Raw genomic sequence first — 72,089 nt, forward strand, 5'->3', positions numbered from 1 at the left:
GAAATTTACTTTCAGGCCTGATGCCAATTCGAAGCACCTCAGCACACATTTTACTGTAGCAATATTCCTCATGGATGCTTCACCCAAGAACACAGTGTCGTCAGCAAACTGCAGCATTGAAACTTCCAACGCATTAGACTTTCCAAACTTAAAACCTGCATAGCTCCCATTACTGACTGCTTGGAAAAATAATCTGTTAAGCCCTTCAGCTACAATCAGGAAAAGAAAAGGAGCTAACGGATCCCCTTGACGCAGCCCTTTCTCCATATTAAATTCCTCTCCTGGGCTTCCGTTCACCAAAACAGATACAGTAGCTGAACATAGACAACTTTTGATCCAATTAATCCACTTCCTGCAGAAAATTCATGCGACCCATCATATATAACAGAAAATCCCATCTGACGGAGTCATACGCCTTCTCGTAATCAACTTTGAAGCAAATGGTCGGCTTCTTAGCTCTTTTCGCTGCCTTGATTGCCTCATTAACCACCACAACGCTGTCCAGCATCTGTCGACCTCCTAAAAAAGCGAACTGCTGCTCACTAATTAGCTTACCTAGAACCTTCTTCAACCTGATAGCAAGTAGCTTTGAGATCACCTTGTACATACAGCCAATTAGAGAAATGGGGCGGAAGTCATTCAGATTCTGTGGAGCATCCACCTTCGGGATTAAAGCAATAAAGGATGCGTTGCTACCCTTCGGCCACACCCCGCGCTGCCAAAATTCATCCACCATTCGCTTGAAATCTGGTTCTAAAAGCTTCCAAAAGCGCTGTATAAATCTAAAATTGAATCCATCCGGACCTGGGCTCTTGTCTCCTCCGCATTCCCACACAGCTTCCTTGATCTCCACGGCATCAAACCGGTTAGTTAGAAAAACATTGTCTACAGGTGTTGCTGATTTAAAAGTGACTCCATCCAGCCTTAAACAAACCCCGGTATCTGCTGCAAATTTCTTTTTAAAAAAATCAGTCACCTCCTCCTTCACCTTAAGCGGAGTTTCCTCCCACACACCATCAACCATGAGGCCAACCACTGAATTAGAGCGCCGCCTCCAATTGATCATGGAGTGAAAAAATTTGGAGTTCTGATCCCCTTCCTTTAACCATCTTGAACGAGCTTTTTGACAAAGAAGTGATTCATGGAGCTTCAGAACTGACCAGAACTCGTGCAGGAGCTGTTTCCGCTCCTCAATCTCACCTACTGAGAGTCCCCCTTCTTCCTTTTTTTTATCTAAATCATTAATCCGCTGCACCGCGTCATTCCTCCGTTTACGCAGGTCACCAAACACCTCATGGTTCCACGTCTTCAGATTTGATTTGAGAGCTTTTAGCTTTTGTTTAAGCACAAAAGCACCCCAACCATCAATATGGATTCCCTCCCAAGACTGTTTCACAAACGCCGGAAAGCGGTGGTCTTGAAACCAACAATTCAACACATTAAAAGGCTTTGGACCCCAATCTTGCACCAAGCACCTCAAGAGCAGCGGACAATGATCTGAAATGTCCCGATTGAGGACTAGCTGGGAACAATTCGGCCAAACCTGAAGCCATTCATGGGAGACTAAGAAGCGATCAATTCTGCTTTGCGCCTGACCATTGGGCCTTAACCACGTGAATTTGCGCCCAGCCAATGGAATATCAACCAAAGACATCTCTGTAACGAAATTGTTAAACTCTGAAATTTCTCTCATGTGATGTTGTGAACCTGTTGAGATTCCCCTCCTCTCTTCCAAGCCTCGAACAGCGTTAAAATCTCCAGCTAGGCACCAAACTAGAGATTGATTCAATCCTCTCCATTGTAACAAACTTGCCCACATAATCCTCTTCTCTTCCAAATTACAGGATGAATACACATTAACTATCACACAGTTAACATCATCACTACCCCACGCACCAACCAAACCCAGAAAACCATTAACAGAAAAACTAGCAGATACCTTGAAGAGATCGTGCTTCCAGATACATAACAGGCCACCTGCTCGGTTCACCGCTAGCTGTGCAAGCCAACTGAAATCTGAGTCCCCCCAAATTTGCGCACATAACCCTCTATCCATGACTTCCAGCTTCGTTTCCTGAATGCAAACTAACTCAACCTGTTCCTTTGTCACCAGCTCTCTGATCACACGTCTCTTGGCCATGCTGCCAAGACCCCGCACATTATATGTTAGGAGCTTCATGATACACCACCTGAACCCCTTGAAGACCCTGCACCCATTGCAGTGCTAGCACCCTGCTCATCCATGGTGACCGTGTAAGCCAAAACGCGCTTCACAAAATAACATCACAGTGTCAACCCCGGCTACTGATATACACACAAATTAATGCCAATTATTACTTTTAAATTAATATGGAATCATATATTTATTGAAAGTCAACGTTTTTGAATCAATGAGGTGATTCAGATACTCAGTACTGGTCTTTTGTCAGTGATGAATGATCGTCATCAGGTGATTCAAATGCTCATATTTCTTCTCCTTATCCTAAGTACTTATTATTTTATAAACATGGTGTATAATTATTTGATAAAACAAAATATATGAACTCTCAAATGTTATATTTTGAGATAATGTTTGACACTATATTTTGCAGTCATAAGATATTTTTAAGTTAAAGTTCTAAATAAGAGCTTTTAATTTTAGAGAAATAGAATTTGTTTGAGGTATTTTATTTTTTAGTGATAAAGTCACTTTTAAGTTAAAACTTTAGTAGTTTTTCCAAAAGTAATTTGATTAATTATTTCATATTTGATCAAATAAATTTAAGTATTAAACATAAAAATTATTTTAAATTGTTCTCAATATTTACTTTGCTATAAATTAAAACTCACAGAGAGATCGATGGGAAGCAGTATTTTATAAAAAAAAAACAAACAATTTTTTTTTCTAAAATTTTTTAAAAATATTTAGAAACTTATTTATTTCTATTGATAATTCCTTTGCCGGTAAAAAGATAAATTAATAAGACATAATATCTTTATATGAAATTATATATCAAAATTACAATCACTTATATTATATTAAATAATAGATTTTAACAATAATTTTTTTACTTAAAAAACAATATATATTTCTGGTAAGCAGATTTTAACAATGTGTCGATTTTCGACATATATAAGATTATTACAACATTTATAATGATCTTTTATTAATATTTACAAAATTTTAATTACTATATATTGATAATGTAAAAGAGTTTTACACAACAATTAAATAAATCAATCAATCTGTTATATCATAATTAAATTTAAATTAAAAATATTTAAAATTGAAAAAAATCTTTTCGATGTAACCAAAAAAAATTTGAAAAATGTGATTAGATGCATGTCTAAAACTCTTCCGTGCATACAAATTAAATCGTAATTATAATTAGGGTGGGGTTCATATATGAAAGAGGTTGACAATAGGTTTTTTTTGTTGGCTAAATGGAGGGGATATGCCCCCACAATAAGTTCTTTCAAAATTGTCATTTTCCCCTCTGTTAGAGGTGTTACTACATAAATGTATTTATGTAATGCGTAAAGAACTCTATGAATAAATGGATCGGATCGAATTGGATAATGATAAGATTTGTTCAAGTTATACCCTTCATCACCACTTTGCATGTGAAATTTTTTGAAGTATCTATATGTTAAATACCAATGACTCGATTGGTTAACCCATGAATATGTTTTTACGGTTAATATTTTGTATATGTTATATATGCTAAAATTAATTTATAGAAAGATTTTTAAGTTGTGAACTTGATTTTTATTGGTTCATTACAGATAAAGTCTAATAATTATTTTTTTAGAATTTTGTTTGCTAATAAAAAAAGATATAATTTTTTTTATAAGAATTTAAATTATTTCAAAAGTTGTGTTTTAAGATGAAAGTGGAACGAAAATGGCATATTTTTCAAGCTCATCCAAATTGCTTTTAATTGCTCATAGATAATCTTCCTTTTCCTCTTAAAAAAATAGGCTCCTTATTTTTCTTTTCATGAAGATATGAAGGGCTTCATATTTACATTTTAACAAAGTTTGATATGTAGTTCAATAAAAATTGTGAGCATTCTCTAAATAACCACATATTGTGCATGCTATGCATGATAAATTTATTAATATTAGGAAAATTATTGTAAATATGAAGTGTACATCCTCCGGTCACTATTATAAGTAAAAGTTAGTTTTGTATTCAATAAATGATGTATGTGATCGTTTTAATGACCACATACATCATTTATTAAATGAATCTAAAATACTAACTTTTGCTTATAATAGTGACCGAAGGGTGTATGATACGTTGTTCATAGCGTATAAGGAGCGACACCCACTCGAAGATGAACCCTCATCTCTTTCATACATGTCTTTTAATTTCATAAATTGACTTTCCGCTTATGCTTAAAATTTTAATTAGAAAAATATTGTTGTTTACACAATGTTATGGATGTTTTAAAAGTGCAATTATTGATTCACGTGTTACATCATCCATGGATTGGCTCTTTGAACAACACGAAAAGCCGATTTATGACCTTCCTTAATTGGCCATGTTCTTCACTGAAAATATTTTGATTATCCATTAGAATAGACTTAATTTTTCAATGAAATGTGACTTGCACCGACAGATTATTTTTTTGAGAGAGAAGAGGTTATTGTTGACGGGAACAAACCTGACTGACGTATTAATGTTACTTTTGTCTTTTCCCCACATATGCAATAATGTTATTAACTTATTCAGAGTAGAATATTTTATCAATTTAGACTTTGACATCAGTTATTATACGTTAAAAATAACGATTTTAGAAAAATGAAATTAAACTCAAAATTGATGGGGTCACTGGCCGTCCAATGAACGCTTGTCTTATCATTCTTCTTATCCGTCAATATTCGACTTCAATTAAGGTTTTTAATTTCAATTTTTGATAAAAATTATACATCGACAGTGATTGGTGTTTGAGAAGAAAAAAATGTTGTGGTGCAAAATAAATCCACGTGTAAATATTTGTACGGTTAACCACCATTTGCAGTAAAAATTAATTTTCCAAACTCTAATGTTTAAACTTGATATAATTAAAAAATGTTAATCAGGGTATGATTCAGGGTCACGTGGAGTTGGGATGCGGAAAGGGGTGGACGGGTGGTGTTTGGTGTGCATGGAATCTGGATGGATTAAAGATGCAGTAGCCTTCAAAATGTGAAGATTAATTAAAAGTGATTCCCTTATCACTTTTTTTGTACGCTCACTCGCATTCGCATATATATATTATCAGCGTATAAGAATCACTTTTGTAAGCTCTCCCTCTTATATTGACGTTTAGCATATGAGAGCGTTTGCATGTTAGTTTGGATATTCAGTATTCACCCACAGTCATCACATTATCGTGACTTTTGACAAAAGAAAAATGGAATATGACAATCCAATCACATTATAGATTTTTTTTTACAGGGAAGGCACATTATAGGTAACTTTATTTAAATTTAATGAAAAAGGCATATTTCATTTAGTAAAAATATAAGATAATTTCTCAGATACATACATTTTACCTTAATTTGTGATGTTTTTTTTTCATAATAAGTTTTTATATTTGCAATCTAGTCCTTTAAATCTTATAATGGACTCAAGTTCTAAACCCTCAAAAATCAATAACCCCGGTAATTAACTTATAATTTTCAACTTTTTTATTTATGTTATTTTTTATTAAATATCCAAACATGTGAAATAAATTTAAATAAGTGATTTTTTTAAAATGTACGTGTCCTATGGGCCAACTGGTTTAACCTAAAGCCAGTAGATGGTTGGGCATGTAAATTATTAGCTCATATTTAATTTTCACGTAAATCAACTTGAAAATGTGCTAGTCTGAAATAGCTGGGCCGACCCAATTTTACATTCTTAGCTAAGAAGAAAAAATGAAAAATATATCGTCACAAAATGCACATTTACATCTCTAATAGCAAAATTCTACTTTCTATTTTCTTATGATTCTCTAGTAGAAAACGATTTGAAAACATTTATCTGCTCCAGCAAGCTTGGTGGAGACCCAGATCACAAATCTCTTCAGAAAAGGCGCAAAGAATGAATTCTTGCTATAGAATTTCTAAATTCAAATCGCTGATGGTGTAAATTTTCCATTTTGATGGGAATTAATTTCTTTTTTGAGTTTTGGCACACAACATTGAAATGTTTTTTTTAAAGCAGAACTTCAAACACCACTGATTTTTTTTATGATGGATGTAGGCTGAATGTTCTGGTGTGATAGCAATGTCCAAGACAGAGTTTGGGAGATGACGACTGGTGTGTACCTACAAAAGGAGTTTCAACCCTCAAGTCAGCTTCTATGTTAAAGAGAGAATCTTAAAGTCTTAGAATAATATTTAGATAACAAAATGAGGTATCTTACTATGTAAATGAACGATCAAACATGTATTTATAGGCATAGTAAATTTTGCAATGAAGGCACGGGCTTTAATGAAGCATTTGTGAAAAACTTTAGAGATATGACTACACTCGAAAAGTCTTGCATAGTAAATGAGTCAATTTTGTTTTGCTCGACTAATATGAAACGAGATAAATCTCGCTTTGATCATTCTGGGCGGCTAACGAGGTATTCACTTAATTTTAAAACCTCAGGTCTGCTCGAGACGATACTAAACCTTATGGTTATTTGGTTCGACCAAAACATCAAGTTTGATCAGGCTTTCAAGATAATCATGTCACACTTGATTATTTTTTTTAGGCTTAATTCCGTATTTGGTCCCTGATCTAACACGATTGTGCAAAACTCGTCCCCTATGTTTAAAACGAGCAATTTTGGTCCCGTTTATTTTTGACGTGAGCGATTATGGTCCTTCCGTCAATCTTCCGTCCAAAAGTTAACGGAGAATGCTGACGTAGTGTCATTAATTGACGTGGAAGTCCATCTCACCTTGCCACATGGATAATTTATTAATAAAACATTAATTTTATCACATAATCAGAAATTTCATTAATAATTAAGGTTAAACAAACAAAATAACCCTAAACAAAATCTAAAATAAGTAAAAAAAATTCAATCTTCTCCTTCATCCCAACACGCCACCCCACCACTTCTTCAGCTTTCTCTACTTCACCCACCCACCGCCACCCCACCACTTCTTCACCTTTTTCTCCTTTACCACCACACGTCGGACCACCACCGCTCTCCTTCATCCAACATTATCTGGGTTAAAAATCCAACCCAAGCCACCATCGAGATCAAGGACAGCGCCGCTGTCGCTGAAAGTGAATAGTTGTCGCCGCCGTGGAAGGAGGGATCTTGGTTCATCGTCATCGTTGGACCCAGAACCTTTGTTCTCGCTCTCTCCATCTCGATCTATTCGTCCGGGATCTTGATCTGGGTTGAAGATGACTGGTGGTGGTTGCTTCAGAGGCGAAGAAGGGTTCGCAATTTGGGTTGAAGAGAGGGGCAAGGAAGAAGGGCTCGCGATCTACTTCTCGATCTGATGGCCATTGAGGAATCTCTCACATCTGCTTCTCTCACATCTGCTTCTCTCCCTCTCAATCTGGGTTTCTCTCACACCTTGGGAAGGATCCATGTTGGTACTCAAATTGATACAGGGGTCTTTCACTTGAAGTTTGTGACTTATGGAATGATAAACCATGTTATGGGGGGCTCGCAGATTACTGTCATAAGTCAAGTCTGGGTCTTTTTGCTGGTTTGCTAGAAATTCAAAGGGTATATTGCCACTTAGTCCCTATCACTGAGTGGTGGTACGAGGGAAAGAAGAGTTATAGAAATAATGGAGATGATGGTTGCATTTCATTTTCTTGGTGAAGAGGATGTTGAGTGTGTTTTTGAGAGAATTTACTCCCTCGAATGTTGACCCAGCAAAGAAGAAAATGAGAGAATTGGGGGATTGTTCTGAAAATCTGGTTTTGTTATGGAAATTCTTTGGTTTGAAATTTTTATTTTCTGGGTTTTTGTTTGATGATGATGAAGAAGATGAGGTTGAAGATGAAGATTTTAAAGAGGGATGTATTTTTAGGTTTCTTATTTGATGATCATGTGCCACTCACATGACCTGATTATGTGATAAAATTAATGTTTTATTAATAAATTATCTATGTGGCTATGTCAAAAAAAAAATATCTATGTGGCGTGGTGAGATGGACTTCCACGTCAATTAATGACACCACGTCAGCATCCTCCGTTAACTTTTGGACGGAAGATTGACGGAAGGACCATAATCGCTCAAGTCAAAAATAAAAGGGGCCAAAATCACTCTTTTTAAACATAGGGGATGAGTTTTGCACAATCGTGTTAGATGAGGGACCAAATACAGAATTAAGCCTTTTTTTTTTTATAATAGTTACTGTAATATTTAAGTGCTACATATTTTAAAGCAGATTTTAAGGCATGTTAGATCTATTTATGAAAATTTAATTGGCCTATCATATTCCACCATTTTTCATTATATATCTCTTCTCTATTCATATTCCACCATTGTTCATTTTATCTCTTCTCTCAGTTATATTCCTACATCTTTAGAAGTTGGGTGAAATTGGGTCATTGATATATTATTTTAGTAAATGATTTGTCGCATCTCATTATTGATGTATTATATTGTTTTCTTATACAATTAACTAGAAATTAAACCCGTGCGTTGCACGGGTTCGTTTTTAATTTGTACTTTTTAATTGTAATATTTAAATTTGCAGAAAGGTAAGAAAGCTATTATTTAGAAGAAGATTTAGAATATATGTATAATTAAATATAATTGAGTTATGATATTCTCACACTTTCTTTCTCTAATAAGGGAAAAAAGGATCAAACAGGTAGATTTTTTTTTTGCTTCATCGGAAGAAAAAATAGGTAGATTTCTATTGAGATTGAAATGAGAGTAGTTTTTTTTATATAAAATAAATTTAATTACTTAATTAGATTAGTATTGAAATGAACGTGGTAATCTACTATTTTTTTTTCTAATATTGATTTAGTCATTCCAGTGATGTTATCAGTTGTGCTAATTTTTTTTTTATCAAGATTAATGTGTTGTTTACAATTGCTGGTGGCATAGGAGTTCTTTTAAAATCACTTTCACGAACATAAAAATAGATTCTATCTAACTGCAGGATGGACGTCATTTGTTCCCTTTGAATGATTAAGTTGCTATTTTTTTTCCATAATATGATAATATTGAGGAGTGAAAGATTTCTATTTCTTATCAAGAATATAGTGAGTACTACATTTTACACTTATCTTTCTAGTGCAGTATATAAATTTATGTGACTCACACTTTGTTACTGATTTGTGTCATTTAAATATATAAATGATGATGTATTTGTATGATTTCAATTGAATGAGAAGAATTGTTTAGTAAATTACCATATATGTGAAACTCTCAGTTTTATTTTCCAATCATCTGCAACGGGGATATATATCACTAAGTAATGTGTGTTTCTTGTTGTTGTTGATGATCTTTCTCCTGCAATAAAGAAATAAGAATGAGTAATTAAAAAAAAAACAATTTTGAAATTAAATAAAATAATTAAAAATGACATACTTGTTGAAGTAGTTAGAGACAATTGTCATTTTTTTCTCACCAACAGCTGAAGTCTAAGAAATATGAATAATTTGAGTTTGTGAGTGATTTCACTGGTTTGTTTATATAGAGATATAATATATGCATGGTTCAATATAATACATTTCATTTTTTATTTATTGAATGTAGATAGTTGAATGGCCTCTTGACATTAACAATTTTATTAAGTTTTTGACACTGGTATTGCCATCATGCTACTATTTTTAATTTAATGTTAGTTTTTCTTCGGAGTTACAATGTTCAGGAATTCTAAGAGTTTGTGAGTTTAAGAAAAATAGGCATATATTCCTGCAGAAAATTGGACAGCAAACTAAGACCATTGCATATCAAGATTAATTTAGGCGGAAGTATGCTTTATTGTTAATAGTTTTTTTTTCTTGGACTAAATTGATATTAGTTTAAAATTAACATTAAATTTGATTTTAATTTAAGGTACTGTGCTAAAACCATTTGTAGATATAACTTTGTGGCCTGTTACACTTTTGGTATGGATGTTACTCTTTTGCTTATACATTTGATATTTAGTAAGTTTAAAACTGAAATCATTAGTGCACAAGTTTCTACTACCCGTTCATTGACTCACTAAGCTATCTCATTAAAACACCAGTTTTTTTACTAATGTATGTAGGTTCTCATGTGTATTTGTACTTAATACTTAGCTCAAGTGAGCTTTACTAATATATAAGCTATCTCATTAAAACACCGGCTTTTTTACTAATGTATGTAGGTTCTCATGTGTATTTGTACTTAATACTTAGCACAAGTGAGCTTTACTAATATATATAGATAGATAGATATTTTTTTTTTGGAAAAACCAAATATATATATATATATATATATATATATATAATTACTTTGGGAAATAAGAGCCCCAAGTACTCTATAGATAGATATATATTGATAGAAATTTTTTTTATTTTAAAAGTATTTTATCTAAATTATTTATTAATAAATATTATTTTGTTTTTTATTTTGATTTTTTAAATTTGTCAAATGCAAAGCTCAAGTCAATTTTAAGTCTATGAATGTTGTTATTTTATATAAGTAGTTGAATAGGTTTTTATAATACAATTTTTTTCAGTTTTTAGTTTATTAAATTTTTTATTTTTTAATGTATTTAATATAAAGGTATGTGAGCTTTTATGGTTTAATACATTAAGTGCATGCAAAACACAAGTGTGCTTTTTATTAAGTTTTTGACACTGGTATTGCCATCATGCCACTATTTTTAATTTAATGTTAGTTTTTCTTCGGAGTTACAATGTTCAGGAATTTTAAGAGTTTGTGAGTTTAAGAAAAATAGACATATATTCCTGCAGAAAATTGGATAACAAACTAAGACCATTGCATATCAAGATTAATTTTAGCGGAAGTATGCTTTATTGTTAATAGTTTTTTTTTTCTTGGACTAAATTGATATTAGTTTAAAATTAACATTAATTTTAATTTTAATTTAAGGTACTTTGCTAAAACCATTTGCAGATATAATTTTGTGGCTGTTACACTTTTGGTATGGACGTTACTCTTTTGCTTATACATTTGATATTTAGTAAGTTTAAAACTGAAATCATTAGTGCACAAGTTTCCACTACCCGTTCATTGACTCACTAAGCTATCTCATTAAAACACCAGTTTTTTTACTAATGTATGTAGGTTCTCATGTGTATTTGTACTTAATACTTAACTCAAGTGAGCTTTACTAATATATATAGATTCTAACCAAGAGTTGGTTGTGGTGACTATAATTGATAAGGAAGACATAAACAAATCCTAGTCATCTAAGGCCAAAACCTTGGGCCTGGGGGTATATAAAGGCCAAAACCTGAATCCCCTCTTCCATACTCATCCAACTTCCTTTTCTCTGCAGTAACCAACCATCTTAACAGAGTTTCATATGTCTTTCTCTGCAATGGGGACACTCCCTACAACACAAGGAAAAACCATCCCAGATGCGTGGGATTACAAGGGCCGCCCTGCAGAGAGGTCCAAAACCGGTGGTTGGATTGCAGCCGCCATGATTTTAGGTACTCAATCACACAATTTGGTGAATTAACGTGCATAAACAGTCTTATTGATCAGATTAATTAGCATGGTTAATTTGTTTTTGTTATGATCAGGAGGAGAAGTGATGGAGAGGTTAACAACACTAGGTATTGCTGTCAATTTAGTGACATATTTGACGGGTACAATGCATTTGGGCAATGCTGTCTCCGCCAATGTTGTCACCAACTTCTTGGGAACCTCCTTCATGCTCTGTTTATTGGGTGGATTTTTAGCAGATACCTTTCTCGGAAGGTCCGAACCATACCTTTCTCTGATTTTACTACATCATTCTTTATTACATGACTCATCAGATCACCCTTTTTTTTTATCATGGTACATACATTTACGAGAAATATAAAATTTGTATAATGAGAAATGAGTGGCAGTGCAATCATTTTAGTGGACAAGAAAGATAAGATTTCGTCATTTTATTTTATTTTATTCAAATCACATTTATTAGTTTGTGTATGGAGTAATGATATATACACACATCTCATTTTTAAAACACTTCATTTTCACCTCTTTTTGTTTCTATCTCTCTCCTCTTACCATCTATCACATCTCATACTTTCTCTCCCTTACTTTTTCTTTTCTTTCTATCTCTCTCATCATTCCACCTCACACACCTCTCTTTAGAGGTGTGTGAGTAACATTACTCTTGTTTATGTGTTCTTTCAGTCATTACTTGACTTGTTTACCTCATTGTTTACTAAATTTTTCAATTCCTTCTTTGACAGATACCTCAATATCGCTGTCTTTGCAGCTGTTCAAGCAACTGTAAGATCGAGGACCACAATCTTAATTTATTATTGTTTCAATCATTTTTTTGCCAAAAGAGTAATTAAGTTAATTCCATGATTTTATCCAATACAGGGTGTTACTATCTTGACGATATCAACTATAATTCCGAGCTTACATCCTCCAAAGTGCAGTGAAGATCACACTGCGCCATGCGTGCAAGCAGACAGCAATCAGCTGACGGTGCTGTATTTAGCGCTTTACGTGACGGCGCTCGGCACCGGCGGGTTGAAATCCAGCGTGTCAGGATTCGGGTCAGACCAGTTTGATGATTCAGACGATGAAGAGAAGAAGGGAATGATCAAATTCTTCGACTGGTTCTACTTCTTCGTGAGCATTGGGTCTCTGGCTGCAGTGACAGCTCTTGTTTACATTCAAGACAACGTGGGGAGGATATGGGGTTATGGAATATGTGCCTGTGCCATTGTGTTCGCGCTAGTTGTGTTCTTGTTGGGGACCAAGAAGTACAGGTTTAAGAAACCGGTGGGGAGTCCACTGACTCAGATTGCAGAGGTGGTTGTGGCGGCTTGGAGGAAGAGGCACTTGCAAGTGCCCTCTGATTCTTCATTGCTGTTTGATGACGATGATGGCATGTTAGATGAATCAGGAAAGACCAAGAAGCAGAGGTTGCCGCATAGTGAGCAGTTCAGGTAACAATTCTCACTCTAATTATGGATTTATGGCTCTAACTTTCTTTCCACCACTCAGTTTTCTAAAAATAAATTATATCATAAGAATTCATCCTAGACTTTCTCAATCCATATATCTCTCAACTCTTACCCGATCATTGTTGAGAATTTAAAATTTTCATTCAATTGTCATATTCCGTGTGCTGGAAATAATGTTTGCTTAAACTTTTGTATTGATCATTTAGGGGCCCTAAATATTATAGCTAGCATGTCTTACGGTTACGGTTACAACTCATAATTCATAGGGGAATCTGAAGCCAATCAAGCCATAACATGTCATGAATTAAGCTATAATTTATTTAACTTTTCATCAAAATAGATATGTTTGGCTACTGAGCTTATTTTATTGTCTCATACCTTATTTTTAAAGCTACTTGGAGTATTGGAGTAGTTTATAACTTCCTATATGGTTTTTCATTTTAGTCTAATTCCATTGATATCTTCTTTATTAAAAAAATATATAAAAAATAGAATTCTCAATATTTTTAATTATTAAACTAACTAATTTACTAATATTCACAAGCAGATTCTTGGACAGAGCAGCAATCAAGGACACAGAAAATGCAGGTGGAATCACAAAAAAGAAGAAATGGTATCTCACTACTTTAACAGACGTAGAAGAAGTAAAACAGATCGTCAGAATGCTCCCAATTTGGGCCACCACCATCATGTTCTGGTCGATCCACGCTCAAATGACCACATTCTCAGTCTCCCAAGCTACCACCATGAACTGCCACATCGGATCATTCGAAATCCCCGCCGCATCAATGACTGTCTTCTTAATCGGAACCATCCTCTTAACTGTCCCCTTCTATGACCGCTTCATTGCTCCGGTGGCCAAAAAAGTACTCAAAAACCCACAAGGATTCACCCCTTTGCAGCGCGTAGGTGTCGGTTTAGTCCTCTCCGTCATATCAATGGTGGCGGCAGCGGTCGTTGAACTAAAACGGTTGAGATTCGCTGAATCACATGGTTTTATCGATACTCCAAAGGCGAAGATGTCACTGAGCGTGTTTTGGTTGGTCCCACAGTTCTTCTTTGTTGGGTCAGGGGAGGCATTTATGTACATGGGCCAGTTGGATTTTTTCCTTAGAGAGTGCCCTAAAGGGATGAAAACCATGAGCACTGGGCTTTTCTTAAGCACATTGTCATTGGGCTTTTTCTTTAGCTCATTGTTGGTGACTATAGTAAACAAGTTGACAGGCCCGAGTCAACCCTGGATTGCAGATAATCTTAATAGAGGGAGGCTCCATGACTTTTATTGGCTCTTGGCTATTCTGAGTGCTATAAATGTGGTGATTTATTTGGGTTGTGCTAAGTGGTATGTTTACAAGGAGAAGAGGCTTGCTGAGCAGGGTATAGAATTGGAAGAAACAGATGTTGCTACTTTTCATGCATAGGATAGGAGGAATGAAATGAATTCTATCTATAAGCCATTTTTTTCTTCCTCTTCTTTGTAACAATAATAACATGCTGCTTTGCTTCCACTGTATTAATCTTATCAAGTACTTGTTTCCTAAGGATACCAGTTAAGAGACATTTAATATATACTGTTAAATGTATGTACTTATTTAAAAATTAAAAAGTAAATGAAAGAAGTTTTTATATTGTGAGAATTGAGATGGATCTTTCCGATAAGTTTCCAATTTCATTTTTTTACATGAACTCAACCCTCATCTGGCAAAGCCCTTTCTATGGTTGAGGAAGCATAATCAAATTGGAGCTGCTGCGGTGCTTAGGCAAAATGTTGAATTCAAAATTGTTGTTTGAACCTAAAGGAAAACCCGCGCCAAAGCTACCACGACTCATTCATTCTATAGCTCTGAGTCTCTTACCCTTAATGTCCACAACTTCCCCAAAGCAATCTATCACACTCAACAATTGTGATACTTTATCTCCATGAAAATTTGATGAAAGATAGATATTATATTTCCTAAAAGAGAGGAGAAAGTGAATTTGGCGGGATCGAATAATTAATTCCGTTTTGTGTATTTGAATCTCTGCCCCCTTCGTTCTCTTCCATAAGACCATAACCTAGCAATTTTATATCCTTACAATGTTTCTCTCATACAACACTTCTGTGCGATTCTCTGCAGCACCTTCACCATGGAATTCTCGATGCCGACGAAATGTGGCGGCGGCGTTGGCGATCTCCGTGGTAGCCTTAATTAGAGCGATGGTGGAATTTTCACGGCGTTTCAAAGCCCTAGCTGACCGATTACGGTTTAGAACCAGATTCTTCTCCGATTTGGAGAGTGTGCAAGCAAGGTAATCGATCGGAACTTGGCAGCATAGGCAAGGGTTCCTTTTTCAGGTGAGCATTGCGTAGAGAAGATTTTGGTAGAGGGTTGCATGCTTAATGAGCTTCTATAAATACATCCTTTATGGGCCTCAAGTTACTAGGCCAAATATAATTAGTTAATATTATTTCTATGTTTATTTCTAGTTTGTTATTTAGATCATGTTCTAGAGTATTCTACTTTCTATGATGGTGCCACATGTAAGGTCACCTTTCATCCCTTAGAGTGGATAGTTAGTATAAGTTGTATGGTTTCCATTATGAAATATTAACAAGAAAATTGACAAAGTTTTATTTTATCTTTTCTTAGTTTTCTTTTGATTTTCTGCCTTTGATTTTACTTGGTAGAGTTTCTCTCTACCAATTTGGTGCTTTCATCACTGATCTCTTCCTTCCATTGCATCATGGTGCTCAGCTATGATGTATTATCATCCATCCTCTCCGCACAACGTGATCCCCGATCCATCTTCTACGCCCATTCTTCACCTTCCTGTCCCGCCATTAATGGTGGATTTTCAGGGCCAGTATCTGAAAATCCTTGGTTCATGGACCAAGTAGCATACCAGTACATCCACCCACCTTCAATCCCACCACAACCCCCACCACCACAATATTTTATCCCATATGAAGCTGCCAACTACACACAGCCTTCCTCACCGTACCCACACAGCAACCCACATGGAGTTTCTTCCACAGCTTCAGTTTTCCCACCCATATCAGAACCAACGCCCCCACCTTTTCACCCTTACCACCAAAATTTCACCCGTCACATTCCAGAACCCACTTCTTTTCACCAAGCCTCACAACGTTCAACCCAAACTGCCCACTATTCCCATAAGCCCCAAACAAATTTTCCCCCCACCCAACCATGTTACACAGCCACACCTCCTGGTTCCCACCCTCTAAAGCTTTACATGTTCAAAGGAGAAAACCCCACTGATTGGCTTTTCAACACTGAATGTTATTTCATTTTGAATAACATTTCTCCAGATCTGCAATTGCCACTTGCTACCCTTCATTTGGGTGTGGAAGCACTCCCCTGGTTCATGGGAAAGAGATCCCAATTTAAAAAATGGGAAGATTTCAGAATTGCTTTCCAATTACATTTTCAGAAACCTTTGGCTGTTTCGATTGACCCTGAGAATTCCCCACCTGAGGACATACATGAAGATGAAGTGCCTGCAACAGTGGCTGACACAATTTGCTACAGTACGTATCAAACTGCAGTCGAGGTTCCCACTCTACCAATGGATGACTCAAGGCACAATTCTACCTCCGAGGTTCCATTAGTAGCGGATAACTAGGAGGGGTTGCCTAGCCACCACTTGGGATTATCTTCTTCTGCACAATCCAAGACTATGGTGATTCCACATCAGGTTATATCTGAGACGGATCCAAAAGCCTATATCTATTTTGAGACACCACCAACAAAGAGGCCTCTGGGTATTTCTACTCACTGTACCCAGGTTTTTTCCACACCTCCACTGATCAGGTCTGATTGTATTCCCAATTCATTTACCCCTGATGCAGTTTTCTCAAAAAAAGACTATGTTTCTACACACCCTCCCCAACTGTTTGATAAAATGCATGAGAGAAAACTTTTTGACAACATGCATGAGTCTGAAGATAAAGAGAAACAAGTTGGCTCTACTTATGCTCTTGACTCTCTGTTATTTAAGTTCTTGGCTAATACTGGCTTATTCATAATCTCTTTTGATCCTGGAATTTGTACTCACACTCCTAAGCTAGCATATGGGGCCTTGACTAAATGTGTTGCTGGAGACTTCATATTAAGCCACCATGTGTTTGACAATAGCTCTGAGCGGATTTATAAAGAGCAGCAGGTTAACATTGAACAATTTCTAATGCATTCCATCATGCCTAGGACTCCTAACCTTGATTCATTGGTTCTTGCATCTTTAATTGGAACTTCTCTACCTGCTTTACTTGGCTTCATTATTACTTCCTTTGATCCTGGTATTTGCAATGCTATTTTTTCTCTATCCTATGGTGACTTCTCTAAATGTGTTTATGGAGATTCAAGGTTGAGTTACCTAGGTCTTATTCTGTTGCTAACTGTTGCTAAGTATGCTACACATAAAGAGCTGAAATGCAATGCTACAATTGCACTATCATGGTACAATTGCATGCACCAACAGTTTCATACTCGGGAGAAATTTAAGGAGGAATTCAGATTGCAGTTTGTAGCATCTAGATCTGCCACACTTGAAGTGAAGAGCACTGACATCTTATCTGTAAACTCTGTTGGAGCACAGTTTGAAACTTCAACAGTGGTGGAAACCCCATTCAGATCTCAAGAAATTGCTATACCAGAAATTGGTTTGCACAGTGAAACTACCATGGTGGTAGGATCTGAATCAAGGGATATACAGAACTGCGTTGCTGCTCATTTTGACATGCTGTTAGAAAAGTGCTTCAACCTCAGTTTACTTGAATGGAAGATGATGAGACCAGTGATTTTATTTTCAGAAATTAAACTGTCTCAATTATATGGAAAAGTAATTTCCCTTTTTGATCCTGGTATTCTAGCTGCTACATCTAACCTATCATATGGTAACTTTTCTATGCAGTGTATAGGAGATTCATGTTTGAGTTTCCTAGGTTATGTTATAGTGGCCTGTGAAGATCATTACCACTCTACTTTATATCTAGTTCAGCCCTGAGTCTTCAAGCATCGCACCAAAGGTCCTGCTTTGTCACGACTGCAAGAGCTCTTTTGGTCATGCCCTACTTCTGTCACTCCTCAGATGGTACTTCTCCTAGAATACAAACCATCAAGGACTCAGTGAGTATGGGAAACTGCAACAAGATACAAGAGGCTGTTATGTGTCCGTTTACAAGTCAGAATTCAAAGCTAGATACAGCAGCAAAGTCTTATGCTACTATTGCTCATGTTTTACAGCAATATGAATCTCAACAATTTGGCCTAGGCCACCTATATTTATGGATCATGGATTATTATTCTGATGGATTGGGTCCTTCTTCACTACAGCTCTTTCTCCAACAAAGCTTGCTAGCGTGGCATTGGGTCAACACATATATGGTCTCTCTTGGGCAATGTCATCCTACTGGAAATAGCTTTTTATGGCATAGCATTGTTGATGACAAGTTCATTAGAGCACCTTTGGCAATAGGGCGTGGCATTGGGACTTGTTTCTCTGAAATGGAATTAGACAATACATATTTAGTTTGTTCCATGCCAGAGTTCACTTCACAGACTTTGTACTCCTTTCATGGGCTTTGGCATAGCACTACACTTCTTGAGTGGATTCTTATTATTGCTTGGATAGTCTATTTCTCATCCTTGAGGACAAGGATGTTTTCAAGGGGATGGTAATGGTAGAGGGTTGCATGCTTAATGAGCTTCTATAAATACATCCTTTATGGGCCTCAAGTTACTAGGCCAAATATAATTAGTTAATATTATTTCTATGTTTATTTCTAGTTTGTTATTTAGATCATGTTCTAGAGTATTTTACTTTCTATGATGGTGTCACATGTAAGGTCACCTTTCATCCCTTAGAGTGGATAGTTAGTATAAGTTGTATGGTTTCCATTATGAAATATTAACAAGAAAATTGACAAAGTTTTATTTTATCTTCTTTTCTTAGTTTTCTTTTGATTTTCTGCCTTTGATTTTACTTGGTCGAGTTTCTCTCTACCAGATTTCTTGCATCACATTACACTATGCTTCCTTAGCGAAACTCTGCTTCCCCTATTTGATTGTTTTAGGGTTTTATCAAGTAGCTCTTCTGCATTTGGATTGGGTTAGATGGAATTCCAAATCCAAATGTCAGTCGATCATTTAGTACATAACAATTAACAAGATACTTATGAAGTAAGCTTGTTGATTTCCTACTTGAAATTTGGATTGTATCTTTGGAATTAATTTGTTTAATCATTCACTATAATATTTTTCTAATTGAATGGTGCAGAAATTTAATTCATCATTCCTTGCATTCTGGTCAAAGATCTCAGTGATGGTGGATGCTGGTTGCTACTTGTGCTGAAAGAGGTAGTTTTGTCTCTCCTGTTCTACTTGTGTATGGATTTTTCCTGTATTTTGTAGGACTAGTATGGTGATAAAAACTTTAACAGATGAACACAGTGAGTGGTGACATCTAGTCTTTGACTTTGAGTAACTAATGTAACTACAAAAATCTTATAGAACTAATAATGAGTGACTTTACTCTTTGAAAGAATTAAGTAGGAGATTTTTCCATTTAGAGGATTTGCACATGTTATTGTTATTTCTCTAATAGGAACAGATGATCGATAGTATTTCAGTTATGCAACATCTAATTGGAAATTACTTTTTAGGGTTCGCCCTTTTCTATGACTCACTTGTACTTGGGAATAACTTCCTTTTTTTTAAATTGTGGGTGCTATTGTCCAGTGTGTTATGTACTACAAATGGGTTTGTATTTTCTTTCTGCTAGAATTTAGGTCCATGGAATTTTGTCTTTTGGACAAATAATTTAAGTCTTGGTTCTTTTCATTCCCATGCCTTATCACTTCTTACCATTCACATTCTCGAGTTTAACGGGGCTCTGGTTTTACTGAAGTACACAGCTAAGGCACAATATAAAATTTCAAATTTCTCCGAAAAAAATTATTGAGCGACAGGAATTTGTTTTTGTCTTCAGTTCTGGGATTTGAGTTTCTTGTTCTAATTTTTCTATCATCACTAGTTGCTGAGAAATTATTTGCCTCTAAGGTTACTGATTGTTTTTTCCTGCAATTTTCTTTCGATTGTGTTAAAAAACAAATTGAACTATATGTCTAACACAACTGCCTCTCAACCCTATTTCTAGATTTGCATAACTTACTTTAGTAGAACCGTTAGCACCCTTTCCACTAATAGTGGTCTTAACTCTTAACTCTTAAGGCTTTATGGAGTGAGTTGTATATGCTTAGAAATAATTTCTGGAGCATATACAGGGAATAAAGGCTTAAGGTGGATGATGGTATAAGTGAGAAAACTATGTAATTGGTGAGAAGGTGGTGATCAGGAGTGGGTGATACTCTGAGCTGTATGAGATTTAAACTTCAGAGGTGATTGGGGGTATTTTTAGGGGAAGGGACATAGGAAGCTTTCTCTTTATTTTACGGATGCCTTGGCAAATCTAATATGAACCCATCAAAAAATGCCATCAGGTAAACTAGTTCAGTCATACTTTCTTTTTTGTTTATTGTGTATGATTAATTAATTACATTATAGATTGCACTAAACCTAATTTGAATTTGTCATTTTCTTGGATCCTGATATTAATTTTTTATATATATGTATCTGCAGAAGGAAAAAGAAGATGGAAAATTGAACTCTGTTCTGGCCAACTTGTTAGAAAAACCAAAACATGATATTGAAGATTCAATTGCTTTTGTGAGGGAGATCATTGAGAAACAGAAGAAAGAGTTCCTTGAACTTAGTATGATTGATGGACTATGTGATTTGCCTAAGCCTAGCAAGCAGCTCCACCCTAACATGCTTGAAAGTTTTTCAACTCGACAAATGGATTCCATATGGTTTTATGTGAGTAGACCTTTTCTCTGTGATATTACACTACATTTGCATTTTTTTTTCTTTTGCCTGATTATGTCTTTCATGCAGTGTTATCAGACTCGGACCGGTGATCGACTCGGTCGAGGCACTGGGTCAATGAGTTAATGGTTCAACCACTAGGTCATTGGTTCGGTTGCTTGACTCGGTTTATATTAAAAAAATATAATAATTTAAAATATAACCTTAGTATATCATATATATAAAATAATATGCATTATTCCTAACAAGAAGCAAGGTGGAGTAGTGGAAATTTGGATTAGTTTTCCTCCTCTAGGTCCTGTGTTCAAGTCCTAGCCATGACAATTTTTTTAAATAACTCTCAATTGAATATCATTTGACCAAATAATTAACATTAAATGTAAATTAATTACAGTTTGACCATTAAAAACAGTTTTGACAAAAAAAAAGGCAAAATCAGAAAAAAAAAAAAAAAAAAAAAAAAAAACTGACCGGTCCATCAAAAAACCGGCCGAGTCGCCGATTTATACCGGTTTGATTGCTTGACCGATCTGATTAATGGCTCGGACCGGTAAGGGGTCCGGTTCCCGATTCAACCGGCCGAACCGGCCGGTTCGAGTTTTATAACTATGCTTTCATGTACTATCCATCTATTTGCTTTGGGGTTCAAAAGTTTTCTTCTTTAACTAAGTGTGTCACCTAATATGAACAAGTTTTAAAAAAGGGTTAATTTAGACCGTCTAAAGTGACCGGATATAGCAGGTTGAGCCAGTAATTTCTTATTTTTTTACAGTATCAATATTAGTTTAGAGTTGAAGGGTTTAATTTTTGAATTTAAATAAAAACCCTCTACAGCTATGTGAGGTTTAGGTTTCTTCCTCACCCCAACACTCACCAGATTTCAAGATTCATTGTTGCTGGGCAAATATGCTAACAGGAAATGGATTCTGAAAAAATCTGTTGACACTTGACAATGAAAACAAAAAAACCCTAATTTAAAAAATCAAAACAGAGAACTAGAAGAGGTCACAAAATCATATAAGTTGGCAAGTTTGATTATGACTGAGAAATTCATGAATTGATAATTCTGAACCACAACCAACTAAGAAATTGGAGCTGGGTCCAGAGTATTCATGTCGAACATGGTGGAGATAATATTCCAGTTCAGCTGGTCAAAGGGGGACACCTGATGTGCAAGATCGAACAACACCCAATGCATGATCCAACATTTCAAGGAGCGCAGGGATGCGGTGAAATCGCGTGCGATGAGCAGCACCAAGAAGAACCCGTTGTGCACCGCAGACAACAATGAGCTCCTGCGCTCAACGTGTGCGTTGGGTGAACACTAATCCTTCGCCCTCTTCTCTGCTGTGCCTGTCTGCGGTGTCTGCATTGTCATTCAGCACGACTTTCAGGGAATAGAAACGGATCGTAAATGAATGGCAAACAAAAAACAAGGAAACTGAGGAAGGAGATAGTTTGGTTTGAGGGCCAAAACACAGCTCAAAGTCCTGCTGGTTTGTTTGGTAAGCCTAAGACTTAGGGCTCGTTCAGTAAAGTTAAGTATCTTAAACTTAAAAATATAAATAAATGTAGTTATGATAAAAAAATTGGGAATAACATCTAAACGTATATAACCGGCCATTTCACATGGTGTGATGTTAGATCATTTATTTTGGGTGCACATTAGGTAAAACATTTCAACTGGTGTAATTTTAAATCATTTATTTGCGGTGCATATTAGGTAAAACCTTTGAACTATTTTTAGCTAGCCCGATGAATTTATTTTTTGCTCAATAGCACTCTAGTAGTAAACGAACTTCTATACTCATTCCTACTGTCTGGATGTTGAAACCGCTAGTAAAGTTCGATTAAGATGCCTATTGTTGATTCATTTGTGGCCTTTTGACTGGCAGTTTTGGCCCCCAGATATTGCTAAACAAATTTTGGAAGGCAACCGTCAAAAGGTGACCAATCGACTGCCACTAATTTTTTTTACAGAAGTGTCATTTTCAATTCTTCTTTTGAAATCATCTTTGAAAAAAAAAGATTTTAAAAGAAAAATCATCTTTGATACCGATGATCTACTTTAATTTAGAATACTTTTTCTAAATTTAAAATAATTGAGAATATGAAATAAATTACATCATAATGTTAAATAAGAAATAAGATCCTCATCTCTATTTTCCTAAAAGACTCATGTTAAAATACCATATTTTTAATACCTAAGACCTTCTTTCTCTGGCGTACAGACAACTCGTTTTACGCATATACTATAGGTGACCCCTAATGTGGACCACTTTTAAAGTGGTCTAATTTTAGACTACTTTTTTTAACCTACTATAACAGGTCAACACATCTTTTTTTAAAGATATTTAATATATGATAAATTTTTAATGATGTTTTTTCTTAAAAAATATAATGTGTTGACCTACTATACCAAGTCAAAGTAGGTGGTGTAAAATTACACCACCTAAAAATGGTGCATATTAGGTTCTCCCTATACTATCATACAAATGACAAGTGGTCATGTTTGCCATCAGCTGAGGATACTAAGGAGAACTATTGCATGTTTTGATACAAATTAGTGGTCATAATTCATTCTTTAGTAAAATCTAGCCAGCCAGAATCGTGCCCATCATGAATTTTTGACTTCAACTTAAAGTATCACGCTTGTTTCTCGCTAACTAACACACTAGTAAATAATTGAACCATTTGTGCTATATAGGCTTTGTTTGGCATGTCATTTCAGCTAGCTTATAACTTATTTGATTAGCTTAAAGCTTATTTGACTAGCTTAAAAGCTCTTCAAAAGTGTTTGGTGAATGAGCTTATTTCAGTAGCTTAAAGCTTTAAGCTATAAGCTATCTCAGGTAGCTTATAAAGCTTATAGTTTATTAAATCTATTCTCATTTTTATCCTTATTATTTTATTAAAATTTCACTATTACCCTTATATATTTATAAAAACACTAAACCTATTTAATATTATATAATAAAAATATTTAAAGTGATAATAATTTTAATATTATATTAATAAAAATAAGTAAAAATTAATATTATATTTTTAAGATGATAAATAACTAGAGTTAATAAAAATATTTAAAGTGATAATAATTTTAATATTAATATCATATAGGTATTAATGTGAAAATAAAGTAATGTTAAATATAAAAATAATTATACAAGTATGTCCTTTTATGTCCTTTTACAATGTTAGCTTGTTTAACAGCTAGTTTTACCAAACACTTTTGTTTCAATCACGTAGTTTTTCAGCTTTCAACTATCAGCTAGCTTATAAGCTTTCAGCTAGTTTTTCAGCTTTCAGCTAGCTTATGAGCTAAACATGTCAAATATGGCCATAATATGAACCTATAATTATCCATTCGAGTTCGCCTGTGGAATATCCACAATTCCCGGCTGTAATAACGAGGCAACAAGAAAGAGTGAATCTAGAATAAAATAGTGCAAAATGAAAAAAAATAGAGCACTTCTAGAAGATTACGTGCGAGTTGTGTTTCACTGCATCTATTGCTGATTTTCTACTTTCTTTTATGGGTGAACCTAATATGTACCAATTTTAGGTGGTGTAAACCAATTTTAGGTGGTGTAATTTTACACCATCAACTTTGACTGGGTATAGCAGGTCAACACATTATTTTTTAAAGAAAAAATATCATTAAAAATTTGTTATGTATTAAATTTCTTTAAAAAAAGATGTGTTGATCTATTATAGCAGGTTAAAAAAAGTGGTCTAAAATTATACCACTTTAAAAGTGGTCCACATTAGGGGTCACCTTCTTTTATTGATCAGGATAGTATAAGAAATACTTTTTTTTGCTACATCAGAAAATTGACAAAAAAAAAACTAAACAAACACCTACACCACTAACAATAGTCTCTAACTCTGAAGGAGAACTCAAGAAATACTCATTGGAAAGAAACTTGTATAAAAGTATAATAAATTGTGGCTTAATCCAGTTTTTGATCTCTAACCTTTGCCATAAATATGACTTTAGTCCCTCGCCGGAGTAAAGATGGAGATTGGTCCCCATTTTTTAGCAAAATGATTGGCTTTGGTCCTTCCGGCCGGTTGGGTCAACGTCGGAGCTCCGAGAATCCCATGTGGCATTGCCACATCATTTAATGAGTCCACTTGGATTTTTTTCCTTTTTCATTTAAAAAAAATTAAAACACTAATTATTAAATTAGTAAACAGGACCATCTTCATTCATTGCATCTTCTTTATCATGTATTAACATCATCTTCAACCCATCATCATCATCATAAAAAAAAAATACCCAACCCAGATCTACAATCTCTAAATCCCAACTTGAGTCATACCCAATTTTCCATTTAGTTGGTTTTTCAACTTGTCTTTTGAATTGCAAATGAGGGACCTTGTCGAATCAGAAAACAACCCACTAGTCTGAAAGAGGTGGTGGTGGTGATCTGTCTAACAAAAGAAAGAGAATAGAAGGCTGAAATATAGGGAGAACAAAGAATATAAAGAAAGAGTCTAAAAAGTAAAAACAGAACGAGGAAATAGGTGGTGGTGGTGAACTGGTGATGGTGCCTTTCGCTCTGCTGCTACAATATCATCTCATCATCACCATCATCAATAAACGTTTCTCTAACCCACAATCGTGATTCAAAAATCCCTTTTTGTGTCGTACCCAATTTTCCAGTCCAAGTACTCCTTATGGGTCTCTGTTCTTCACGGGTTCCAGCATCAAACCTGAATCTAAACCCTCCGACAGATCTGAATCCACAGATTGGTTGATTGCAGTGGAGAAAAACCCCACCCAGCCTTGTAAAGAAAAACCCAGATCTGGTCCATTCCGGGCCATCCATCGTAGCCACTCGCAGAGAAGAGGCCGGCGGCGCAGGAGAGGTGGCTAGGGTTTCAGAGAAAAAAAGAAGAAGGAGAGGAGAGAAACAGTAACAGAAGCATAGAAAGAGCGTGAAAAGAAAGAAAGAAATGGAAGATGGGGTTGGGGTGATGGTGGGGCTGATGTTGTGTGAATAATCAGTGGTGAAGATGGGGTTGGGGATGGAGTGTCTGTAAACTTCTGGGATTTGGGAGTGTAAATGAGAAGAAGATGAGGAAGGATGATAGTGTTGATGATGATGAAGAAGAAATCTGGGTTTGGGTTTTAATTAATTAAAAGGGAGGTTAATTAGTGAGAGTTAATTAATGTTTTAATTTTCATGTATCTTAATTTTATTTAAATTTAATGAAAAAAGAAAAAAAAATCCAGCTGGGCTCATTAATTGACGTGACAAGGGCCACGTCAGCTGGCGGAGCTCCGGCGTTGACTCAACCGGCCGGAAGGACCAAAGTCAACTATTTTGCCAAAAATCGGGGACCAATCCCAACATTTGCTTCGGCGAGGGACTAAAGCCATATTTATGACAAAGGATAGGGACCAAAAACTTGATTAAGCCATAAATTGTTATCGGAGGAGAGATGGCAGCTCTTACTAATTCATGACTGTTTTGAGTTTTGTCCGTAGACAACGCAATTCTTGTGCCGATTTTATGGTTTGAAAGGCTTCTTCTCGATCAAATGTTGTTTGGATAGAGGAGGGACTTCCAGGACTTTTGGATCTTTTGCTTGTTTACCGTTTGGCTTCGATGCCGGTTTGATTTTTGATATTGTGACCTACGTTCAAAAAATATATATAGATAAAAACACTTGATGAGATGACTGGCATAAAGATGGAGAATCAGTCTACACATCCTGATTCTCCTACGTATTTGGAGCAAAATTGTCAAACTGAAGACCTTCTTGACCTTTAATTCTAGTGGAAATTAAAGGTGGTCTAGCTAAGTGGCCCTTATGAACATATCTTGATAATGCCCTTAACAATTATTCGATAAAAATCTAACTATATATAGTTTGTATTTGCACAATAATTTCATTTGCATGTGTTGATGTTGTAGTATCTTTTCTTTGATTCTTTTCTTTTTCTTTTTGTGTGTGGCTAACACTGCCCTTAGAGATTAGATTGACAAAGAAATAAAGTATTTGCTTTGTACAACAGTATACTCAAAAAAAAATGCTTGAACTATGCAGCTTTTTCTTTTGTTTTGATTTGAAAACATCTTTAACTTTATGGAAATAAAAGTCGCAATGGACCTGTTACGTAATGTTAATGAGGATTTGCATGCTCCGATGCTATAAATGAAGGGTGACAATCCCTTGTCCCTATTGAAAGTGGCGGAGCTTGACCAAAATATATTGGAGGGCCAAGAAGTTTTTTTTTTTAACTAGCTTCCGATGAGTAGAGCAAAAATCCACAAATCCAATAGAGTTTTTTATCTAAGCTAAAAAGAATTAAACTAGCTATAACAAGAAGATAAGAAAATGCTAGCAGCTTCATTTTAAAATCTTACCACACCATCCAGTGAAAGAAAAAAAAAACAGACCCAATACCCCTTTTTAACCAATGACCGTAGCTTCCAAGAGACAAGGCAATACACATTCTCTATCTACCAGAACTAATCTATCAAAATTGCAACGAAGCTAGCCAAGCACCACCAACATACTTTGGGAAACTTGCCCAAATTCAATAGAGTATCATCAATTAATATATAAAAAAAGCTTTATAAAAATAGAAAAATTCTTAAAAATTAGCAATGAAGAAGTTTTAGAGATATAGAGCTGCACATGCCCATTAAAATGAGATTAGAGAAAGAAAATTGAAATAAAAAAGCTTTAATTTAGAGTTGTTGTATAATTTTTACTAACAAAAGTTGGGAACAAGAGAAACTTTGCAATGAGACGTCCACTATGAGACATTCTCTTCAGGCTTCACCTTCTGTACTAGACAAAAAATTTGAAAGAAAAATAATAAATGGTGTCTAAGAAGCTTTGGAATTAATAAAAGTTAAAAATTTACTTTACTAGTTTATTATTGTTATTATTATGTGTTTCTCCATCTACATTAATCATATTATAATATATTTGATACAAAATGTTTACTAACATATACAATCACCTATAGCTAGCTATGCCTATATGTACCTTTGTCATGATATTTCATTACATATGCTATATTATAATAATATTTATTAGTATTACTAGTAAATTTCTTAAAAACAATAGGAGGGCTGAGGGCTCCTCTAGTCCCTTAAATACTCCGCCACTGCTATTGATATCTCATTTTACGTCTTACTAAGCAAATTGTGTCAATTTATCTGGTGGAATATGTAAGGAAGCGTTTAAGCAGAAATTAAGTCAATTTGAACATGTCCTAGTTGTCATGCTTAAGTCTGCCATTAGGTTGGTGATTAAATCAAAATTTAAATGTCTGCACTGCACACGTCCTTAAATTCTATAAGCAAGGAAATGAAGAAACAGATGCTTATGGTCTTGTTATGATTAGGACATGGCAATTGGCATCTTATCTTAACAGACAGTGCACTATCCATTTTCGTTCAATGTGGAAAGACAGCAGACCGCAGTGGAAGTGAATCACACGTTAATATAATTCAATTTAACGAATGTAACATATCCAAATTTTATGGTGATTCTATTTTTTTTGGTTGCCGAAATTGATCAAATTCAGAAGATCATAAACTCCCATAGAATCTAATGCATGACGAAGAAATTTGGTATATAATCAACTTGAGCACCAGTGTCTATAAATTTAAATAAGTGATGTATTCGATAAACATTGAACCATATCCCTATCTTTCTAAGAAGGTACGAAATCTCTACAAACAAGTAGGTAGAATTTATCATCTTCAAATTATTCAGAAATGCATAAACCCTATCTTTCTATTTTTCTCGCTTTTTTTGGTGGATGTTTTATTTTTTTCCTCGTTTCATTACATATCTTTAATTTTTTAATTTTTTGCACTTACAATTATTTAAGTGTAACCATTACAATTTTTAAATATTTATCAATGCTCACCCCTCATTCAATTCAATATTACATCACCTATCATGTTTTATTTTATTTGTTTATTTTAACACTAAATTTTATTCTTTGTTTTTATCTTTTAATTATTATCAATTTTTGTGGTTTTGAATTGGTCCACTAATGCCAACTATTCAGGGAGATAAATATATATTTGAACAGCAATGAAGAATCTTACGAGACGAAACAAACAACGAATAATTTTTAAACAACACATGATTGATCATTTTTCCTTACATATCGGCCACCCTTCATGTATTCTGTCAAAATGTAGCTTACACAGAAGACATTTTATGGTTTTTTAGATTTCGTTAAAATTAGTTTAGTGTTATTATATGTCATTGCCGACATTGGAAAAGACTGGTCACAAAGTTTTCTGGGTTTCTTTTGGACAGAAGTATTGTAAAACCATTGTGACATTGTCATATTAAAGGCGCCGCTAAAGTTTCAGTACCAATATACCAAATAGAAAAGTTTTAACAAGCAATTCATCAGAGTTATTTCTATGCCCTTGTTGTTTTATATACAGAGTCAGCAAGTAGTTGTTTTGGTATCTCCGAGAGTATTAACTACGAGACCATCTGTAATGACTAATCTACTTGCGGTGGCGAAATAGTCTTAAGTCTGCATGCCAAACTGATAAGTTCTTTCAATGCTCATTATATTTATAATTGTCGGTGCTGACAATTTTTATTTTTCATAAATTTTTCCAACATGTATTCGATCTCTGTTTTGCTACGTGAGGATGTATAGTATAGGGCTGATAAAATATCTTCCAACCATTTTATAAGTATTATAATAACGTAAAGAACAATATGCATCAAATATTGATTAATATCACTGTTGTTATTAACCTACATGTCCTAATCGCTTGCAGTCGATTCTTGCTCCGTACCCTTAGTGTCTGTCTATATATAAAGGCCAAAACCTCTGCCGTCTGCTCCTCGTACCATTCATTATACCAACTACTTCTTCTTTCATCTTTCACGTACCTTCAATGGCCACTCTGCCCACAACAACACGAGGGAAAACTGTCCCTGATGCTTGTGACTACCAAGGCCTCCCAGCAGAGAGGTCTAAAACCGGTGGTTGGACTGCAGCTACCATGATTTTAGGTCAATATCTCATAAACAACCATATAATACCTCTCTTATTTATTTACACACTTTGGTGTAAACGTATATATGCAATTTTATTGATCAGATTTGGTGCATGTTTAATTTGTTATTGTTATCATGATCAGGAGGAGAAGTGATGGAGAGGTTGACAACACTGGGCATCACGGTCAATCTGGTAACGTATTTGACGGGGACGATGCATTTGGGCAATGCTGCCTCCGCCAATTTAGTTACCAATTTCGTGGGAACCTCTTTCATGCTCTGTTTATTTGGTGGATTTCTAGCCGACACTTATATTGGAAGGTTGGTTCCTTCTTGTAATCTTGTCCCTTAGATTATCACTTATATAATTGGGATTTTTTTCAGTGATATCCCTTCTGGGTAAAGTTAGTAATTTAAAAGTTAAAACCACTTATATATAATATCCTAATTCATAAAGTCCTTTATATTTCAAACCAATTTTTTTTACATTATATATCTACAACTTGGGTGTGTTTGGAACTACTTGGCCACAAGTTTTGATTTAACTCTTACCTCCTTATAAGTTGAGGATTCGAACCCATTACGTATAGTAAAATTTCGGTTGGGACAACTTTTCTCGAAGATATCCACCCACCTCCTATTTAAGAGCGAATCATTGATGATCACCTCAACATGTCATTAACGCTATTCTCTCTATTTTAGCATTTTTGTAAAAAAAATAAAATAACGTGCTTCTCCTTTTGTAATTCACAACAATTTTCATATTTATCCAAATAAACAGAACGATATTTGGCATATTTTATTCAAATATATATGTGTCGTGACCCGTGATTGCTTATTGGATTTTTTCTGTCACTTCTTGGACAGATACCTCAATATCGTCGTCTTTGCCGCCGTTCAAGCAACTGTAGGAGAATCTAAAACCTTTTATATTTGATTTTTTATTGCGATATTAATTAAGTTATGTTCTTTCTAATTCGATGTGGCCAAATTTATATTATATTTAATAGGGAGTTGCACTTTTGACGATATCAACTACAGTTCCGAGCCTAAGTCCTCCAAAATGCATGGAAGGTACGCCCTGCGTACGCGCAACCAACACGCAGCTGACGGTGTTGTTTTTAGCACTTTACGTGACGGCTCTCGGCACCGGCGGTGTGAAATCAAGTGTCCCTGGGTTCGGTTCAGATCAGTTTGATGATTCGGAGAAAGAAGAGAAGAATGACATGGTTAAATTCCTAAACTGGTACTACTTTGTTGTGAACATAGGATCTTTAGCTGCAGTGACCGTTCTTGTGTACATTCAAGATAACCAAGGAAGACCGTGGGGCTATGGAATCTGTACCTGTGCGATTCTGTTCGCGCTTGTTGTGTTCATGTTGGGCACCAAGAAGTACCGGTACAAGAAACCGGTGGGGAGCCCTCTGACTCAGATTGCGGAGGTGTTTGTGGCGGCTTGGAGTAAGAGGCGCTTGCAATTGCCGTCTGATTCCTCATTGTTGTTTAATGAGGAGGACATCTTAGATGAAGCAGGGAGGATCAAGAAGCAGAGGTTGCCACATAGCAAGCAGTTCCGGTAACATTTCTCAGTAATTAAGATTCTAAATATTTTTTATTGACATGACATAATTTCATTGCTTTATATAAGAAATGAGACACCATTTGGAAATAGAGAAATTCGATCCATCTAATTCACAATTTATGAAATCACATTTTAGCAGTAATATTTTGACATGGTGGAAGTTTTCAAGACAAATTAAATTATTATTTGGCTGCTAAAGCTATAGTGATTTACTTAGGGAGACAAACTATTTTATGTGGATAAGAACTTTCATAAAAAAAAGAACTTTCATAAACTCTTTGATTGATCCATTAGGGTGACATTAGGGTGACAGTTAAAGTGCGTCATAATATATTGTTATCCATTCATGTGGATGTGATGATTTGTATTGCACAAATATCTTCTGCTGACTTTTGAATTAAGAATTTTTTTTGCCGCTGCAATGTCCCCCAACCCAAGCATTGCTTTCTGCCAAATGATAACAAACAAAAGATAACTATATATCATATGATAGCAATAACAAGTTTAACGGTACATGTATAAAAGAATGATTGTGATTTAATTTGATTCTAGAACGTATATACACACACAAACTATGTCCTTGGTTTTAGCTCAAGAATCATATATTGATGGATATTTTATTGATGCAACAGCTTCTTGGACAGAGCTGCAATCAAGGACTCAGAAAGCACTGGTGGAATCACAGTGATGAGGAAGTGGTATCTTACTACCTTAACAGATGTGGAAGAAGTGAAATTGGTGATCAGAATGCTACCAATTTGGGCCACAACCATCATGTTTTGGACTGTTCAAGTTCAAATGATGACACTTTCAGTATCACAGGCGACCACCATGGACCGCCGCATTGGAAAATCATTCACATTTCCGGCGGGGTCAATGACCGTCTTCTTAATCGGCACCATTCTCCTCACCGTCCCCTTCTATGACCGCTTTGTCGCTCCGATAGCAAGGAAAGCGCTCAACAACCCACAAGGGCTCACCCCTTTGCAACACACTGGAGTTGCTTTAGTACTCTCAGTCCTATCCATGGTGGCGGCAGCGTTTGTAGAAATTAAGCGTTTGAGATTTGCTGAATCACATGGTTTGGTGCATGATGCAAAGGAAATTATCCCAATGAGTGTTTTTTGGTTGGTACCACAATTCGCCATTGTGGGTATTGGGGAAGCCCTTATGTACCTGGGGCAGTTAGACTTCTTCCTTAGAGAATGTCCAGATGGGATGAAAACCATGAGCATGGGCCTATTCTTAAGCTCACGGGCCTTTGGTTTTTTCTTGAGCTCTTTATTGGTGGGTTTTGTGAACAAAATGACAGGCCCAAACAAGCCATGGATTGCAAATAATCTTAACCAAGGGAGGCTTTATGACTATTACTGGCTTTTGGCTGCGCTTAGTGTTGTAAATTTGTTTTTATACTTGGTATGTGCAAACTGGTATGTGTACAAGGACAAGAAGCTTGCTGAGGATACCTTACAAGAGTAGATATGATGACCCCACAGCATAGAAAGACACAACCAAATTCCATGCTTTGGAATTTTCTCCTAGCAACCTTTTCACTTATTTTATCTTTATTTTTTTGTAATAAGATGCAGCAACTTGTATTAATTAATAAGCTAATCAATTATATTTTTACATGGAAGAAAACGTTCTAACAATCAATTATATGTTTGTTTTTGTGTTGAAACGTTGACATTCTAAATATCGCTGCACATTGTGTTGTGAAAGGATCTCACTTAATGAATTCATTGAATCTCGTTCACATTGGACACGCCACTAGATAAACACAATTGTAAGGGGGGCAAAGAGGCATTTCCAGGCAGGGTGTCATTGACATATTAAGGATTCTGGCAGAAGAAAATTGTCTACTCTATTACTCCAGCGGAGGCTAACAAATACTTACTCAAGTAGCATGCTAGAACGTTAGAGAATCTTCCTAAGTAAGAATGTCCACCAACTTGATATTTCTGTTTGTAGAGATTTCGAACCCACGCCCTTGGAGGAGCAACTCGAGTCCCTTGTAAACCATTTTCTTTGTGCTTTTTTTTAAATTGAGGAAAAGAGAAAGAAAATGAAATGTATGGTTTTCTTTTCTCCGTAACCAGTCTTGTTCATTTCAGCTATTTCATCAATCTGATTCATGTTTTGATATAGGCAGTCTTGTTTCACGGCCCATGATCCAAAGGAGGCCCTAAGAAAAAAAAAAACAGATATAAGGAAAAAATAAAAATGGGTTCATGTCTATAGACAACAAGTCCAACAAAATCTTGTACGTACGCAAGTTCGGACACAAAATTCGACCAAAAAAAAAGTTCAGACACAAAGAGCATGAACCTACACATGGTTTATGATATTCTGTTTGAGTCCAGTCTAGACAAAACAAGTCCAACAAAATCTGTATGTCCAATTGAACTTGAGACTTGAGAGGCAATGTTGAAAGGTAGACTCATATAATATAAGTGGCTTAGATCCCAAAATGTTAGTATATAAGTTAGAGTGTTAGAAATTCAAATGCCTGAGGTACTTTTGAAGTAGTGGCAATTTTACTGGCATAGGATCAGTTGTTCAGATAAGTTTGGTTACCATGTTAACGCAGAAGAAATCCTTCTGATTAATTTGAAGAAATTAACAATGGCAGACAACAAGTGTTCAAAGCTAAATGTGATTTTAGAAGTCCTTCAAGGGAAAAACTGAACAGAAAAAGTAACTCATGGATCAGCAGGGTAAGGAGAAAAAATTCAAATGATGGCTACTGTGTCTTCTTCTCTACAAAATCTTGTATCACTTCGATTTCCAGATGGTGTCAGTTTTCAGTAATTTTAACTGAATGCATGGCAGAATTAGAAAGGCATAAAGTTCTGCAATATCTGCCTCCAATATCCCATTTGGTTGAGTCGTCCTCTGTTAGCTTTTTCATATGAAGCATCATAGATCCTCAGAATATGAGAGTGATGATACCACATGCATGGGTCCAAAAAATAATTGTAACGTTTCCATGGCCAAATGACAACAAACTCACTAATTAATTCGTTCAAATCTGAGAAATGCCTCATCATTGTCCATGTTCAGAGCTCTGATCATCCTTGTCCTAATATGAGTTTGATTGTGATCTCGTGGATGAGGACATGCCTTGACTGGTCTAACATATATTAAATTTCAAAGGCCTCATTTAATTTGTTATGTTGTTCCAAGGATCACACGAGAATCCATATTGGTGGTGTGCAACAACTGATTGAGACCAAAAGCAAAATAATTCCCCTTATCTAGCTAGCTAGTTAGTAAGAACTGGGGTTACAATTCAAGGTTCCTGTCTTTGGTGTACTCTATTCACAATTCTCAAAGATACTCCTACTCACAAAGCTGTACTAAGCGGCACTGAAATATTATTAGCACTTTTTAACTGTGTAATTTCATACATAGTATCAAATTTCTGCCTTGTATTGGATGCATCTTGTTGTTATTGATAATATATATAAAATTTTATAAGCTCGATCTTCTTAACTGTATAGTTCCTTATCTATACGCACGTCATAATAAAAGGTTCTGCTCACAGTGGTTGTTGTTGTGATGACAATTGGGATCGGATGACGTGTGATACATTGAAGATTCAATGACGGTGGCAACAACGATGCATTAGCTGAAAGCGATTTGTATAAACGTCATTTTGGCCCCGTTTGGAAAAACAGTTTAATTAAGCACTTATGGTCATAAGCGCTTATGACATAAGTGCTTATTCATAAGCTATTTTTGCAAATTTATTAAAATAAATTAAAAATAAGCTGTATATAAGCATAAGCTGTTTTTCATAAGCTATCCTGAGTAGCTTATGAAAATAAGCTGAAAATAGCTTATGGCAGGTCATAAGCTGTTTGCATAAGCCATCCCAAACACTGACATAAGAGCTTATGTTGTCAGATAAGCTCAAATAAGCTCTTCCAAACTGGGCCAATATGTCTTGGAGAATTACTCTCACGACTTCCCGCTGTATTTCATGCTGGGAAACAAAAAGAAAAATTTCACGGCCTCTTTTGAGCTGTTAAACAATTTTGCAAAAATACACTATTTTTTAATGATTGACTTTTTCCCAAATAAAATGACAAACTGTTTGAGTCATTATATCGAAAGTCAAATAAGTGGTAGTTTATTGGAAACATTTTTTTGATATAAAGAATATTTCAAACATTATTCAACTTTATCTTTACAGTTGATATTTATACAATATAAATTAATAATGTAACCATACATTATTTTAAATTATTGATTTAGTATATAATGCGTGTAAATATCAACTGTAAAGACTTCAACATACAGTGACAAAAAAAAAGACTTCAACATACACACATATCATATGGGTCCTAATTGGCACGTAGTAAACGCATGTGCATGTGATTAAATCACTAACGAATCCGAAATTCACTCCTACATCATCGAAGCCTTTGCAGAACTTGGATATAACCAAACATTTTTTTGTCAATTATTTATGTTTTTTTTGTCAATTATTTATGTTTCTATTTATTGACAATCATTTCATCCGCAAAATGTATAATAATGTAGTATATAATAAAGGGTGAGATGACTTTGTTGACCTTAATTTTTTTAAAAGACCTTAGCTTTTGTTTAAAATAAAATGAACACTTCTTATATCCACCGAGGAAAGAGGTTGAGGCAATTACATCATGTTAAATTAAAGAAATAAGAACAGGAGGTACATCTTCAATTTAAATAGAATTGAAAAATGAAAAAGATTTCTTTGTTAAAAATTTAGCAGCTTTATTGCGAATTCGACAAATAAAAGAAAGATCAACAAAAATAACTCTTGATATATAGATCATGTCAGTCTTAAGAATAGTGTCAATGCATGAGTTGCATGGAGATTATAAGCAACTAAAATTTGCATCTCAAAAACTAATCAGAGTATTTAATCGTAAAGAAAATATGACTTAAAAAGGTATTCACAATTTACACATCAAGACCGTCTTCCTAAAACAAACACAATCGACAAGCTCGTGGTCTACCTAACCCTGAACAACGAACAGGAAAAGCATTTAAGAAGCCACAAAAACTTCAAAAAGCCAACATATCAAGAGAAGTTTTATATATTGCCATCAAGGAAAAAAAAAACATATAGGAAGGTTTACAGTGGATGAGCTTGCACAATGGTGGATGTTCTCAACTTTGTGTGGTTTCGCCAACTTGAAGAGAAAAAAAAAAACTGGAGATCGATAGTGTGCATTTTTTATTCACTTTCAATTCACATTTTACATATCATCTTTTTTTATTTATAAATATTTATATATTTAAAGTTCAAATGTATTTCATACAAAACTAATTAATCTTCTTTCATTCTATTCTCTACACTCTTAAACAAAAGGAGCCAACTCGTTCTTTTCATCTAAGGAGCCATAAGTCAAATGTCGTACTCCTCTTGAGCTGCAAACCTGAAAGGTATTATGCGTCCATTTCGTAAGTTGGCCGGTCATGGAGATGGGTCCTCTTCATCAACTTTGTCAGTAAAGACACATTGATTTGCAAAATCTACTGTTTATGAAGACAACATGATTAGCAACGCATAACTTATTCTCCGTCGTTTCTTTTAACAAAAGCCATATACTGATCATACTTGATTTGGTTGGCCTTTTCTGCCAATGTTCAAACTTATTTCACTCCACTGTCTCTACACAGCCCAACTTGCAACTATCTCACCAAATTTCAAATATGTAGTAAATTATCAATTTATTTCCTAGAATATCAATTATCAGTTCAAAATAAAATGCTTTGAGTGATAATACTTACCCAACTTGTGAAATACGACTAATTATGTTGGCAATCCAGTAATCAATATGTTGCCGCATTGCTCGCAGTATGCCTACCAACTCCATTGTCTTTTCACTGTCATTAATTAACTTCTTTGAGTTCGTTCTCACTAGCTTTGAATGTGTGTCTTTTTTTTAATCTGGATAAAATATATTTCCGCCGCTGGGTGGAATTATTATGAACCTTTTGATTACTACTATGCTTTTTTAGTAGAGTAAAATACACTCACCTCCCTCAAGGTTTGTGAGAATAACACTTAACTCCATTTTTATCCAAAATATACACTCCACCCCAATAATAATCTCATAATTACACTTAGCTCAATTCTTCTCTGAAATCTTCACTCCACCCCACCCCTTTAACATCATCCAAAAGATGCTAACGGAATATTCCTTTAACTCAAATTAATTAATTAAAATATAAATGATAAATAAATCACATTATCCTCTAACCAAATAATAATTGTACTATAATTTTGTAAATATTCTAAATATTTATAAAATATTTTGAATACCTCCAAATAAAAAATAATAATTAAACTTGATGTTTATTATGGTCAAAATATTTCTCTCTCTAATATAACTCAAATTTAAATATGGAGTATTTCAGTCAAAATATTTATCAAATGATGAGTTCTTAATACCTGTGTATAACCTTAAACAACATATATTTTAGAACTTAAAATGCCATGTGCTTAAGTGCTCATACAACCTAATAACTAAGGTAATCACATATCGTCATAACACAATTATATTTTGAAAGTTTAGTAAACTTATTGACAAATTTTTGTAGTAAACTTAGTGGTAAAGTTTTTGAGTTTTGATGGTTCTGACATTGAGTTAAGTTTTGCTAAATTTGTGATGGAAAATGTTTTTGCCTTGAAGAGGATGATTTCAAACTTAGCTGGAAGCTACGTAACTCAGATATGGAAGAAGTAAAACAGAAGTTGTTCTCGTTTAAGAAATGTTCTAGTTCTATGAATTTTGAATTACACCAAGAAGGCCAGAACATGCTTTATTGTAAATCATTTGTGCTGCCCTCCAAATAACAAGGATTTGTTTACTTGAATGAGCAATGATTATCTCGTGCTACTTTTTTTTTTAAAAAACAAGTATATTTATTATTTAGTTAGAAGATAATGTAATGTATTTATATTTAAATTAATTAATTTTGAGTTAAAAGAATATTCCGTTAGCATCTTTTGGATGGTGTTAAAGGGGGTGGGGTGGAGTGTAGAATTTAGAGAAGAATTGAGTTAAGTGTAATTGTGAGATTATTATTGGGGTGGAGTGCATATTTTGGATAAGAATGGAGCTAAGTGTTATTCTCACAAATCTTGAGGGGGGTGAGTGTATTTTACTCTTTTTAGTATTATCTCACTTGGCTAACCAATCAAGAAATGGAAGAAAATATTATTTTTATTTATGTGTATATGTTATATAGTTTAAAACAATTAGTACTAATTACCAATAAGATGTTAGTATATTCTAGATTTCTCTTAAGCAATGTCACGAGTTTGAATCGCGTGGATGAAAAAAACCTTCACATAAATAGTAAACTTTACCATAATGTGAATGTTTTTGGTTCGCACATGATTGTTTCTGGTAGATCATAATATATTTGTAAACACTAGAAAAATGTGATTTTATGTAGCATGGCATAATGGAAATTATATTCATCAAAGTATTAAAGGAATAAAATATACTACTATACATCTTTTTAATTCTTTTGAAAAGAAGTTATAAAAGCATAATCGTATTTTAGAGGTTTGGTGTTGAACATATGGAATTAGAAGTAGAAGCACGCCTAGAGGTACGCATTTCCCGGGGATAAGCTCGAATGGATTCCTCAGGCGTGAGAGCAAAGGCTGGCAACATTTCCACTCCACCGGCCGCACTCCCAACTTCCTTTCATTTCCCATTTCCCAACCACCCCATTTTCTTTTTTTAGATTTTAATTTGGATCCTTTCATAATACTACTAGTAGTACTAGTCTATATCACCAAAGTTGGTATAAATTTTCATGTAAAAATAGATTGTGTCACAGGTTTTTTATCTCTCACGATCGGCGCAGTAAGAATATGGATTGACCGATTAGTTTTTTTTTTCATTTATAAAAGTTGAGAATCAAACTCTCATCCAATTGTTTCAGAAATAAAGTGTTGAATCGCAACATCAACCCACTTAAATTGCACCAACACAATATATCAGTTACTAATTCAAAGTGTATCTTTTGACTGCAATTTAATTAATTTGCTCATAATGGCTTGTCCATGTTGAGACGCAAATCGTCAAGTTTTGTGTACCGTTCAGTGATTTCATTATGGAAGCTTTGATTGTCTCAAGAAGATTGTCTGCTTCTAATACTACTAGAACTGAATGCCATTGTCCCTATAAGTTATAAACAGCGACTCACTACCTACACTAGCTAGCCTGGAATTGGATCCATAAACAATGCGCAGGAGAGGAGGTATTAATTCCTTAATCCAAATTAAACATGATTATTAAATAGTAAGACAACGTGGTAAGTTTAAAAAGAAATTAAAGTGGTAGAAAACTTGTCGTGTTACAAGTTTGAATTTCAGCGCTTTTTTAGATAGATGCTCTTTCTCTCTCGCTCCCTTGCAACTCCGTGCCAGTTTCCATTCTTCTATTCCCCACATCAACTGTTCCACCCCAAACTCCCATGATCATTGATCGATGCATGTATATTCTTTTTTAATTTCTATATATGTATATATGTACTATGGTACCATTGAAATAATTAAGAAGGAAAAATTGTAGAGTGCATGGACGAAACTACCCCAGGTGTTTTTTATCATTTCCATTAATTTGGGTCCCTCTCCCTGGTGTTGGGAAAAAGCGCTCAAGATTAAATGAATGAATAGTGTCCTTGAGTTTACTGTTATATCAAAATTCAAAAACTTGAAACTGACGACCCAACACTGCAACTCAGTAATGATAGCTTTGATTTCAAGCACCAACAATGTCACCAAGCGTTCGTAGTTAGATGGCAGGGGTCGCAAAAGCTTTTATTGGAATGAATGTGACTTGACTTCATTACCTGCTCTTCAACTGATCAAATTGCATTATTAGCTAGGTCATTAAAAGGAAAAACAAGAAACAACAACAAAAACTATAAATGGATAAATGCGCAGGGCTAACATTTTCAAACTCTCCCACTCCTGAAAATCATTGTAGTGTCCTTACTCACAATGCTGTTTCCTGAAAATTAAATGGAGTAGATAGTAATTGTTTTTTTAAATGCGTTTAATAGTGGTAACGAATATATGAGTATTTAAAAATGTACTACCATTAGTGTTTAATAGTACATATTACGGAGAGGAAATCATACATGATTCCTACTCCTAATTAAAGCTCTTGTAAAAAATGTCTAGCTTTGTCTACCAAATCTCAAATCATGCATTGAGTACTGAGCAAAACGTGTTAACTTTTTACTTGTAATACTATTACTACCATTGCAAAATTAAAATACTGTCACACCACTGGAACCATATATGCTGATGGTGCTTCCAAAATTTCTGCAAGTTTTCCAGAAAATTAAAGGAGAAGCAACTATTGAGATGATGTTCTTGAATCGGTCAGAAGTAAAATGAGGTTTGTAGTATATATGTATCAAGACAATGCGTCATTTTTCTTCTACAAGATTTTATGCTTGTTATGAAACGGAAAGTATGAAGTTAAAATGCCATGACAAGCCCACTTGTTTTCCATCTTTGAAAATTTGTAGTCAATAACCATTTATTACACTTAGCACCAATAATATTTTGCCACATTAGGATTCTTAGGGTTCACAATTTTCTCTGTTCACATTGAATAAAATGAAGTTGTTCCCGAGGGTTAGCTACTTAGCTCTAGTGGTGAGAGCTAGGGGACATAAGGGTGGGGAGGGGAAGGTCCATGTTTCGAATCCTGGGATGGGACTTTGAAGGGATTTTCTAACTTATTAACAACTAACCACTAATATTTGCCAATAAAAAAAAATAATAAAGCCTTTTTTTCTTCATGAATAGTCATGTTATTTAGCTTTTGAGAAGTGCTACCAACACATGTTTTATTAACTTTTTCAACCTTGGCTAGTTAAAATCAATATAGAACTCACTCCTAATTTAGTTTAGTTTAGAATTAATGAAAATTTGTTGTTTTAACGAGAGGGATCCAGGGTGCAATCTTTGATGGGTGTGTATAGAGAAACTTTTATTAGTAGAGGTCTACCAACTTAATATGATGAGTTAAGTCTCATTGTTACCGGAAGTGGGGTTTGGATCCTCTCATGTGTAAAATAATTTGAGAGTGTCAAGTTTCATCATCTCACCATTAATTTTATTTTATTTTATTTTTCATTTATTATATATACAAAAGTTAATGGTGAGATGGTAAAACTTGACACTCTCAAGTTTTTTTACACTTGAGAGGATCCCGGCTCCCGGAAGTGGGGTTATCTTCGGTAAGAAAAAACAAGAAAGAGGAGAGAAGGGGACAGAGTCCACGTGGGTAATTCGTGAATCTTCAGAAGGGCAGAAGCGTGAATTCAGAAAGCAATAAAATCCATTTATTATGGCGCCATGTCTCTTCCACTCCTTCTTTCCCTGTTGTACACAACACCACCAGAATATGAGACCCCATTTTCTTACAACAAACAAAACCTAGCTCTCTCACTAAATTTTCATCTCTTTCTTTAACATACAGACACACACATTTACACACAGAAACACAAACACAAACAGAGAGTTATTGCTCTTTGTAATGGCTAGTGGGTGGGTGAAGTCATTGCAATGCAAGTCCAAAGCCTTTGAAGATGTCTACCACCCAAATTCCAAACACCTTATCCCCAGTGCCAGTTGCAGAAAGAGCGTTCAAAACATCAAAGACGTTGTTCTCGACACCACCAAGCCCAAGCCCAAACCCAAGCCCAAAAAACCACTCCAGAAACACCCAAGTTCCAGATACCCAACAACCTCTTCCACCAAACCTGATTTCGAAACAACCACTGTCAACCGCTCCCGGAGCACAACCACCACCAACACCCGCCATGCCCCGACGCCGGACCCTCGCTTTCCTTCCTTGACAGAGCTTACAGAAGGGCATCCTTCGCGGAACGTGGTTGAGATTATCTTCCACACAAGCTGGGGACCCAAACCGTTTTCGGGTCGGGTCGAGATGATTTTCAAGGTGCACAATGGGTCACGCACGGTGTCGCGGTTCGAGGAGTATCGTGAGGCGGTGAAGGTTCGGGCCGGGTCGGCGAAGGGGAGCGAGGATTGGGAGGAGAATGCGCGTTGTGTTGCCGATGGGAATGAGGTGATGAGGTTTCACTGCTTGGGTCCCACATCGGGTGGTGGTCCTTACGGCGGGGCTTGTGCGTGGTCGTTTCCCGGCGGGAAAGGGTCGGCGATCTGCACGTTTTCCGGTAGCGGCGGCGCGCATGAGAGCTCCGGTGGAGGGAAGGGAAGAAGGGCTATGTTGGTGTGCCGGGTCGTAGCGGGTCGGGTTTCGAAACAAATAGGGTTTATGGACTCGTTGTTGGATGGGCGAGTTGGGTTTGACTCAGTGAGTGGGGACAACGGCGAGTTGTTTGTGTTTGACTCGCGTGCTGTATTGCCTTGTTTTCTTATCATTTATAAATTGTAAAAAAACGTATTTACTGCTCTTCCTCTTAATCTTTTCTTTTTTTGAAAAAGAAAAAAACACTTTTTTTCTGAATTATTTTTTCTCTTTGAATGTATGTATTGATTGTATGTTGATTTTTGAGGTATTGAACCTACTTATTTTCCTTGCATTTATCTATCAACGTAAATATTTGTTTTATATCATTCTGATATGGTTAATACTTTCCTTGTCTATTTTAAGCCATTGTTGTATTTGTAGTAGAGAAAATATAGATAAAAATTGGGGGGAAAGAAGGAAAGAAAAAGGTTAAAATTAATTTAATTTTGATAAAACGTTTGGTACCAGAAAAAAAAATCAATGTAATTATCTCTCTTCGTTTATTTGTAGGGTATTTTTAATAAAGAAATAAAATTTATGTTAGGCTCCATTTTTATTTCTATCCCAATTTCCCGAGTCAATTCTTTTAACATTAATTTTCTGCAAAGCCCACCTAACTTTTGGTTTTCTGACTTTTCTCACATAATCTTCTATCATTAGAAATGTATACACAAATAAATGTCAATGTAAAGGCTATGTTTGCTTTGCATATTGATGGGATGACATTCAATGAAAGCTTATCTCTAGACCTCCATTCACATTCATGTCATTAGTGTCATCATAGTGCATGTGATAAATTTGTCATTGTAAAGCAACGGAAATAAACTCTATAAAACAAAACATTGCCTTAAACTCTCTTTTGTTTTTGTTTTCTCTACTAACAAACATAATGTTAGAACTATTTTGGTGGAAAGTGAACATGATAAATTCATCATTGATTGGATTTTTATTCTATTTAATATTTTTATTTTAAAATTGTAAATTTGATTATTTATTTAAACATTTCACGATGTTAGTCTTATTTATAAATTGCATTTATATTCTTTTTTTTGTTACACATTTATATTCTATTTAGATGTAAGTTACCATTTATTTAAATTAATATGTTTATTTTAAAGTAAACTTTTGAGTAAATTTTCAGGACTGACTAAGCTTTTATAAAGTTTAAGGCATCATACTCCCACATGCGTTTCATTAGCTGCTTTTAATTTTTTTTGGTATTGTAATATTGTGAATGCTAAATGTCCTCATATATTGTTGAACGACAAGGTAGTAAACATCACACCACATGTTGTGTATTTAGTTGTTTTTAATATGTAATTTCGAATTACTAGTTAATACTTTTGTTCTTTATACTAAAGCATCCATTAAGAGAATACTATACAAATTCAAAAACATAGTTTTTAAACTTCAATGTAAGAGGCTTCCCCATTTGAAACCTTGTGTTGGACGTGTAAAATTCCAATAGTGACCTGATTTGATCTATAATGTGAAACTTAGACAACTCTTCGATCAATGCCTGCGAAAGCCTTCCTTGATTGGCATGTAGTCCTATCATGCGATGAACTATTTGATCCCTATTAGGTGAATGATGCAACATTCTATAACATATAGGACTACTTGGGCCTTGATTGTATAGGGCCCAAAGTCGTAGATGAATTGAGTATAGGTTTTACCTTTCCTACCATCAAATGACAAATATCATTGTAATTATGTATGTTCACTTGATATACCAAAAACGACTAGATTATTTAGGGTTCGTCTCCTTGAGGGATTCCGAGTCTAGTTTTTGATTCACCACGTGAACAATTTGTTTTCTTTTAGTGCTTTATCATTTTGTAATTTAACATACATATATTGTTAATTAAATAAAAACTAATTGATAAAATGATAATTAATATATTTTACAATGTTAAATTGATCAATTAAATTTTTATAAATAGAGAAATAAATACAAATTTTCATATGATAATGTCAATGTCAAAGTGGCATCAAAGAATCTATTCTCTTTGTATCAAGGTTCTGTCATGTTGAAATTACATGTGGCATTATCATATGTTGAAACCATCATTCAAATAAGAAAAAGAAATAGATTTTCAAACCTATGAGGTGGAAAGTTGGTCATAGATACCACCTTTTGAGTGTGGAATATAAGTGTTGTTTAGTTAATTTAGAAACAAGTGGACTCTTAATTAACTTGATAGAATTAAATCAGTTAAAATTAAGTTTATGAAAATAAAATTATTTTTAAGATCAATATTATATAAGTAAGTTAGAAAACAAAACTGTGTACTTATTTATATTCCATGATTATTTATCTCTTTTCCCTCTGTCACCTGTTTCACTCTAATTAAAGAAATTACTAATAATAGTTGCGGTTTTATCATTTCTGCAAAAAAGAAATAAAACAGAGCAGGCTTTCTCTTTCAAATTCTGTTAAAAAGGGCATCATGTTAATTATAAGCTAAGCCAAAAATGAATGGAAATAGAGTAAAGAGTAAGGATAAGCAATGAAAGTGGAAACACGAGATGTATATGGTTTAGAAGTTTCAACACGTTGTAAGAGTACGAGGTCCCACTCTCAACTTCAAGATGAAAAATTGGGTAAGGGTGATAGGGAAGCATAGCGCATGTCACGCTTTGGGGTCCAAACAAAGATCTAACCTTAACTTTTCTGATAATGAAATGATATGAAAAAACTTAAAGGACAAAATTAAGTAACTACAAAGTGTCACTCTCTAATCTCTATGACGGAATTTCATCTCTCTAGGTGCTAGTTGCTGGTTTGCTACGTCTCTTTTCTTTTTTCTGCTATCTCTATTTTTCTTTCCAATTTCCACTTCTTTAATTCATTACCTTTCCCTTCATGAGTTCTCGTTATAAGGAAAAGCTTTCTCCCTTTATGAGGCCTACCTCTAACTAGTGGGATTGTATGTACCCAAAAAAGTTGTGGGATTGTACAATTAATTTTCCATTTCAGTTTGAGGCCTACCTCTAACTAGTTAGCCCATACTTTAAAACGAGAGCGCAAACTGCTTTTGTGACTGAATATTCTTTTTCTTTTTACAGTAATTGTAATATTCTATTTACAAAATTGAAGTTGCATAAAAAAATTAACAAAATTGAGCAAACGGATCATGAATTTCGGCTTAAAAGCCAAGTGTTTTATCTTGCCTGTTTTGGGAGATTGAAACATTATAAATTATTTTTGACAATAGATTAGTTACTGATTTTAACTTAACATTTTATAGTGTTTGTAATACATTTTAGTTAGCTCAAAATATATCTATTTAACTCATGAAGTGTTTGATAATTGAGTTTATTCACTCGTATGTAGCATTTGAACTTGAAACCTTCCACTCATTCAAGTTAGGGCATATACACCCGAGTAGATGTACATACTTTATGGTTAAAGTATCCCGACTCATTTCTGAGCCCGCCTACACCCACGAGATTTATTTGAAAAACGACATACTTCTTCACTCGACCAACAACTATAGGAGACCACATTCAACATTATAGAGATTAAACATATCTTTAAAACATGAATCAGAGACAAGACTAAACATGGATCCATGAGACAACATGGACAATTAGTATGTACGAATCAGTGACGTGTTACATTGTGACTCACATGCTCAAAAAAAGAAAAAAGACAGCACAATTACAAGTCAAGGGGATACAACTGGACTGGTTGAAGGCATGTTCTTTAACTCCAATACCCGTTAACACCGGTACAAATGGATGCTTCCATTCACTTCGAGAGAAATAAGTTTATATAACTCTTCTTAAGGATTGGACTCAATCCTTTCACATTATACCCTCAACTCTTATCAAAACACACATTTGTCTCTAAAGAATAAGGATATATTTACTCATTGTAGTCAACTAAAATCACTATGTTTTAGCTTAAAAATAGTAGAGTAGTATATTTGTCCTTTACGCACTCAGACAGGAACTTGTTTCAATGCAAAATTTATAGGGCGCTTCAGATTGGTCATGTAAAAAGTCAAGAATTTATATCCTGCAGTGCAGAGCAGGCAGAGGCAAAGTCATAAATTTATTTGAAAAGGGTGGGGAAGCAGAGATGAGATGAGAGACCCAAAGAGTGGGTCATACAAATGCATTAATTTGATTTGATAGTTCATACTACAAGCTAAGCTAACATGGGAATCCAATGAACATATTATCACCCAAAACCACATTTTCATTGCATGGCCAGAACCAGCAGAGCAGAAGCAGAGGACCTCAATCATCCAAATATTCCACCAACACATACAAGGGCTTCCCGTTCAAACGTTCACGACCCTAAATCATCAAGACACAACCGTTAATTAAAACATCTTAAGAACCTCTTAAGATGTGAATCAAAATTAGAAATATGTATCAAGTTAAAATAACCAGGCAAACCATGAATAGTATAAAAACAAAGTGCACCATAAATGTTCAGCTGTATGGACAACCACATAAAGGGTCCCATTAAATGAAAAGAAAATCTCACTGTTTAAATGCATGCAGCTAAGACTTCTGAGTGGTCGTGTAAACAGACGTTAGCACGCTCACTTAGAGACAAAAAATGAACGAAAATCTTCTTATAGATTTGAATGAAAATACTAATAAATTGGACTCGACTGATAATCAAACACACGAAAATAAAAATGTTGAGAAAATCCAATCAACACATACCTTCAATTCTGGTAGTTCAATTACACATGCACACTCCACTACCTCTGCTCCCACACGTTCTGAACAGACCACAAAAACATCAACATAATCAGATCCAAAGTTTGACATAGCGGGGCAAATAAAGGTGCCAAAAGTCAGGTCTGTTAGCAAAAGTGCAGCAAAAAATTGGCATAAATACAGCAAAGAACATTCAACTTAATCTGTACAGACAGCTTATACTGGTGACGTGTAATAAGAACATTAATGCTATTCATTTATACACAAGGGGTTATTCCTAATTTCCTAGTATGAATGCATATAATACTCATCAATTATTCCTTTTCACGTCAAAATGATAAATAAGGCGAAGTTGGGGATACAAATCCCTGCAGGCAAGAACTGAAACTAAACATATGAAGTAGACCAATTAAGCTACTTCTATAGAGATAAAGTTGATGAATCTACATTAGGTACATGAATGTCATATTCTGATTTAATAACAGTTCATTTAACATAGACTTTGCTTACAGTTACAGACACTTTACCTAGCAAGTCCATAGCTGCACAGAGCGTTCCACCAGTTGCAATCAAATCATCAACCACTAAAGCACGCTCACCAGATTCAACAGCTCCAACATGCATCTCAAGACAGTCCCTTCCATATTCCAAAATGTATTCTTGAGAAATAACTTTCCCTGGAATAGAAGTACAAATTAGTTGACTCAAAGTTGAAACCTTGACAAAGCCAGAGCAACGAACAATTAATATTTCAAGGTTTATTTATTGAAGCAGTTTTTATAATTTATTCTCATTTAGTTGATGATTGCAATGGATAAAAATATATAATAGTATGAGAAGAAAACCAACAATACACCCTGTAATTAGCACATGAACCCGGAGTTCAGATTACCAGTGCATGGAAAGCTGCTCAATATAACAAAGAAAAGGAAACAGAATGAAAAAGGATACATAAGAGGCTAAATGGTCTAACTACAGGTCAAGCGAGTAGTTGTATTCATTGACTGTAAATACATAACTTATAATTTATTTGTCATGGGAACATATCACAATGAATTCTCCGTATACCAGGAGGTATTAAGCTATTAATCATATTTATATTTCAGAAACTGGATAACTCAAGACCCATACCACCACAAGCTTTGCAAGGTTGAAACACAAAAACAAGGACAAGGAAAACCACTCTCATATATTTACTTCACATATTTATAGGCTATGTGGGTGGGTGAAACAGAGTAAGAATGAAGAATCAATTGAGGAATGTTAATAAACAATGAGCAACAGGAATGCAATTTAACATTTAAGTACTAAAACAAGAATTGCATAAAAGAAACAGGCAACATCCTGCAAAAACATGTGATTAATAACACTAAAACAGTGATACAATCAGCATATAAATGAAAGTAAAGGAAAACTATTAAAATCAAGGGATCAAAATTTACCAGGCAACTTCTTTGGTTTTCTCAATGGTACAAACTTTGCTCCTATTGCCAGTGCAATGGGAGGACCAAAAATAAAACCCCGAGCTTCAATTCCTACGGAAGAAAAATCATTTATCAGAACATGAGATTATGGAAAATAAAGCATGTGCTATTGCAAATGAAATGTAGTCCACCATCAAGGAACTGTTAGCAGTGATAGTGTGCTACAAGTAGCTAAAAACCTATAACAAAAGAGTCAAATAAAATATAAAAATCTACCATTTCTGTTTGTAATTGCTTCCAAGTCCTATTATGGGAGTTTTAAATATTAATGTCATCAAATAATATGAATAGCACAAATGATTCATGGTTACTGAAACCACCATGTAAATAGAAACTGACCAAGAACTCTAATGTGAACCCTACAATACAATTAAGGATCTAAATTGAATGCAAAATTAGAACACAAGTGGCAGACAAAGACTGAAAATTAGCAATGGCCAAGAGACCAGACCATGTTGGCATAGGTTGCCAATGATGGAAGAACTAATGCCAGATCTGGTGAAAAGAATGCAAGCTCAATCAAACTGACTTAAAAAAAATACAACCTTCCCCGCCCAAAAAATTAAAAAAGAAGAAAGGAGGAGTGACTCATCATCATAAAGATCCTATGTTCATAGAGATACAAACACCCAAAAGTCCAAGAAAACACCAATGCATTTAAAATGTGATGATGCCAAACGACCCATCACTCAGTAGGCAATCAGCAGTTCTAATTGGTAATATAACACTATTATTAAACGCAAACAAATTCTACATCTTATACTGTTGTCTATTATTGAAGACAAGCTTCTCGGAATGTGTCACAAAAGACATATGTAACTGGTAAAAAAAACCAAATTAGCACATACAGACAAATCCTAATGCAAACGCCAAAAGACAAGTCTCAGCCAACCGGATTGTATTATAGTTCATTCTCTAATCACACATAGAAAACTAAAATAGGAACAAAGGCCCAACAAACAATACAGAAAATGTGGCATCTAATATTTTATCAATGGACAGGAACACAAAAACACTGCATGCGTAACATCAACATCTAAGCTACTAAAGTGCGAAATCCTTCTACAAATTGGCTCTAAGGACATAATCAATACTGGGAAGAAGCTTCTGCAAGTAGCTTTTGAGTTCAAAATTGATTAAAAGATAAGCTGATCCAAACATACTATAAAATTAGACATGAACTCAGGACATAATAGCTCCAGTTTCAATAACCTCCGTGTCATATCCTGCTCAACATATAGCAACAATCCACAAGGTTTCCAGCAAAATCCGCCAATGTTGGGAAAAAGGTCAAAAGTAGAAAAATACTAGTACAAGACGACACAGTGTACACATAGGAGAAAACAAATCGGAAAAACCAAGCAAAAAGCAAAGTAGCATAGTACTGAACTACTGGAAGTTCGTCATCATTTGCAACAACAAGAGACACTCAAGTTTCACCAAGGAATTAGAAATTCAGAAACCAGAAACAGACAAAGGAGTGACCAAAAAAGTAAAAAATGAGGTACTAGAACGAACTCCAAGTCACTCAACAGTGAAGTGGAGGAACCCACAAATTATAATATAATGGAGTGGGGGCAAAATCCACCGAGTTGAAAACATGCGTGAGGAGGGTCCACTTTTGTACAAGTTGAAATCGTTCACCAATGGTGCTCCATGCAAATTGGATCCAGGCACATGGCCACAAAGAGAGAAGGGGAAAGCAAGCTGAGGAAAAACTTGAAAGCAATCAATGGCAAAACCCACTAGCCTTACCAGACCTCATAGTCAAACAAAAAATGACTCCCTCAAAACCTACACAGTGTCTTCCATTTCCATTCCATGATGTCCCTTAAGAGCATTCAAAAAGACAACCAGAAACATATGCAATGTACAGCATTACTGCATAGTCCGGCCAACTTTCTCCTAGCCATGGACCCCACCACCTTGTAGTTAACCATAGTGACAACACCCTCTTCCTCCCCCACATAGAAAAAACACAGAAATACCTTGAAATCAACTTGTTCATACAATTTTTTGTTAAAAAAGACAAGATAATTTTACCTGCAACAACAGAAATGTTTTTGCCCTTGTATCGCTCAACGAACAAATCGATGGTGTCCTTAAAAGCTTTGGGGTCGAGCAAAAGAGTAGTGATGTCTTGGAACATGATACCTGTCATTGAAACCAAGCCATTAGCTAAGGGAAAAACCCTTTGAATCCATGAAAACAGAGCTTAGAAATTGGAAATAACAAAAACAGAGGAAGAGGAAGAAGGAGAACGAACCCGATTTGGGGAAATTGGGGACGACGCGAATCTTAGTTCGGATGCCATGGAGACGAGGGTCTTCGTCTGTGCAAGCCGACATTGTGTGTAATGATTTTGGGGTTAGAGAGTTGAGAGCAGAGAAAGAGAAAGAGAAAGGGAAATGGAGAGAAGAGGAAGGAGAAGAGAGAGTGTGGGGGGATTTCAGTGTGTGTACGATATTTATAGGGAGAGTGTGCGTGCGTGCGCGCGCGTTGGTAAAGAAGCCAAACACTGGTTAACTCTCTTCACAGAGAAAGAAAACAACGCAACTCAGAGAAAGAGAGAGAGAGATATATACATGAACAGTGTACTAGTACCTCTTATTTATCCTACTTCATCACTTGATAAATTTAAGGAAAATTTTGTTTTCAATTTTTTTATTCAGTTTAAAATAAATAGTTTAATTACTATACACTAGTGTAAAAAACATTTACATACTCATTAAAAAAGTTAAAAGAAAAAAGAGAAGAATGGTCCATGAGGCACTGAATGACTTCGTCCAAACCAAATAGAACGAATGAAGAATAAGAAGAAAAGCGGCATCACAATTTCTGGTACCTTCAGTCAATTTAAGACGTGATACCCAAAATGAGTTAAATTAGTTATAAATACTTATTTACTCGTTAAAATTTGGACTTTATTATATAATAGTAATGTAGTATTATATTGTCAAAGACGTGAAATTTGTTTGCTGTGTTTTTTTAACCTTTGTTCTTTCATCAAATATGGTAATTTACCGCGCAGAGCCACCACCATCGCTCGTCTTCACTACTCGTCAATTTTTCATTAAAAAGTGAATTTTTTGAAATAAAGTTAATTGAAAAATAAAATAAAATTTGAAAATGTGAAATTTACGTTGAACAACATAGTAATAATCTATTAAATAACTTAATGTGAGTATCACACCCAAAAAAATTTATGTGTACCACAGAATTTGCCTATCATAATTAGGAGAAGAAGCTACATCATCATGGCCCCAAAAACTATCTATCTTTGCTTCCTTAGCTATCATCACTCGAATCAATTTCAACATATTCACATCTTTGGAGTTTATAGAGCCTCCATTTACATACTCATCCAATTATAATTGATCAACAATTCATGTCATAGTAAATTTGAATCTAAAACTATTTCAAATTGAAATGAAGTAGTATAATTAAATGCATGAGTAAAACTCTTTTACAACATTGATGTATGAAATTTAGATCCTTAAAATAATATTTTTTCTTTTTTATGAATGGGAAAGATAAAAAACAACTATAAGGCCTAGAATTCCACTTTGATACTTTCAAGATATGGTTGAACCCTATCTGGAGGAGAGTCTAGGAGAATGATGTCACGCTCTAAAATCGCACCAATTTCAACCAATCAATCTGCTTGAGCATTAACTTTATTGTTCACAATTTTATATTCATTTCTTTTAGTTACAAGTTAGGTTAAGCGATGTATTAGTACACGACTTAAACAAATGATGTCTGATGAACCGTAGATAATCCTTCACCAAATGATGTAATTTGGACTGCCTATATATATATATATATAACAGTTCTTAGCTCTCCAAATTTGAGATGAGTTATCCTCAAGTCTTTGATATTAATGAAGATCTTTTTCTTTAAAAAAAAATTAAATATATGAATTACAACTTACAAGCATACATCTCTATCCGAAGCTTTGAAACTTCTGGCTCATTTACATGATCAAGACTTGTTAATTTTGTCAATTGAGCAAAGATTAGGAATCTGTTCCCAGAGGACATCCAGCACCAAATAAATTGATCAAAAAGTGTCAATTGGATAGTGGTCCACTCCACTAAGGACTACTCAATGAATGGAGGATTTCCCATTCTTTTATTTTATAGAAAACAAATTAATAAAGTAAAACCTTCCTAATCTATAGCCCCACATTCAGAGAGTGAACTGAGCTCTTAAATCATACTTGTAATTAAGAGAAAAATTAAGAAAAAAAAAACGTCGGTGGATTCAGAATTTTAATGTAATACACAAATCAATAGCACTTCATATGAAATTCAGAAAAACTATTTCAAAAAAAAAATCAGAAAAACAGAACATTAACGAACTTTTTCATTTGTTAACATCCACCCAAATTAACGGTACTGGTTTATGTAGCCTCGCATCCCATGTAGTGATGTAGGCACATATAAGGAAATTCCGAAATTCTTACTACTTTGTGCCCTTTAATTCTAAAATGAATTTTTAATTAATAGAATTCATTTTAAAAAATTTAAATATATATAATGTTTTTATATATTATTAGTAAATGACTTTTATTTATAAATATTTAGTATATTTAATAGTCATTGAAGAAAAATAATATTAAACTTTATATATATATATTAAATAAATTATAAAGTTTTCCGAAAAAAAAAAGTAAGTAAAAGACAGATTTCATTCAATTAAATCTAAATGAAGGGAGAGAAATTCTATCACACTGTTTGTTTCCAATCTCCATAATAAAAAAAAACCTATAAATTATTATATTTATCGACCCTTTCTCTTTCTCTGCTCATATTCTTTCTTCTTCTTTTTCAACTACGAAACAAAGCAATAAGCTTATATGATATAAAACTATTTTTTTAGAAAATGAAAATATATTAGAATAAAGAAAAGCCTTGAGAACAAGCTCTCTCAAGTGAGTAGAACATATAAAATAATTAAATTCCCGTGAAAGAGTTTACACTTATATTTATGAAAAATTAAAATATAAATTAATAGATTTGTTTTGATTTTTTTTAAACACTTTGATTTAATATCAATTGAAAAACTATGAGACATATGAGTTGGGTGGGGGAGGTACGGGGTTCAATCTCTTAAGGGTGCAATTCATCTTTCCGATGTAAAAAAAATGAAAACTATAAAAAAGGCATGACGGAAAAAGAAATGGTAAGGGGCGAAAATTTAATAGAATAAGTAAAATTAATACTTATTAATTGAATGAAATAATATTTAATAAGAGGCAAATGCATATAACATTTAAATACTATTATATGAATAATTTTTTTCTCCTAGGAATGATAGCTCATTTTAGGACAACATAAGTCTGTCCCCAAACAAAGGAACTATTTATTCAAACTTCATTTTTTTCCCATTTCATTTTCACTTATTTTTCACTTATTTTCTCTTCCTATTTTTTTTTATTATCTCACATATCATATTTCTAATTTTCTTCTATTCTCTTCTAGTATTTATCTAAATGTGAGTATAATTAGAGTGTTAACACATCTAATTTATTCTTATATTTAACATGAGACTAAAGTATACGTACACTGACATAAAGAAACATATCCTCTTGATCAAGATCTTAACACATAGGAAATTTTTTCTTACAAGCAATTGTCTAAGTGGCACTCTAAAGAGCTTAAAAGTAATTTAAATCTCATGCAATATTTTAGTCCTCACAGTCAATGTAATAAGTAATGGGATGTTGATCATTGAATTTTTTTTATTTACAAGAGTTGATAACCTAACTCTTAATTATTTGCCTAAGTGAGATAGTATTGGGTCATTATGAAAACCGAGATGGTTAAGATAATATAACTCCTATTTTAAATATTCTCTTGTCTTATACATAGCCACTAAATTGCAAGAATGTTGACTGGTATTGGTTCCTTATCCAGCTATAGCCACCAAAGCACTTGTAACAAAATCAAGCCAGTAACGAAATCTAGTATAGTTTATTATTATATATCTCTACTGTATTGTCTACAAAATCTGCAACTGCCCCATCTCAATATTTGTGTATGTACCAAGGGTTGCTTTCGGATCTGCACAGTAATATTCTGTGCGCATCTCTCATCCCTTTCCCACTAACCCAAATATCCCTTTCCTCTTTACTCATTTAACACTCATTTATTAATACCACCTCCTAATTAAAGCTGTTACCAACGACAAAAAAAAATTAATTAATTGCATCCTTTTTGTTGGGGTTGATTGTCAAGTCCCACATTGCCCAAATTTCTAAAATAAAGAAGGAGGTTAAAAATTAGCTATTGGAGAAGTCTCACATCGCTTAGTGTGGTGAAGCAAGGGGAAGACCAAGGTTATATATTGGACCTAGGTTCTTTGTTTTTAGATGCACCAGTCAGTAGCACTTTAAGCTTATATCTGACTTAGTTTAATATTTGCTTTGTGAGAGTGTGGTTGTATTGGGGCATTGGGGTGAGAGTGAGAGAAGTCTATGTGTTGTAACAATTTTCACATAGTGATATTTCTCTGGTTGTCGGTTTAGACAACGATCGTGGTTTTTTCTCCGGTTTTGGAGTTTCCACGTAATTTTCTTGTGTTGTGATTGTGTTTTATTTTTTCTTCAGCTCTGTTGTTTCCCAACAGTGGTATCAAGAGCTTCGGTTCGATGAGATATCACAATTCTTAGTATGCTCTGTGGTCGCAGAATTATCTGATCTTCCACACCAGAAAAGAAGTGTGATATTGTGGAGGTGCTGAAGAAGAAGTTTGCAGCTGCTATGTCTTACTCGAGCGCTATGAAGTTTGATGGAAGAATCAACTTTGGCTTGTGGAAAGTACAAGTCAAGGATGTGCTGATACAATCAGGATTACACAAGGCGCTGAAAGGAAACACTTCTAACATGGAGGCCGACAAGTGGGAGGAACTAGATTTGAGGGCTGCAAGTGCAATTCGTCTGTGTTTGCAAAAGAATGTTCTTGCAAATGTGCAGAATTTGTCATCAGCCAAGGAGCTCTGGGAGAAGCTTGAAGGGTTATATCAGGCAAAGGGCATCTTAAATCGGCTGTTGCTGAAGGAGCAATTCCACAATCTGCGCATGGATGAAGGTACGAAAATATCTGATCATCTGAGTACTTTGAATAATATTATCTCCGAGTTGGAATCTATCAAAGTAGAGATTAATGATGAAGATAAAGCGTTAAGGCTCATTTTGTCCCTTCCATCTTCCTATGTTCATCTTAAACCTGTTTTGATGTATGGGAAGGAAAGTTTGAGTTTTGAAGAAGTTGCAACTAAAATTATTTCGGAAGAAAGGAGAATGAAAAATGATGAAAGCACTTCAACAAGCTCAATATTGCTAACTGGAGGTGGGGCTAATGGGAAGAAGATCCTTGCAAAGAATCTGGCGTGCTGGAAGTGTGGAAAGTCTGGGCATGTGAAGAGAAATTGTCCAGGTGGAGCAGTATCTGAAAAAGACTATGAGGTAAGTGCTAGCACTGTCTCCCTTGTTTTGGGAGATGATGGTGATGATCTCATCTAGAAGATACAGTTTGTCCTTATGGTATTTCCGCTATACCATGGAAAAGGACAAGTTATTGCTAGCGGATTCAGAAACAACACACGGGCATTGGTTGGCATTGATGCAAGGTGTGTGGTGAAAGGTGTCGATGGCTGAAGAACTTCCTAGAAGCCAACATGGGAGTTGCACCATAAAATTTCAGCAAGGTTTCGACATGTGAAAATTATTGGAATGGTTTAGTTCCAAGTGAAGAAAATTATTGGGATGGTTTGTTTCCAAGTAAAGTGTACTCTTTTATGGTGGAGTATGATTGTCGGTATAGACAATGCAAGCGGAAGATGTGTAACTCTTACAATCAAGGTGGAGATTGTTGGGGTTGATTGCCAAGTCCCACATTGCCCAAGTTTCTAAAATAAAGAAGGAGGTTAAAAATTAGCTATTGGAGAAGTCTCACATCGCTTAGTGTGGTGAAGCAAGGGGAAGACCAAGGCTATATATTGGACCTAGGTTCTTTGTTTTTAGATGCACCATTCAGTAGCACTTTAAGCTTATATCTGACTTAGTTTAATATTTGCTTTGTGAGAGTGTGGTTGTACTGGGGCATTGGGGTGAGAGTGAGAGAAGTCTATGTGTTGTAACAATTTTCACATAGTGATATTTCTCTGGTTGTCGGTTTAGACAACGATCGTGGTTTTTTCTCCGGTTTTGGAGTTTCCACGTAATTTTCTTGTGTTGTGATTGTGTTTTATTTTTTCTTCAGCTCTGTTGTTTCCTAACACTTTTTGCATTGCATAGTGCATATACCCTTATAAATTACTCCGTCGGTTCTTAATTAACTGTCAATTTTGAAGAAATTTTTTTGTTCCTATATATCTGTCCACTTAGAGTTTCAAGAGAGCATTAATTGATATTTTTCCAAGAAATGCCCTTACAAAAATAATAAATGATGAAAGATAAAATACATTCTAAATGGTGATATAAGAAAACAAATAATACTTTTATGAAAATCAACATAATTAACTGTTTTCCTTAATTTGTGTGAACCTTCTCTTCCTGAACAGATAAATAGGAACGGAGGAAGTAACTTAAATTTAAAGACAGTTACACAAGAATCTGGATATATACCCTTCTGTTAATTGTTGGCTACATTGTGCAACTTTAGTAGCTAGCATCCTCTTGTAAGTTACGAAGCCACACACATTATATATTGTCCTCTTCTCTAAGCTTCTTTTGTTCAATTTCATCATAGAGAAGCTAAAAAGAAGTCGAAAAAAAGAGAACTATACGCAAAAAGACCCTTTGCTAGTTGCTGGAGCTGGATCGTGTCATTAAAAGTAGGGAAAGCGATGAGGAATCTGCCCTATGCAAACCTATATTGCAAAGGAATGGACCTTTCGCTACTCCATGAGTCTGCAATTGCATGTAGTCTACATATCTAGTTTTCGTTTGACCACATGCCTCCTTTGATCAATTTGATGGGTACATTCTATACACAAAACTTGAATCGGAGATTTTTCTTATGAAGAATTTATAACTATGATTTGAACTAACAGGTTAGTGGTGGTATAGATATATACTCCCTCCGATCCTTTTTATAAGAAACACTTTGACAATTTTTTTTATCCTTTTTATAAGAAATACTTTTATAAAATTAAGTCAAATAATCAATTCCAATGCAAAAAGACATATTCCCAATGCAAAAATTTGGAGGGAAATTGCAAGCACTCAATAGACATGGTCAACATTTATGATAATTAATGTGATTGTTCTTGTAAAAAAGAAAAAACATCATTGGAATTAAGCATATAATAGTTTACTTTATAAAAAATATATGTTTCCTTGATTTATGTGATTTGGCCAAGTTTTTCTTAAAAAGAGACCGGAGGGAGTATCTAGTTCTATATGGGATATTAATTGAGCCCGTTTGGATATGTTAGATTGTTGATTTGTATCCAAGCAGGTACATAATTAAATATGTTTAGGAGATTGTTCCCTACATTGTTTGCATTTTCGCTGCAAAGATCTGTGTTCGATACGGTCTATAATTGCCAATGTGCAATTATTGTTTCCTCTTAATTATAGAACATTGAGTCATATGTGTATTATTGTGTAGTACTTATTTCATTAGGTCTTCCATATTATATGGTCTACCAAATACCAATCTAGATGTTCTTGAGTCAAATATGATTATTTACCATGAAGTGTGTATTGCAAGAAAAAAAAGTGATTTTGTAGAAAAAATTAATGGTTAAATTTCAATGATATGGAACCACAATTCTCCCACAAAATTACAACCAAAAGTAAACTAAAATGAGTGCTGCCTCATTCAATTAAGTATTTTCTCGATACATAGCTCGTGATTAAACTCTTACCAATACGGTTAATTAAGAATTTAGCCCTATCTACCAACGCGCGCATTTTGTTGAGCACTTGAGATCCTGCTAATGTTAATGCATTTTTGAACATTGTCAAATGAAGATGAAAATTTTTATCACGAAAACCCCTTTGAACAAAGTCTGTGATGAATTTGGACGCCTCTTTCGAAATGTGGCTGACTCAAATCAGTTGTGTGTTCTTGACTCATTGGGCTACGCCTGCTTAGGTCATCCTCACGCGATCCGGTTGGCCGAGTAATCCATAGCGGTCCAAAGCCCTCAAGGCTTTGATCCTTTGAGTTAAGAAGTGGTGAAAGAATCTGAGAATTATGCATAAGACCCGATCGGCTAACGCTGATCTCAATCGCAGTTATAACTGATTATGTTGACGAACCATGATATATAGTTCCAACGAGCTTTGTACTTTTAGCATACTTTTCCCTCGTTTATTGAAGTTACATAAACAAACTTCTAATTAAAGAGATCAATGAATCTATGAAATAATGTAGTATAATATATATATATATATATCATCTTCTGGATAGTTATAATTTAAATATAAAATTATATAACAATAATAATGATTTTCTTTCATTTTTTTTGTCTTGTGACTTTTACACTTCGATCTCTTTCATTCCCTTGATTTCCCATCATATGATCACTTAGCACATTTTGCAATAACCATGCTATATATAAGTGGTCATATAACTGTTAAATTATTTTAATTTTAAGTGTTCATGATTAAACTTAATATATATATATATATATAAATAAATAAAGAGAGAGAGGACGTATATATCAATCTCTTTTCTTGTTTTCTTCCGGAGTTATGCACAGATCCTTTACACCAGAAAATTAATATTAACAGTGAAGGCGACAAAATGCTGTCTCTAAATAAAAATGAAAATGTCTAACAAAACAAACAAACCATGTGATCATCATAATCTAAGTTGATAACATCATAAGAAACAAAAGGATTGCAGTTGCACGTACAATTGGTCATTTGAGTCGAATATGTCATGTAAATTAATTAGCCCATTCAATTCATCAGTTATATTGTATACGGTACACTATACCAAACAAGTAGAAATAATAGTGAATCTATGAATATATGAATGATGAATCTATGAATATTTTTTTTGAAATTATGAATCTATGAATATAAAATCAAAACTGACGCATTCCGAGTAGTTACAAATTACAAAGTAAAATAGTAAACTAATAGTTTAACAATTTTAAATTGCGCTTTATGTATAATTTTCTTTATCATCAATTAACATTTTTTTTTGAAATGTATCATCAGTTAACATATATACAAATATATTGATTTTCTATGATTTGTTGTCTCTCTCGTGGGAAATATTGGGTGGGGGGCGATGGAGATTAGTTAGAGGGAACTGATTCACGTGATGTTGGCACGCTTGGTTCCACCTGGTCAGTATCAGATTCTGACGTGGCACGACTGTGTTACATCCCATTTATGCTTTTTGTACGGTTAAGATCTTCTTGCTTGTCTAAGTGTACAACGACTTGTCCAACCATACGCTAACAAGGACATTGATTTTCTCACCATTAGATATTGTCTTTCGCACTTAGTATAATTTACTTAATGTATGATTTATGTTCCACATTTATAAATATAATGTGTAATTGATTCCTGCATGTGCTCGCGGGAGTCCGACTCCCTTGCGGACTACTTGTCTAAGATCTTCAATATGACGAACACTGATTCGACTCCTCCTTTGGAGAATGCTACTCTCTTTTATTGAAGGATTCTTGTCCTAGATCTCCCCTTCTATTGACTTTAGTCAGCCTTAATGCGTGAGGCCTTTGATCCCCTCCTTGTAAAAAAAATATATATGCTGTAAATTTAAGTGATAAAAGAATGTGTGTGGATGATAAGAAAAATTGATGGCCACAAACAATTGAGTGCGTTGACTAATGACCATTTTATTCTCACCTCTATTTAACTCATTTTACTCAAGAATAAGAGTAGTGTTACTAATATATATATATTTTGACACTTTTTTAACTATTTTAAATTCATGTAAGGTAAACTAAAATATATGAGTCTTGTTTATATTTTTTTTATAAGCCAAAACTTTATTGAGAAGGAAGTTAGTCCATAAAAAATTTGCTAGCAGCAAAACTAAGAGATATAATAAACGAGAAAAACAAATAAATCCTAAGCACCAAACATCTATAACATATTAACATGCATGTATCCTTCAATTGTATCCCATAGGCCACAATCCTCCTTCATATATGACTGCTAATGAAGAGCAAGGCACAGAGGAAATCCAACATCAGCAGATTCGAAGAGGCCCACTTTCCATCGATTAAGCTTGTTGGAGTTAAGAGGACAATCAATGAATGACAGAGCAGGAGTGCAGGACACCACAGACATGCAACAAGAGTAGGGGCCGCACTGCATATATAGAGAATTTGGCTGAGATTGAGAAGGAGAGGGTTACCTTTGTGTTTGTGTGTATTGGTATCTTTCATTTAATAGTTCATAAATTGGGAGGATCCTACTCGGAAAATTAAATTAGAGACCAGATTTTACTGTCCCTAGTTCCCCATTTTCGTTTTACTTCCCTCCCAATGCACCAAAACACAACTGACAACTCCAGTTTTTCTCATTGTGGTGTTTCTTCTTTGTTGCGGCTCAGGGGTATCTTTCGACTTGGACTCCAGTCAGTTTACTTTAATTAGGTTGTGCAGGTTAGAATTAATTTAATTTTTGTAATACAATGTTTTGAAAAATTTAAAATGAGATTAATTCAATGTCGGCTGTTTAAATTAGATGATTTAACCTCAGTGTAGTAGGTTATTAAGATTATTTATAAATAAAAATTTATTAACCTCCATACCCGCTCATTTTAATTTTTGTCAATCCACTTGTGTTATAATACAAAAAATTTGAATTTAAGCTTAAAGTATGTGAATCTATATATTGTCCAAGCTTCAAGTTTAATAAGCACTTACACGGAAGAAGTGTTAGAAATATAATATAATTTTTTTTGAAATAAACTCCATAAGGACCAAAATACCATCAAGAAACTAAATATCAAACCGAATCCATCCAATTTAGTTTAATCATGAAATTGAAATCTTACACACTACTCTTTAGAACAAAACTTAAGCTCAGCAGCTCTAGAGTTAATACAGAATATGTTCTGGACAAGTGCTGAATAGACTACACCAATTAATCAAAGAGACTGAAACCCATATCATCATCAGATTCCTCTTTCTCCTCCACCTTTTCCTCTTTCTTTGCCTCAGCAGCTGCTGGGGCAGCAGCACCACCACCACCACCGGGAGCGGCAGCAACCACAATACCACCGCCACCAGCAGGCACAGATGCCAACTTTTCCTTTCCAGCTGCAATAACCTCAGCTAAATCTTTACCCTTGAGTTCAGACAAAAATGATGCAATCCTATCATCATCAGCATCACCTCCAACGGAGCCGATGATTTTCTTGATTTCGGCGGCGGAGGGGCTGTTGTTGCCTCCGAGCACGGCGAGCATGTAAGCAGCGATCACCTTCATCTTTCTGAGGGAAAGGGTGTAGATCGAGAGAGAAAACGGCGACTGCAAGTGCACACTGAATAGCTCTTATGTCACTGTAGAAATATAATATAATTACATTGTTATTGTAAAATAATTTTAGTAAATTTAGATAATTGGTTAGTCTAGCCTCTTGTGAGATTTTGAAGAAGCTAGTTATCGGATTTTATGTCATGAAAATAACGTCGGATTTGTAACGAGCAGACATATTACATAACCATAAATCAATCCCTTGCGATTTTTGCCTACCACGTCAACCCAAAGTTTCTCAACTACATAAGAGTTAACCTATGTTGAAGAAGACTCATTAAGATATATTTACGGAAACTTGTGCAAATTTAAGTATCCGAGCCATCGTTCATTTGAGATAGTGATGATCCAATGACAACACCCCTATTGGAATTTCTAGAATGATTATTTTTCTTTGGCGAAAAAAGACTTGTCTGATCTGTTATATATTTCCCTCAATAAAATATATATACTCGTGCGTTACCACTTTCTTTCATGACCCCAATTACTTTATTTTGTGATAGACAATCTAGGAAAAAATTTGTTAATCCTAGTTTTCAATTTTTTATCAGCACACCAAACATGTAAACTAGTTGAAATTGACTACCATATTGTATTATTGTGCAGTGAGAAAAGCTGATATGTTTGACGTACCTAGCTCCTATCTCCTCCACCTTCAGAAATCGGTTGAACTCCACCATTTCACCGTCTTCTCTCGAACTTGGGAGTGCTTTCCTTACACACTCCAGCTTGGGGGTATAAGAATTATAAAATCATGGCATTCTTAATTATCTATGTAAGTTTAATTGTGCCTGTTGTGATCATATTAAAAATGTTATAAGAAAAATAAAAACGAGAAATATTTGTTTTTTATTAATAATATCCCATTATCTCAAACGCAGTGTTAAAGATTTGTTCGTCTACCCATAAATATATATGGATTTCATTTTTTTTATTTTTAAACTAATTTCAATGCCAATGTGGCCTGACTGTTGTTTCCATATTTGCCTGTATACTGTGAGAGAGGATGGTCCCGGCCTACCACCAAGCCCAAGGCAAAAGCATTTCTGATGTTTGAGAAAATATAACATGGTTTTTGACCAAAAAATAAAAACTATAACACGGCAGGCTGGTTCACTGGACACAGCTTTCCTTCACATTTTCTGCTACTTCTCATTGCCCACTTGTGATTCAGTTTTTTGTTGGTACATCACTTGTGATTAGGGTAATGTCACTACAAGAAACTTGATAATTTATTTCTCTACTGTAAGGGACACTTAATATGAAAAAAAATCATTTGGTTCTTGTATCATAATCATAATTTGTTTTTTGTATCTTACAATTTGATGATATAATTATAATTCTGAAATTAAATGATAATATTTTATTTTCCAACATAATAATCAAAAGGATGATCCAATAGTAGTGGTACAATGGAGCCATTTCCTTTGTTTAAACCTTTTATCTTATGCCTTGTAAAAATCTTTTATCAAATTTTTAGTATTATTTCAGTCTTTTTAAAATTATTTTACAGTGTTAACTAACTTATCATAAAGTTCAAAATATTTAAATGAAAAATAAATTTTTAAGCATTTAAAATATATAAAATTTGTTGACATGTGATTGATGATAGAGATGTAGCAGAATCCTCCAAAAATCCCATTCATATCCTGTTTGTTTTGTAGTTACTTTGCCAAAACACGTTTGTGGATGGATTTACTTCGTGTGTGTTTGGTTTTCAGTTCACACACGTTCCAAGACAGTTTCAACTGAAAAACCTGAATTGCAATATGCGAATGTGTAAGTAACTCATAGATTCCGTTGGATTGAAAGTGCTTTCCAGTTGATCTCAACTGAAATCCAAACACACCCTTCTACTTCTACATTCTACTCACTCAACATTTCATTTAATAATGCGTCATACAGTAAGCGTTTCCTGTTGTGCCTTTTGCTAATTTTCCTATGCGAACTTCATTTATTTATTTATTTATTTATATACAACTAACTTAATTAAAACCCCTCTATGCCAATCAAATTCATCATGTCCACCGCACCCCCACTTCTCACGCCGCGCCACGTCGCAGTAATCGGCGCCGGCGCGGCGGGTCTGGTAGCAGCGCGCGAGCTCCGGCGAGAAGGGCACCGGGTGGTTGTTTTCGAGCAAGGGGAGCAAGTGGGTGGCACGTGGGTGTACACTCCGGAGGTGGAATCGGACCCTCTCGGTCAGGACCCGAAGCGGAGGATTATCCAATCGAGCATGTACGAGTCGCTCCGAACGAATCTGCCTCGGGAGAGCATGGGGTTCAGAGATTACCCGTTCGTGAGGAAAGATGGGAAGGAGAGGGATCCGAGAAGGTACCCGGGTCACAGAGAGGTGTTGATGTATTTGAAGGATTTTGCTGCGGATTTTGAGATCGATGGTGAATTGGTGAGGTTTCAGACGGAGGTGGTGTTTGCTGGGTTGGGTGAGACTGGAAAATGGAGGGTCACATCGAGATCATCCAATGACAGTGATTGTGTGGATGAGATTTATGACGCTGTGGTTGTTTGCAATGGACATTACGCTCAGCCACGACTCGCTCATATCCCAGGTTCTTTTCTTTTTCTCTCCTTGGTTATGTGCCACACTCCACATATTCTATTTAATGAATCTTATAGTTAAGGACTTGATTGGATTTTTATCCCTTATGTTATGTTTGGTTGGGGGGAAGGAAAGGGAGAAGGAAAGAAAACACGGAAACCGATGCATGAATTTAGACTAAGGTCGGTTTCCGTGTTTTCTTTCCTTCCCTCTTTCCTTCCCCCAACCCCCAACCAAACAAAGCCTTAGTTTGCACTATGTATAATTTTAGTTCTCTAACTAATCAAGTTTGCCTACTTTTATAATTAAGTAGATTTGGTCTCTCTCTCTTCTCATATTAATAAATTATGAAATCATTATTTTATTTTCAATTATCTGAGGGTTTATAGTAGATTTGATATAGGATACTACCATTTAATAAGTTTTAAAGTAAAACAATTGATTAAATTTTGTTCAATTTTGAAGGATTTTTAGGATATGAGATTAAGGTTTAATTAAAGAGGTGGAAAATTATGCTTTTTTATTTTGAATAAAATATAATATTTTGATTAGTGAGTTTTAATAAGAACAAATGAAATGATTGAGCTTGTGAAGATTTTTCTTAGAGAGCGAGAATTTGAGAGTTGTAGGTAGATTAATAATGAAAAAGACAACTTGACTAAAATGTTTAATCATTATTCATTTTTTTTGGTCAAAACTCATTATTCATCAAGTGGGTCAATCAAGTTTCAACATCTAAAAGAAAAAAAAAGGGTCCATGAATTGTGTCTACCCAAATCGGACTAGCCCAACCAAGTTACAGTGATCTTTTTCGTACAGTGATCAATTGTCCACTAAAAAATTGATGAGTTGAAGTGAGCAAGTGGCAGAATACCAGTCCTTTAATACTTGTTATTTCTATGGTTCTTGTTTGGTTTAACGTTACCATTACTCTTCTGCAGGCATTGATGCATGGCCAGGGAAGCAGATGCATAGCCATAATTATAGGACACCTGAGCCATTTCAACATCAAGTAAGTGCTGGGAACCTCCATCTTCTCACACAGCCTCTAATATACTTTTTCTTATTAGTTCAAACAATAAATATTTAACCCAAGCTTTATCATATGTTATTTAGACAACCCCGTATACAAATGTTATCAAACAATAAATGAGACCAAACAAATTAGGTTTTGATCTCATGTTATTATAGTGAATTACACATAAATTTAATCAATAAACATCTTATTAAAAAGGTTGCCTTAGAGAATGCGCTATTAGTTTTTTTTTGGTATTCATCAACAAATGTAACCTAATGCTTGAATACTTTGACTTATAGAGAAATCTTGCAGATTAATTTTTAATTGATGTTTGACAAAGTTCATGAAGGGGGGTGTTCACATACCTAGGAAGTAGGAACCAAGCTAGGTTAGAGTATTTTACTAACACGACTATATAATAACAAAGACATTCCACTTGTTGTGAACCAACAATTGTGTGGAAATCTCTCTTTTCCTAGAAGTAATGTATGTATTAATGAGTAACAAAGACATTCCACTTTTTATCTACATAATTAATGCAACCAACACTCTATTTGCATTCCAAAAGAGAACCTTGGCTTTTTCTCCCGTTCTTCTTCATGTTCTTCACCATTTACATCTTCGGCGACTTCATCTTCTTCCGGAAACGGAGCCCGGAGTTCAGGTTCGAATCATGCAGCTGCCTTATCTCCCTATTCCACGGAGCCCCCGCCATCACTCTCGGCGTCGTCGCCGCCAACACTGCGCTCCAGAAGACCGTGCTTGACTTCAGCACCGCCTTCTTCATCGCCATGCCGCATTCTCCGCCACTAACAAGCTCTACTACTATCACCATGTTGTCATGCTCTTCGTGGTCCTCACATGCCGCTACGTGGTCTTGCACAGGGCCTTCCTTGTGGTGGTGCTCTTCGTCTTCGCTGAGGTGACCAGCACGTACCAGAACGTTTGTATCCTCGCCGGAAGGACTTCTTCTCCGCCACGGCGTACAGCGCGTTTTCCACCGTGCACATGCTCATGTATGGTATGCCGCAACCATTCATAGTGTTCTTGATCCGTCCCTTGTACAAAGGTGGTGCCGGTGGTCCTGTTCCGGAGTCGCTTAAGGCGATTTGGACGACGTTTGTGAGCTTGGCCATGGGTGCGAGCATTGTTGCGATTTATGCTCAACATGACAACCTGGAAGGTGATGTGGAGGGTGAAGAGGTAAAGAATGAAAAGGGGAAACCAGAGATTCCCAAGGAGTAGCAGCAAGTTATATGAATCATGAATTCTCTTTAGGTAGCTGGGGAATATTGGGGGCAGTGGTGGGTTCTGATGTTAAGATAGTGAACTTAGGAGAGTTAATTAGGAGACTATGCTAGTTTTTTTTGTTTGAGAGAACTACTAAGCTAGGTTAGAGTACTAAAAAGAACATATGTTTGTCTGAGATTATGAGATTATCCCCTTCTTATGTAAATAAAGATATTCCCCTTTGAACTCTTTGTGATTAATGCCTTAATTGCTTCATTGCTAATTTTTAGTTTATTCCTAATATCATGCTTATCACATTGGCCAAGCCACGGTTAACTATGCACATATCTTCTGCAGAATAATTAAGGTGAGGCAGAGTATGCCCTGAACACAATCATTCAAAGTTGAAAAAAAGAAAATCATGTAGAGTTTGTGTTAAACTTCCAAGTAATATTTAATGATAATAAGAAAGAAAACAAGGTAGGAAGAATTTTACCATTGTAGTTATTTGTTTTAGTTGTACATTGTTAGTTCTGTTAATACAAGTTGGTTAGAGATTTCTCTTTTGAAAATGTCAGTAAACTTGATGTTTCATAAATTGATTGAGTTTCTCTGTTTATTCTGTGGGCAGGTTGTAGTTCTAATAGGTAGTGCTGCTAGTGCGGTTGATATCTCTCGAGAAATCGCAACGGTAGCTAAAGAAGTCCACATTGCAGCTCGGTCAGTTGAAGAAGATAAACTTGGAAAGGTTCCTGGCCATGATAATCTGTGGCTTCATTCTATGGTAAAACTTATCATCCATGGTGAGAATTGGATGTTCTGTGGCTATAATGAGTATCCATAATAACATTGTTTGGCACCTGTTGCCTATAATGGATGATCTGAAGCGCTGGTAATTGCTAAACAATGCAGATTGACAGTGTTCATGAAGATGGGAAAGTGGTTTTCCAAGATGGAAGTGCAATTGCTGTAGACTGCATTTTACATTGCACAGGGTATTCTCAGCATTCTCCATTAGTTTTTTTTTTTATCAGTTTCTATCGAAGACCCTAATATATTTTGGTATAAATAGCCTGCAATTGATACATAGTCATGCAGATTAATTAGAATAGAAGAAATGCTGATGCCCATTTGTTCCGTTTCCAGGTACAAGTATGATTTTCCATTCCTTGAAACCGAAGGCTTGGTGACTGTAGATGACAATCGGGTAGGACCATTGTACCAACATGTTTTTCCACCAGCGTTAGCTCCATGGCTTTCATTTGTTGGGTTGCCTTGGAAGGTTGTTCCCATGTCATGGTTCTTCCTTGTCCTTGCCATGAAATTAACAAAAACCTTGAAATCTGTTCAAATTCTGAAGTGGCCTAATATTAGTACATGCTTGGAATTGATGGCAGGTTATTCCTTTCCCCTTGTGCGAACTGCAAAGCAAGTGGATAGCTAGTATCTTGTCTAATCGCATTGCCCTTCCTTCTCAAGAGGAGATGGCTAAAGATATTGAAGCATTTTACGTGTCCCTTGAAGCATCTGGCACTCCTAAGAGCTACACTCATAACTTGGCCTTTGTTCAGGTTTCTTTTTATTCTGTTTCTTAACTTTGTTTGCTTAAGGTAACATTTCTTGCAGGGATAAAATGAAAAGAAACAATAAAAAATCTGTTCTGTTTTGAAGACAGAACTAAAAAATAGTAATTTGTCTTCCTCTAGCATACAGCTGATATATTTGGGATTGGTAATATTGCAGTGGGACTACAATAACTGGATTGCGGATCAGTGTGGGGTTCCTGCAGTTGAAGAATGGAGAAAGCAAATGTACAAGGCCGCGTCTAAGAGCAAGCTCGTGCGACCTGAATCTTACCGTGACGAGTGGGATGACGATGACATTGTTCTACTAGCTCAGCAGGATTTTGCCAATTATTTGAGAGAATGAAATTTGATATTTAAAAGTAACAATGTAATGATATGTTTATAACTTATCCATTAATTAAGATATGATATTTATATGATCGAATAATATATTCTCACATTCAAGACTTGATAAGCAGTAAAGTTTTCTACATGCTACCCTTGACACTACTACTAACAAAACTGAAACTAATTTCCATTGAATCAAGAAATGAAGAAGAAGAATACAGAAGGATAATGCTTCAGTAGTTTACAGAATAGAAGATACTAGGTTATATAACAAGATAACCTTCTAACAGAAAACACAACTAACTAACTTCTAATTAAAGACAAGGACTCTAACTAATACTAATTACAAACTAGTCCTTGATCTATTACATATCTATTAGCCCCCCTCAAACTGGGAGGTGAATGTCTTTCATGCCCAGTTTGGAAATACAAGTCTTGAAAGGTGCAGGAGTCAAAGGTTTTGTGAATACATCAGCAGTTTGTAGAGTAGTAGAAATAGGCAAGAGATGAACTAATCCTTGTTGAAGCTTTTCTCTGACTATATGACAGTCAAGTTCAATATGTTTGGTCCTCTCATGATAGCTGGGATTGTGTGCAATGTGCATAGCACTTTGATTATCACAGAACATGGAAGTAGGAGCTAGCTGTGGCTGATTCAGATCTTGAAGAAGGTAGTGTAGCCATTGAATTTCACAAACTGTTGTTGCCATGGCCCTGTACTCAGATTCACAAGAAGATCTGGATGCAGTGCTTTGTTTCTTAGACCTCCAAGAAATCAGAGAATCACCTAAGAATAAGCAATAGCCAGTAATAGATTTCCTAGTATCAATACAACCTGCCCAATCAGAATCACTGAAGGCAGTTAGAGTTGTAGAAGATGAAGCAGGATAGAACAAGCCTGATCCAGGAGATCCTTTGAGATACTTGAGAACCCTGTGAGCTGCTTGTTCATGAATGTCAGTAGGAGCAGAAAGAAACTGACTGAGCTGATTCACTGCAAACGTGATGTCAGGTCTTGTAGTATTAAGATATAAGAGTCTGCCCACTAGTCTTCTATAAGACCCTATATCAGTAAGAGGAGTGCCAATGTTTGTTCCTAGTTTCTGTGAGTTGTCCATGGGAGTAGAAACAGGTTTGGAAGCCAAATGTCCTGAATCTGAAATCAGTTGAAGAGCATACTTTCTCTGATTGAGAACAATGCCTGATGTGGACCGTGCAATTTCAAGACCTAAAAAATACTTGGCCTCACCCAAGTCTTTGATCCTGAACTGATCATGAAGTGAAGATTTGACAAGTTGAATCTCATGCATATCATTTCCAGCCAGAAGAACATCATCAACATATAGAAGCAAAGCAGTAAAAGAACCTGAGGATGCTTTAATATAGAGGGTGTGATCAGCATTACTTTGCTTGTACCCTAGTTTCTTGAGAGAAGCACTAAGTGTGTTGAACCATTGTCTGCTGGCCTGCTTTAAGCCATACAAGGATTTCTGAAGAAGACAGACTTGGTTAGCTTTGTTACAAACTAGTCCTTGAGGAATTGTCATATAGATCTGCTCATCAAGGGATGCATGTAGGAATGCATTGTCTACATCTAATTGGTGGAGATGCCATTGCTGAGAAGCACACAAAGCTAAAATCACCCTTAAAGTTGTCATTTTTGCAACAGGGGAAAATGTGTCTTGGAAGTCCACTCCTTCAACTTGAGTGTAACCCTTTACCACCAAACGAGCCTTATACCTCTCAATGGACCCATCTTGCTTGTATTTGACCTTATACACCCATTTGCAGCCAATAGGTTTAGAGTCAGGAGGTTTATCCACCAAAATCCATGTTTGATTTCTCTCCAAGGCTTCAATCTCTTGATCCATAGCCTTTCTCCAGCACTCATGTTTCACTGCCTCCGAAAATCTTGTTGGTTCCAAGCTTGAGCTAATGTTCATTACAAAAGATTGATACTTGGGATTAAGATGATCATAAGACAATACTTTGGATAAAGGATAAGTGATACCTGTGCTTGAAGAAGTAATTGGCACACTATCAGAAGACAAGAGAGTACAATGGTAATCTTGAAGGTAAGATGGTGGTTTCCTTATTCTTTGTGATGTTCGTGGAGCAATAATCTGATTTTGGTTATTAACTGGTGGTTCCTGAGCTTGTACAGTAGCTGGAACAGGTATGTCATCATCAAAGATAGGAGGAAGGATAGTAGGTAAAGCTTGTGTTGGAGTTAAGTCACTATCAAGAGGTTTGAAGGGGTAAATATGTTCATGAAAAGTCACATTTCTAGAAATGGAAATGACTCTACTTTTGAGGTCATAGGTAACAAAACCTTTAGTGACAGGTTTAAAACCAAGGAAAATGCACTTAGTAGCCCGAGGATCAAATTTCTTCCTGTGACTGGTAAGTGTTGAGACAAAACACAAAGTGCCAAAAATTTTGAGATTAGTGAGGTCAGGGACTGTATTGTAAAGGATTTGAAATGGACATTTATTGTCTAGCACTGGTGTAGGTAGGCGATTTATGAGATAGACAGCATGTGCTACAGCATAGGACCAAAAAGTAACTGATAAATGAGCTTGAAAAAGCAAGGCTCTAGCTACACTAATGACATGTTGATGTTTCCTTTCAACTATGGCATTTTGCTGGGGGGTTCAACACAAGTGGTGTGATGAATGATGCCCTCAGAAGAATAGAAAAGAGGCATGAGAAATTCCTGGCCATTATCACTCCTTAAGGTTTTTACTTTATAAATAAATAAAAAATCTATTCAATTTTTCTGTTTGTTTTCCTTTTAGTTACCCAGCTCAGTATAATGGAAATAATAGTTTGAACCATCCTCTCCCTAAATGATTGGCTTA

At 35.1% G+C, this 72,089-nt stretch overlaps 6 protein-coding genes across 7 annotated transcripts; 4 read left to right on the plus strand and 2 right to left on the minus strand.

Moving 5' to 3' along the window:
* The first annotated feature begins 11,319 nt into the window (after positions 1–11,319).
* On the plus strand, positions 11,320–14,707 carry LOC130741070 (protein NRT1/ PTR FAMILY 6.3-like). The gene is made up of 5 exons (XM_057593853.1): positions 11,320–11,585; positions 11,679–11,856; positions 12,342–12,381; positions 12,478–13,052; positions 13,618–14,707. The coding sequence occupies exons 1-5, from the start codon at positions 11,456–11,458 to the stop codon at positions 14,489–14,491; spliced, it is 1,797 nt and encodes a 598-aa protein (XP_057449836.1). The 5' UTR covers positions 11,320–11,455; the 3' UTR covers positions 14,492–14,707.
* A 14,618-nt stretch (positions 14,708–29,325) lies between these two features.
* LOC130741071 (protein NRT1/ PTR FAMILY 6.3-like) lies at positions 29,326–33,181 on the plus strand. Its single transcript, XM_057593854.1, has 5 exons — positions 29,326–29,974; positions 30,103–30,280; positions 30,827–30,866; positions 30,970–31,535; positions 32,174–33,181. The coding sequence occupies exons 1-5, from the start codon at positions 29,857–29,859 to the stop codon at positions 33,018–33,020; spliced, it is 1,749 nt and encodes a 582-aa protein (XP_057449837.1). The 5' UTR covers positions 29,326–29,856; the 3' UTR covers positions 33,021–33,181.
* Positions 33,182–41,947: 8,766 nt separating this feature from the next.
* LOC130741072 (uncharacterized) lies at positions 41,948–43,152 on the plus strand. The gene has a single exon (XM_057593855.1). The coding sequence runs from the start codon at positions 42,116–42,118 to the stop codon at positions 42,998–43,000; it is 885 nt and encodes a 294-aa protein (XP_057449838.1). The 5' UTR covers positions 41,948–42,115; the 3' UTR covers positions 43,001–43,152.
* A 3,697-nt stretch (positions 43,153–46,849) lies between these two features.
* On the minus strand, positions 46,850–51,627 carry LOC130741073 (adenine phosphoribosyltransferase 3-like). Its single transcript, XM_057593858.1, has 6 exons — positions 51,290–51,627; positions 51,067–51,177; positions 48,982–49,074; positions 48,067–48,216; positions 47,543–47,601; positions 46,850–47,164 (listed from the first exon to the last, which is right to left on the minus strand). Exons 1-6 carry the CDS (start codon positions 51,369–51,371, stop codon positions 47,105–47,107), a joined length of 555 nt encoding a protein of 184 aa, XP_057449841.1. The 5' UTR covers positions 51,372–51,627; the 3' UTR covers positions 46,850–47,104.
* A 10,321-nt stretch (positions 51,628–61,948) lies between these two features.
* Positions 61,949–62,549, minus strand: LOC130741074 (60S acidic ribosomal protein P2-2-like). The gene has a single exon (XM_057593859.1). It carries the CDS (start codon positions 62,457–62,459, stop codon positions 62,115–62,117), a length of 345 nt encoding a protein of 114 aa, XP_057449842.1. The 5' UTR covers positions 62,460–62,549; the 3' UTR covers positions 61,949–62,114.
* A 1,921-nt stretch (positions 62,550–64,470) lies between these two features.
* On the plus strand, positions 64,471–69,373 carry LOC130741075 (flavin-containing monooxygenase FMO GS-OX-like 4). Of its 2 annotated transcripts, none has more exons than XM_057593861.1 (7): positions 64,471–65,077; positions 66,009–66,079; positions 67,947–68,099; positions 68,228–68,310; positions 68,462–68,522; positions 68,713–68,886; positions 69,059–69,373. In XM_057593861.1, the coding sequence occupies exons 1-7, from the start codon at positions 64,510–64,512 to the stop codon at positions 69,242–69,244; spliced, it is 1,296 nt and encodes a 431-aa protein (XP_057449844.1). In that variant the 5' UTR covers positions 64,471–64,509; the 3' UTR covers positions 69,245–69,373. The 2 variants fall into 2 exon arrangements, with proteins under 2 accessions (XP_057449844.1, XP_057449843.1); XM_057593860.1 differs by having other exon boundaries at positions 64,472–65,077; positions 68,462–68,597.
* The last annotated feature ends 2,716 nt before the right edge of the window (positions 69,374–72,089 follow it).

The sequence above is a fragment of the Lotus japonicus genome, chromosome 2 (assembly GCF_012489685.1).
Source record: "Lotus japonicus ecotype B-129 chromosome 2, LjGifu_v1.2".
Lineage (NCBI taxonomy): Eukaryota > Viridiplantae > Streptophyta > Magnoliopsida > Fabales > Fabaceae > Lotus > Lotus japonicus.

Coding starts and splice junctions, on each gene's coding strand:
- LOC130741070 (XM_057593853.1), top strand. CDS start 11,456: ATGTCTTTCTCTGCAATGGGGACACTCCCTACAACACAAGGAAAAACC. Junction 11,857..12,341: donor GCAGATACCTTTCTCGGAAG/GTCCGAACCATA, acceptor CTTCTTTGACAG/ATACCTCAATATCGCTGTCT. Junction 12,382..12,477: donor TTGCAGCTGTTCAAGCAACT/GTAAGATCGAGG, acceptor TATCCAATACAG/GGTGTTACTATCTTGACGAT.
- LOC130741071 (XM_057593854.1), top strand. CDS start 29,857: ATGGCCACTCTGCCCACAACAACACGAGGGAAAACTGTCCCTGATGCT. Junction 29,975..30,102: donor TGCAGCTACCATGATTTTAG/GTCAATATCTCA, acceptor TATCATGATCAG/GAGGAGAAGTGATGGAGAGG. Junction 31,536..32,173: donor CCACATAGCAAGCAGTTCCG/GTAACATTTCTC, acceptor TTGATGCAACAG/CTTCTTGGACAGAGCTGCAA.
- LOC130741072 (XM_057593855.1), top strand. CDS start 42,116: ATGGCTAGTGGGTGGGTGAAGTCATTGCAATGCAAGTCCAAAGCCTTT.
- LOC130741073 (XM_057593858.1), bottom strand. CDS start 51,371: ATGTCGGCTTGCACAGACGAAGACCCTCGTCTCCATGGCATCCGAACT. Junction 48,217..48,981: donor AAAACCAAAGAAGTTGCCTG/GTAAATTTTGAT, acceptor CTTCTATTCCAG/GGAAAGTTATTTCTCAAGAA. Junction 47,165..47,542: donor TTGAACTACCAGAATTGAAG/GTATGTGTTGAT, acceptor TTGATGATTTAG/GGTCGTGAACGTTTGAACGG.
- LOC130741074 (XM_057593859.1), bottom strand. CDS start 62,459: ATGAAGGTGATCGCTGCTTACATGCTCGCCGTGCTCGGAGGCAACAAC.
- LOC130741075 (XM_057593860.1), top strand. CDS start 64,510: ATGCCAATCAAATTCATCATGTCCACCGCACCCCCACTTCTCACGCCG. Junction 68,100..68,227: donor ATCTGTGGCTTCATTCTATG/GTAAAACTTATC, acceptor TAAACAATGCAG/ATTGACAGTGTTCATGAAGA. Junction 68,311..68,461: donor TGCATTTTACATTGCACAGG/GTATTCTCAGCA, acceptor TTCCGTTTCCAG/GTACAAGTATGATTTTCCAT.